At 34.2% G+C, this 72,089-nt stretch overlaps 1 protein-coding gene and 2 long non-coding RNA genes across 10 annotated transcripts; 1 reads left to right on the top strand and 2 right to left on the bottom strand.

Annotated features, from left to right (window-relative positions):
- Positions 1-1,482: 1,482 nt before the first annotated feature.
- On the bottom strand, positions 1,483-5,731 carry LOC140893513 (uncharacterized). Of its 7 annotated transcripts, none has more exons than XR_012153184.1 (4): positions 5,474-5,731; positions 5,211-5,320; positions 2,675-4,340; positions 1,483-1,751 (listed from the first exon to the last, which is right to left on the bottom strand). It is a non-coding gene; the product is annotated as an uncharacterized lncRNA (long non-coding RNA). The 7 variants fall into 7 exon arrangements; XR_012153182.1 differs by having other exon boundaries at positions 2,675-2,818; positions 2,926-5,320; positions 5,572-5,731; XR_012153185.1 differs by having other exon boundaries at positions 2,675-3,316; positions 4,092-5,320; positions 5,572-5,731.
- Positions 5,732-28,145: 22,414 nt separating this feature from the next.
- LOC140868041 (uncharacterized) lies at positions 28,146-30,441 on the top strand. The gene is made up of 3 exons (XR_012145528.1): positions 28,146-28,326; positions 29,042-29,168; positions 30,361-30,441. It is a non-coding gene; the product is annotated as an uncharacterized lncRNA (long non-coding RNA).
- Positions 30,442-47,671: 17,230 nt separating this feature from the next.
- On the bottom strand, positions 47,672-50,450 carry LOC140874955 (lactoylglutathione lyase). 2 transcript variants are annotated; one of them, XM_073278458.1, is made up of 5 exons: positions 50,289-50,450; positions 49,396-49,679; positions 48,846-49,073; positions 48,171-48,246; positions 47,672-48,006 (listed from the first exon to the last, which is right to left on the bottom strand). In XM_073278458.1, the coding sequence occupies exons 2-5, from the start codon at positions 49,582-49,584 to the stop codon at positions 47,966-47,968; spliced, it is 534 nt and encodes a 177-aa protein (XP_073134559.1). In that variant the 5' UTR covers positions 49,585-49,679; positions 50,289-50,450; the 3' UTR covers positions 47,672-47,965. The 2 variants fall into 2 exon arrangements, with proteins under 2 accessions (XP_073134559.1, XP_073134560.1); XM_073278459.1 differs by lacking the exon at positions 50,289-50,450 and having other exon boundaries at positions 49,501-49,685.
- Between the last annotated feature and the right edge of the window lie 21,639 nt (positions 50,451-72,089).

Below are 72,089 nucleotides of genomic sequence, written 5' to 3'. Positions count from 1 at the left end.
GCACGTCTCTAGCACGTTTGGCGACGATGATATTAGCGACTATTTCACTCACTTCCGTTTAGCGACGGAATTGTTTTAGTATTTCAAAGACGGTGAAAATAATGACTATAGACCATCGCAGACAATTTTGAATTTAGCGATGGTTTAAACGGTCCCAAAATCGAGCGTTTTTTTGTAATGCCTCTATCAATTCACATTTCACAATTTCGTAAGCTTAAATTTCCTTGCATTCTTGAGTTTCGTTTCTAATTTGAAGGGGAGATATGGCACAAGAAGCACCTCTGCACATGAAAATATTTAGATAAATATATGCGGAAGAACTACCATATTGAGAAATAGGGATACATGCCCCTTGAAACTCATAAGTGTACTGATAAACAGGGAATACATGAAAACTACAGAGAAAGTCATCTTAATTCAAATTAGGAGTGTCTTCAAATGGTTTTTTTTCTGGGCCAACACATGCATCATGTGATGTGCCGGGGTTTTAGCTAATTTGTCACCTGTTCCTTTTGACTTCTTAGCTAATTTGTCACATGTTCCTTTTGCGAGTTTTGACTTCTTTGAGTTGCAAATGTCCAAGAAAGCTTCCACAAAGCCCATCATAAGCCAATCTCTTTGTTTGGATGTGCGGACATGTATCTTTTGACTACCTTGACTATGATCATCATAGTAATGATGATGGAGGTGGTGGTGGTGATGGATAACTCCCAATTTGTTCATCAATCTCTTCCATGTTTTAATTGGTTTCTTCCTTCCAAAATCCTTCTTCCTTGACGCAGACTTCCAATTCATGGATGAGTGTGTCTTCCTTGGCTGATTGTCAGGAGTTCCATAGGATGGTCGTGACTCTTTGCTTGTATAACCGACTCTGGTATAACTTTCATATTCTCTACTTCCATGTGTGGTATAACTGTCATAGTCTCTAGTTCCATGTGATCCATGTGATTGAGAAGCCCCACTTCTAGTTCGAGAAGCCCTACTTTCACTGCATGCACTTCTAGTTCGAGGAGCCCTACTTTCACTGTCATAACTTCTAGAATCAATGGATTGACTATAAATTGGATTCCCAAAGGGTTGCACATTCACAAAAGGTTGACCATAGACATGTAATGAGCTCTCAGCACTTTGACCCCCATCATTAGTTACCACACTACAAGAAAAAAGCTCAACAACAACGGTGAAAAACCGTTGTCGTAGGTAGTTTAAAACTGTTGTTAAAGGCTGTGTTGTTAAAGGGAGTGCTCAAAGACAACGGTTAAAAACTGTTGTCTTTGAGGCAAAGACAACGGTTTTACAACAGTAAAAAACCGTTGTCTTTTTTTTCAAAGACAACGGTTTTTAACTGTTGTTTTTAGCGTGTTTTTTTAATAATAGGACATTCAACAACAATTTTAAACTACATACGACAACGGTTAAAAACCGTTGTCTTTTTTCAAATAAAAAACAAAAAAAAATAAAATTTAATATACAAATATTCAATATTATAAATCAATCTAAATTTAAATTTTTGAAAATAAAATTTAATATACAATTTTTCAGTATTACAAATCACTCGAATTTGAATCGTAATTCAATACACACTAGAAAATAGAACTATAACTAATCTTGATAAACTTGGAACCCTCGTTTCAGCATAGATTAGCATCCATCTTGAGCTAGCTAGTACTGATTTTACAACTACACATTATTGACCTGATATTTTCGTAGACGCCGCAACAATCTCTTTTTCTTTAATATGTATATCCAAACTGTAAATTAATTATTCAACCAAAAAAACCCATAAACATAATTCATTTAATAAATCAAATAAAACACTAATTATCAACATATAGTATTGTATTATGTATATAAAATCTTTTTAAGTAAATGTTAATAATGGATGTCGACTTTCCACTACATAAATAATCAGTATATTAACATAGGTCTCAAAGATCAAATAAAGAGTTCATTAAAATTTCAACTAAAAATCCATAAATCCTATGAGTTGATGAAAAACAAGGTTGGAACGAGCTAAAATCACCTCAAATCAAAGCTAACACAGGCTGGACAAAAAAGTATTAAACTTAAATAATTTCTTAGACTCATACAAGTTAAAAAAATTCATATTCAATTAAATGTTGGCATTTGGAGTTTTCATCATCTCTCTTTCCACTTCTCTAACTTTTTACACTTCTATGGTTAAGGTTCTAAAGTTGCCCGTCGATGTAAGAGTTACTGCACTCACTAAGCTATGCTATTCAACCAAAGTTTAAAAGTTAATTAGCAAGAAAAATACTCGTCTACATGTTTATTTTTAGCTCTTTCATGGGATTTTCAAAGCAAGCTTCCACATGTCCTAACAAACAAGAACTAAAGCAGGTGTTGACATCCTTTTGAAGTAATTTCTAAAGCAAACAAATAACAAAAAATTACTTGGATGTCAAATTAAACATATGAAAGTAAATGATCCATACAAATATGTATACTTGATTAACGAGTCTAGCAGTGGAAAAATTAAAATATTAGATCTCTGTTTAGGACAAGCTATGGCCAGTGAATCAGGCAAGAGAAAAAAAATGATCCAGCCAAAGAAGGACGCAGGGGGTGATAAAAATTAGATATGAACGCCTGGTTTTGACATATACTTTTTCATTACAGGACAACACAGAATACTTAATATGCTTGTCCATACCTTGTGTCCGATAAATGATAATGTGCTCTCTTGTTTTCAATGGTGGATTCAGAGGGCAATCGACTTTTACTCTGGATGGCGGCTTCGAGAGTGGACTCGGTGAGCAATCTATCCACCAGCCTCAAACTCTTCCGATGATTGAACCTACAACAATATTCCAATTAATACATCAATATGGTGCAATAAATGCGACAATAACTAATTTAAATCGAGGCCAACAAATCCCATTTCTGGGCAATACCTATATATACCTAAAAAAACCGCTTGAAACACGTATAAGAAGCTGAAAATGATCTCAAATATTGTCACTAGAACAAGGTTCAGTTTCGATTATTTTGTCACTAGAGTGAGTCTTCCTTGCGCAAGATGACGGACTAGGTTTAGTGGCTTCATAATTTCTGTTTTTTGGTCAATTCCATATGCATCATATGTAAATAAAGTTTAGCAAGATATCACAATCACCAATATGCATATATTAGGAAAATAATCGACAGATAAAACAGATAATCATATTATGGTGCTGGCATAAAAGAAAAGGAGCAAATAGATCCCACACTATGCTAGCTAGTGATCCAAACAATTAGGTGAAATACAAGATTAGGAAGAAAAATCAAACCTTCGTAGTTAATTCCAGCACAAGATCTATACAAAATGACAAGCAGAAAGTATTTATCAAAATGAGCAATAAAACTCAACTCAAATTCCTAAATTTACAACACTAAATTTTTAAATTCAGATACTATTTCAAATGGAAACAGATCAGTACAAATCAAGGGCTTATTGTGGAATCTGGTTCATCCATTGTAACTGAGGCTGAGGTGTCTGCTCTGGTGCAGGAAAATTACTCGATGTGGGAGAAAAATTTAGAGATTTAAGACATACCAATTATCCCAGAAAAGTACAAAATAATATGATATATTTGATCACAATGTTCTCATAAAACGTTCCACATATATAAATCAAGAATCAAAATATATAAATATAAATCTATAAAAAGAAACAATGACCCGAGAATTCTCATAAAAGCCGCAACGATTTTTCTTTTATTTTCCTTTGTATATCCAAACTGTAAATTATTCAACAAAAAAAAAAAACAAAAAAAATCATTAACACAATTCAAGTAAATAAATTTCTAGCGAATAATATCATTAAACTCATACTTAAATAAATATACTTTGACAAATAATATATTCAAACTCTAGATTCATTTCTTCAAGACCCCAATAAACTAGTTGGTAAATGAGAAGATACAAAATGAGAAAGAGACTCATCATTTCTGGCTATGTATACTGGCACAGTCGCACAGACAAGAAATACATATGGACATTAAAAATCACCAGTTATAAAATGTATATTAGAACTCATGCCACAGTAATGTAATCAAGCAACACAAAACATCAAGAAATCGAAACTTCACCTGAATAATTTCAACAATCGTTCGAGTCACAGCAAAAGCTGCCCTCTCAGTATAAAGTCCTCGAGAAACAATTCAGTCAAACAGCTCACCACCCTCACACACTTGGAATTTTCTGAACGAGTGCACATTAACTCTGAATTGTGAAAAGGAAAAACTATATCTACCACCAACAGAGATCTCACCAACAGACTCAAAACGAAGCCTCAAGCAAATTGTCCCAAATGTCTACACTTCCACTAGAGGAATCTTCTGCACCAAAACAATAAGGCCCAAGTTCATAAATGAGTTCTTTGTGTCCCGATAGTAGTGGCAGATAACCTGTTTTTGCCTAAAGATAAGTGCTTACGTGAGATTATATGAAAACTGTTCAAGAAATTAAGTAAGTTTTGGAACTAATAATACAGAACCTCCTGCCCCGATTTCATGTAAGCATTGGGCAGCAAGAGAAAAGGGTCGACAAGTACCTCAAGATTTCAGTTCGGAACTTGAGCTCCAAACTCACTACTCAATCTAGATCAAGTTAGTAAAATCTGTCTTCTGAACCGAGAGATACTGAATAGCATTATAACTTTAAGTTATCCTCAAGATTCTCGAGTTGTCTCCAATCAAAACAAAGAAATTAAAAACAACAAATATGGTGTCTTTTAATCAATTAGTTTCCAATATATATATGATGGTAATTAAACCGAAATAAAAATAAAACTTTTATTGAAAAAAATACATAGAAAGTGAGATTATGTGTGTGTATTCCAAATTAAAGACAAAATACTTGGATTAATCTAATTCAAGAAAAAAATCCACAACGGAACTGGTCCTTATCAATACTAGCGAGAGGGAATTTCTCTTAATAGAGGCCAGCTAATTCCCAAGACATGGACCTCACACCAAACCTCCAATTCAATGAAAATGGAATCCATATCAAATAAAAATTATAAAAAATGTGACTCGTCCATTTTCATATGATATCATGTAAAATAGCCAAAATCAAGTTTAATGCCTAAAAATGCATCCATAGCCTCGGTTCTTTTCTCCACATATTTCTCCAAGTACATGGCTCCATCTTCCCTTGAATCATGTCAGTAAAATCAAGAAAAAGAAGCATCAAAAAAACATTCCTACCAAATTCGTCGTCATCTCCTACGCATCTCTGTCTCCGGCCCGAGCCCGAATAAGTATTTCTTATCTTCGTAATATTTCTTTTTGGTTTCTTCTTTCTTGGAATTTTGTTTCTGTAGAAGTAGGAAAGGGCAAAGTCAATAAATTACCTATTCGCATTCATATTGGCCGTACAAAAATCTTAGAATGTTTCCTATGAACGCAAGCAAACAAGAAATCATGAATAAATTAAAAGATTTCGATTTATAAGCAGTCAAAATTCTCACCAGACGTTACACTACTATTACAAGGTCAAAAATTCGAAACTAACTAAGATTCGAGTGAAAATTTGAAGTGGATCGTGACTGGGAAATCGTGCAAGTACCGAGCCGAAGCCTAGCGATTCCAACCATAATCGAGATCTCCAAGCATTAAGCAACCTTCTCCGGTGGGCGTCGCACCTTCTTCGATGACGTACGACAGTGGCCAGGAAAAATCGAAAGGGAGAAGAAAGGGAGTCGGGTTGGATGATTTAGGGGATTAGGTTTCGCTTCTTTTCCTTTTTGACTGAAGTTTTTTTTTTCAATATTTTTATAATAATAAATAATAATAATACTAATAATAATAATAAGAAAAAAGTACACTTTTAGTCCTTATACTTTCACATCAAAACGTTTTTGGTCCTTAAACATTTCAAAGTAACACTTTAGTCCTTAAACTTTATAAATTGCAACACAATTAGTCCTTATAGATTTTTTAATGATTAAATATATTTTTGGGGACTAATTTATTATATTTTTAAATTATAGGGACCTAGATAAAATAAACATAAAAAATAAAGATTATAAATAATCACATATCTACAACATAAACATTTTTTAGTAACATATTTATTCTTTTTTATAATATTATTATATGTAAATAAAATTTATTACGATTTTTTTTATTTAAACAAAAAATATCTACTTTAGAATATGGAGTTTTGCATAAAAATCATTGAATATATTTTTTAAATTAAAATATCTTATACATATTTTAATAAGAACATTTCTTAATGTGTTTTCTAATAATTTTTTTAAATAAAATTTATTCAATATCTTTTATACTGATATTAAATATGATTAATTATTTAATTTTATTTAATAATAATATACGAACTAGATCAATTTTTTTAAAATATCAAATATAAATATGTAATATATATAATTATGTTTGAAAATATTAAACATTAATAATAAATTTAAAAAAAATAAAAAAAATACATATGGTATAAAAATTATTCTTGAAACTCTAATTTTAATTTTAGTTTTTAATTTTTTTTCAATCTGAATATAAAGATAAAACATAAAATATTTCTTAAAAATAAAATTTCATTTACTATTTTTATGTTTTATCTTTTCACAATATTTCATTATTAATTTTATTCATTTTTAGTCACTAAAATTTAATAATATCATAAATTAGTCCTCACAAATATATTTAACTATAAAATTAATGACAAGGACCAATTTTGTTACAATTTTTAAAGTTTAAGGACTAAAAGTGTTGTGTTGAAATGTTTAGGGACCATAAGTGTTTTGATATGAAAGTATGAGGACTAAAAATGTATTTTTTCATAATAATAATAATAATAATAATAATAATAATAACAATAATAATAATAATAATAAGGGGTAAGTGTGAAAAATAAAATCAAAGACAACGGTTTTCGTAAACCGTTGTCGTAGCCCTTAAAAAAACACACATAGACAACGGTTTACAAAAACCGTTGTCGTATCCCCTAAAAAGCGCTCATAGACAACAGTTTTCCAAAACCGTTGTCTTTGAGGGGTAAAAGACAACTGTTTTTAAAAAACTGTTGTCTTTAATTTTTTAAAAACGCTTAAAGACAACGGTTTTTGTTAAAACCGTTGTTAAAAGGTAAAAGACCACAGTTTTGACATGAAACTGTTGTCTTTTGAGTGTTGTTGAATCAAAATTTTCTTGTAGTGCCATTTGTATTTGTTTTAAGATGGTTGGCTGACAAACCTTGCAACATTTCTTTTTATTTCTGAAAGCAGGTGTTGATTGGTGATCATTGGTGTTATCTGTTGGCTGTAATACTCCTACTTGAACAAGTATTGGGTCATCCACCTTTCTTCCTTTGTGTTCATTGGTGTTATCTGCTGGCTGAACAGCAAATGTCTATCAAATTGACACAAATTAGTTATGGATAAAGAATGGCTGAACAACAAATATCTATCACATTGAAATTGACACAAATTAAAGCAAAGAAATTCGGGAAATTACCTGGGAATAAGCTTTGAGTGCTGAATCCAAAATATGCTTTAAAAAATGCCTCATTATCCAACTATTCATAAAAAATTAATAATAAATAATACTAACAAAAGCCCTTATGTAGGCCTGGATTCTAAGAACTAAACCGCGTATTGGAAAAGAAAAAAGAAAAGAAAAAAATGGGTTAATCTCTATGAAATCGCTCAAGCCCAAGCGTTGGGAGTTGCTTCCCAAGCGTTTCCAGCGAGGGAGTTGATACGAAGATATGGGGGTTTGACAAGGCGAAGCGTTGGGAGTGCTTCCCCCCACAAAGATAGGGGTAATCTCTGTGAAATCGCTCAAGCCCAAGCGTTGGGAGTCCCTAAGCACTGGGTATTTTCCCGGCGAGGCATTGGGTAAGGAGGACGATTACTGATACGCACGTTTATTTTAGCATCCCAACATGCTTAACTCATGTGTTATTTTGTGGTAGGAGGAAGTTAAGCATCTTACCACAAAATATTATCGACATGATATTATATTAATTTAATTTTGGGAATATATTATGCACACTTGCCAAATTTTTTGTAACGTATGATAAAATAATTATAATTCGAAACAAAATTAGTTAACTCAACAAAAGATAATGATAATAGTGTTGTAAATTTTGATAATTCCTGTTGAGGATCGGTGAAGAGTTTAGATGATATGAATAAATATTTCTGTTTTTTATTCTTTTCTCTAGAAATACTTCATACCTAGTGAAAGGTCTTATCTCGTTTGGTAAAGTGTAGTAAACTACTATACAAGTGCGAAAACAATCCAAAGCACTCGGTTGAAACAAATAGAGCAGTAGAAGATAATCAAAGATAAGATTTGTTTCTGAAAGTTCGAAGGATAAAACCTTCTACGCATTCCCTTCTTTTGTTTCCAAAAGATATCAATAAAAGACTTTGGAATTACAGTACAATCTTGTACACACCCACTTCAGTTGGGCTTACGGTTTCCTACTGAAACTCTTAGTATACCATTCAACACTTGAGATAAAGTAGATTCTAGGAAAGACTCTTTCCTCGTATTACAATTCATAACAATTTAAGAAGATGACACAGTGATAGAGTGTGAAGAACAAATAGCACGAAAGGATCAGATAAGGCTATTAAGCGTGTGCTAGATTCGGAATGTATAGAGCTTTTGAGAATCGTTCACCTGCACCATATAAATCAAGTGAGCCTAGAGGCTCAGCACGTTCTATGTAACAACATGAAACCACACACAAGCACACATCATATACTTATACGTGCATGATTTTAAAAATATATGCATATAAACATGTATAAATTAATTATAAACATCATCATCATACTATATCGTAAACATCATACTTAATAAATTTCATAAATTGACATGTCTTAATTTCTTAATTCTCAACAGGTCGTATCCATATCGGTGGCCTCATACTTAACGATTGATCAATCATAAAAACCAACGTACGTGGCGGTGGGGTTTCCTCCTCTGTGCTGCCACTTCACCAACACTCAATGCTGGATTCATAAGCTCATCATAACATAAACATAAATAGGAAGGTCACCGGGCCCAGCTATCCCGGCCTCCAACCACATCAATTTTCACCTTCAATTCAACTTTCATAAAATATTATTTTTCTTAGCATGCCCTTAAACTTAACATAAAAATTCTTACATGATGCATGAACTTAAAATTTTCATTATTTCTTTATTTCATGAAAATTTACCCGTAAATATATATTTTATTTAATTTCTTAAAAATCATACTTATATATATAATAAAACTAAATGCATGGATTAAATATATATTTACGGACCTTTTGTTTTTTCAATGACTTGTTCGAGCTGCTGACCACTTGACTTAAATCCAAAAATTTCTAGAATGGCCCAAAAAAACATTTAGCCCAACCTGACTTGGCCCATGAATTCTTATGGATCACACGGCCCATGACAAATTAGTGGGCTCACTTCATTAATTACTTAAGATCATACTTAAAATTTGATTAATCTAATTAATTAATTAAACCAAGCCCAAACACATTAATTATTAACTTAATCTCTTATTTAATTTAAAATAAAAATACCCGAGCCCAACTAATATAACCCAGACCAGGACCAAAATAACTTGAGCCATAATATGTCAGACCCGACCCGGACCTAAAAACTCAAGTCCGGCCCGCCTAAACACAAAACACAACTCTAGCCTTCCTCTCCCTAAGCCCAACTCGCGGCAGCCCTCAGCGGCTTCAGAAAATCTGATCGTGCCGCCTGATCCGGTTACCTTTGGCCGTGAAACCACTTGCCAAACTTAATGGACATTCAGGTGGTTCTAACCCAACAAATTTGACCTCAAACCTAGCCCTGTGGAAGGATAACGAACCAAAACACTCTAGCCCTAGTTTCTGCTCGCGCGCAGAACGCAAGAAGCCAATTCCGGCCATTAGGCCGCCAATCTCAGGCCACCACCGGCCGGAGAGCCACTTGTAAAATATTTCCCAAGGTCTTGGGGTTCTAACACAACTGGAATCACCCTAAAAAATGCTCTGTGGACTGAGAACGAGCCAATCTTCCAACCTCGCTCAACCTGCGCGACCTGCTGCGCATCAGAAGATATGGCTTCGGTTTCAGCCCTTTCCAGCCCTTTCCAGCCCTCCAAACCCGACCCTAAGGACCCTAGTTCAGACCCCTAGCCCCTAGTCAGCCCCTCAAACCAGACTTAAACAGAAATTACGAAGGAAACGGGCCATGCAGATGAAAAACGTGAAACATTTCATGATCTTCAAAGAACTTCATTCAAAACTGAAATCTCATGCATTAACAAAACATTCATGCTTAAAAACAGTTTATATAATTTAAATGGTGGTCAAGAATGGATTCGAGACGTGCCTTTGCGATTTATTTCCTCGAATACACGTTACCGGCGCGTAGATTGATCTCCGGGACGAACAACAAGTCGAACTCTTGATTTCTCTTCAAGTTAATCGTGTTGTGTGTGCTGTGAAATATGTATTTTTTGATGAAAAACGTGGGGAGAGAGGGGAGATTGCGGCTGGGTGTGATTATTGGTAAAGAAAGTGATAAAAAGCATCTAGATATATCGTTAGTTTGTTAAGATATTAAGTTTAAATTTTTAGGAAAATAAATCTATAATATTTAATATAAAATTAACCTTTAAAAATTATTATTTTACTGATAATTTTCGTGATATATAATTATAGATTTTAAAAACCCATTCAAAGTCTTTAAAATGATTTATTTTGGTGAAAATTGGGCTTCTATACATGTATATATATTAAAACTTTTATTTTATAAAATAAAATCTTAAAATACTAATTTATAACTCTTAAAAATTCTTGTCATAAATTTTGGATGAAAACTTTTATCGTGTTTGTCCACGGTCTCATCCACGCGATCACAAAATATTCTATCTCAAATAAATTCATAAATCTCATAATAATGGGTAAAATGTTATACTGCTCTGATACCAAATGAAACGACCTAGAACTCCTACTGAATTTTTTTTTTTATATATTTCTACATACATATATGAATGTATATATACTTAAAATACATTCACACAACTTAATATACACTATATAAAAAATATCTATAAGTGTATTACATGCAAATAAATACATAAAATTAGGATTTGGATCCCCTCATCGTTTCCTCCACAGCACATATGCTTTTTACTTTGTTTTTTTTTGGATTGGTTTTCTTTTCTTTTTTTTTTTCTTTTTTTCAAATTTTGTAATTTTTTTTAATTCCTTAACTCAAAAATTTTGTTTTTTCTTCTTTATTTAAAAAAAAAAAACAAAAAAAACAAAATTGGTCGTGAATAAAACAATTTTTCTTTTCAATTTTTTAATTTTATTTTATTTTTTAAAAAAACAATTTTTTGCCTCCAATTTCTACATGTTCAACTCGTCTATTTTTTTTCCTTTTCAATTCAAGTTTTTTTTAAAGTTACAATAAATAAAAGGAAATTTTGAAATTTTGGGACCTAAATATTCGGGTTTCTCGAACCGAGTTTTTGAAATTTTTCTCGTCTAGATTAATATCGAGAGAAGATCGGGAATAAAACTTTATGCCGAGGGGATTCTCGATCCCTTCTGAAATAATATTGTAATATATTTTATTAATAATTTTAATAATAGATTGAGCAACATATTATTGTGTTTCAACACATGTAACAATTAACCGTCGCCTTAATTTACGTAATTTTTTATTGTTGGAACGATAGTACAATATAATCGCGAAATGATATTTTATTTTGGTGACTTTTTTAAAAATTAAATTAAAATTTTAACTAATTCATATTTATAATTATCTAATTAGATCAAATATTTAGAATAAAAGATGCTGGCAATCTATTTACTAAAATTTATCCATTAATTTTTATCATAATATTTTATTAATGATTATATGATATCGTATGATGTTCTTCTTTTTGCGAAAAAACTTGAAACATTATCATAAATATTTTAATATTATATGCTTTAAGTCGAATATTTATTTTATATTTAATATAAATTTCGAAATAGCATTTTTTAAATAAATAAGCAATTTTTTGTGTTTTTTGAACGAAATCTTGAAAACGGAAAAAAAATCGGAATTTATTCTCCCTACCAGAGAGATTCCGAATATTTGCGGTTCGGAATATTCAAGTTTCGAAATATGTCGGGTTTGCATTCCCGAATATTCTGTTCCCAAAATTTCATAAATTTTCTCTTATTTATTGTAAATTTTAAAAAAACTTGAATTGAGAAGGAAAAAAATAGACGAATTGAACGTGTAGAAATTGGAGGCAAAAAATTGTTTTTTTTAAAAAAATAAAATTAGATTGAAAAATCGGATGAACTAGAAAATAAAAAATAAAACCAATTTTGTTTTTTTTAAAAAAGAAGAAAAACAAAATCGTTGAGTTAAAAGAATGTTAAAAAATTAAATTGAAAAAAAAAGAAAAGAGAAAAAAAAAAGAAAAAAAAAAAGGAAAAGCATGTGGTTGTGGCGTTTCCTCCACAGCATCCCCTGCTGTGGAATCCCCCACAGCAGGGGATCCAAATCCATAAAATTAATTGTTAAATCATGATAAAATCTCATGCATAAAAATCTCATTCTCATGCGAAACCATAAAAATATTATTCATTTGCGGAAGTTAAAACTGCTTAATATCAAACATCGACACAATAAAATGAGCTATGGTCACGGGTGCTAGCTGCCTCGATGCTCATACTCCCTCGCCGCCTGTCGGGACCACATTCTCTTCATTATACTCATGCTCACCTGCACCATTTAAATCTAGTGAGCCTAGAGGCTCAGCACGTTCTATCCTTGTGTAACAACATGAAACCACACACAAGCACACATCATATAAATACGTGAATATACTTATACTTGCATGATCTAAAAAAATAAGCATAATAACATGTATAAATTAATCATAAACGTCATCATCATATTATATCATAAACATCATACTTAATAAATTTCATAAATTGGCATGTCTTAATTTCTTAGTTCTCAACAGGTCGTATCCATGTCGGTGACCTCATACTTAACGATTGATCAATCATAAAAATCAACGTACGTGGCGGTGGGGTTTCCATCTCTGTGCTGCCACTTCACCAACATTAAATGCTGGATCCATAAGCTCATCATAAGATAAACATTAACAGAAAGGTCACCAGGCCCAGGTATTCCGGCCACCAACCACATCACTTTTCACCTTCACTTCAACTTTCATAAAAATATTATTTTTCTTAACATGCCCTTAAACTTAACATAAAAATTATTACATGATGCATGAACTTAAAAATTCTCATTATTTCTTTATTTCATGAAAATTTGTCCGTAAATATATATTTAATTTATTTTCTTAAAAATCATACTTATATATCTAATAAAAATGCATGCATGAGTTAAATATATATTTACGGACCTTTTATTTTTCCAAGGACTTGTTCGAGCTGCTGACCACTTGACTTAAGCCCAAAAAATCCTAGACTGACCTAAAAAGCATTAAGACCAACATGACATGGCCTATTAATTCTCATGGATCTCCAGGTCCCTGACAAACTAATGGGCTCCCTTAAACATTAAATAAGCTCATTAAACTATTTAACTTAGAATTAATATAATAAATTATTAACTAGTCCATTAACTTATAAATTGGACCATTAAAATTGTTAACCCCGACACAACTTGACCCAATAATTCTCATGGATCACGTGGTCCATGACAAATTAGTGAGTTCACTTCAATAATTATTTAAGCTCATTAATCTAGTCCAAATTAATTAATTAATCAAACTCAAATCCATCAATTAACAACTTAAACTCCTAATTAATTAAAAATAAAAATAACCTAGCACAAATAATATAATCAGGACTCAAACCAAACTAACTTGACCCAACATTTTTTTGGCCCAACCCGGACTCAAAAACCAGGCCCGACCCGGAACCAACCCATCTACCAAAAACCTAACCTCTCTTCGACTCCCTCACGTGAGCAGCCCCATGTTGGCCAATCGGTCACCTAGCTCCGGCCACCCCTGGCCGGAGCACCGCTGGCAGGACCACCCCAGGGTCCTGCTGGTCCTAAGAGACCTAACCCCAGCCCGAACCAGCAGCTGCATGGCTCGGACGAACTCATCTTCCTCACCCTAAAATTCTGCGCGGCAGCTTCGGCACTTCTCGAACCCAGCCTTCAACCAGCCACTTCCAGGCCCTAACCACCCACCAAAACTGACCCTGGGACCCTAGGTCAGACCCCTAACCAAGGTGCAGCAGGTTCGAACAGTACATGGCAAGAAACAACTCAAAACCGAGCCATATTTTCAAAAACGTGAGTAACATGTAAAATCCATGAAATTTATCATTCTAAACCACATGCTCATGCAATATCAAATCTTTTATGCCTAAAGTCAGTATAATATAATTTAAATGGTGTTCAAGAAGAGAATCAAATGTGCCTTGTTGAAGATTTGGACAGAACAAAGAAATCGACGCGTATCGGGCTCGCCGGGATGAACGGCTCGTAAAACCTTTCCGAAAAACCTCAAGAAAATCGTGTGTGCTGTGTTCTCTGTTGGAACGTGATGAAGGTGGTGAAGAACTGATGAGAGAGGCGGCTAAGGGGAAAGTCCTTAATATGATAATTATACTATAAAATACATTTAAAAACTCATAAGTAAAAATATAAGTCTGATAACATGCTGAAAATCCCGTAATAATAATTAAATGGATTTTTAAAAGTCCTTAAAAGTTATTAAAATGGCTTAATTTGTGAAAAAACGAAATACTATATATATACTAAATAAAATACTAAAAGTTTCATGAAATAATACCTTAAAACAATATTTTAAAGTCTATAAAATCCCATAAAATATTTTGGATGAAAATCCAACATTTCGTCCGTCCACGGTCCTGCCTACGCGATCGCAAAATAACCTTTCTTAAATAAATTCATAAATTACAACATAACGAGTTAAATGTCGTAGTAACATTTAAAACATGCAGATAAATCACATAATAGCACATAAAAGTCATATAACACCTTTTTACTTTATTTTAAAATTATTAAATCCTCTAGTTATGCATGCGGATTTACGTGGCGAATTTCTGGGCGTTACAATTATCTCCCCCTTAAATTGAATTTCGTCCTCGAAATTGAAACGAACGCCGGGAAAGAACAAGTTTCTCGTGTAGTTCCTAATCGAGCATTCCAAATACGACAGTTTAAATGTGTTTAATAGAATTACCCATAACGCACAAAGTATCCGGAGCTGCCTTCTCTGCCTGTATCACAAAGACTCGCCCGACGACATTCTTCTTGGGACAGTTCAGCATAACGTGCCCAGGTTCCTTGCAATGATTACACTTGCCTGATCCCGCCATGCACGGTCCCGGATAGGATCTCTGGCACTTCTGGCACAGTGGTAATACTTCGGTACGAGGGACGATAGCCCCCTGTTGCTGCCTCAGTGGATTTGGGCCCTTCGACGGCCCAGTGGACTGCTTCTTCACATGCTGCTGCGAAGTCGGTTCATGGAACGATGGTTGAAATGGTCTCTTATTCTGCTGCTCCTTGAGGATAGATATTTGGTTCGTATTATTATATGCAATTGGTGAACTAGAAATATTTTGAATACGTGGTGATAAGATTATTGAAGAATTTCAAATCTTGGGCTAATTGTGTGATATAAGATGGTGAAATATTTCAATTTAAGTTGTGTTTAGCGACAAAAACTTTATAAGAATAGATTGATTAAGATTAGAACGTGTTCCATGTGTCCATGATTCGGAGATACATTTCGAATCCGTTGCATGTCCTTGATTACGAGCCTCTACAGTTGACGTCAGAGCTAGATTTCAAGGAGAGACCAGTGCGGATTTTGCTAGGGAGGAGCGGAAGCTTAGGATGCGGGTCATACCGATGGTCAAGGTCCAGTGGCTGAATCATTCTGTGGAGGAAGCTACTTGGGAGACCGAGGCCGACATGAGGACTCGCTATCCGGAGTTGTTTGGGTAAGTACCTTAATTTCGAGGACGAAATTTATTTTAAGGGGAGAGAATTGTAGCACCCGGTACTTTTATATGTAAATTTGCATGCATAATTAGGAAAAAATAATTATTTAAAAATTTAGAAATGTGGGGTTAAATGATATTTATGTGTTATTATGTGATTTATGTGCATGGTTTAAAGTATTTTAGCTTTTAACCCGCAATTACATGATTTTTGGATTTTTGAGTAATTAATTGATTTTATCGCGTAGACGGGACCGTGGACGGGCGAGATATTAGTTTTTCATCCAAAATATTTTATGAGATTTTAGGAGCCTTAAAATATTATTTTAAGGTATTATTTCATGAAAATTATAGTATTTCTTAATATATTTATATATGTTCCCATTTTTAACCAAAATAAGTCATTTTAATGACTTTTAATAATTTTTAAAAATCCCTTAAATTATTATTTCGGGATTTTATGATATTATCAGATTATTTCTTGTATTTAAGAGTTTTTAAGTTGTATTTTTATTTATATATTAACTAATTATTATCCTAAGCATAATTTTATTAAAATTTAACCTAAAATCTACCCCAACCCCATGTTAAACACCTTTAGCCGCCTCCATCAGACCCTTCTTCATCCTCCAGAAACCTCCATAGCCGATTCTTCAAGGTTTTTAAATTAGTTTGGAGATCCGTTCGTCCCAGAGAGCCGTAGACGCGATATAGGCGTTGTTTCTCGTTTATCTTCAACAAGGCATGTCTAATTCTTTTCTTTCATCACCATATAAGCTATTATTATTTTTTACATCAGAAATTTTATGGTTTGTACGTGTGGTACTCAGATTTATACGCATATAGCATTCTCCTTCCCTCTTGCTCACGTTTTTGCTTGCTTTCATGGGTTTGATCACCTTTTTTTATGCATGGTAATGGTCCAGGCGGCTGACCCACTACTGGGGTCATGCCTTAGGGTCCCTAGGTTCATGTGTTGTGGTCGGGTTGAGGCGTGAAGGGGCTGAGGCGAAGCTGGTTCAGGTCTAGGGTTGTTGGTGCGCAGGTTAGGGTTTGGGAGAAGAGGGCTCGACTGGTGCATGCAGGGCCGGGAACCAGGCAGGGCTGGGTCAGGTTAGGACTGCCCAGACGTGGGCTACGTCTGGGAGGTGGTGCTCCGGCCAGGGGCGGTCGGAGCCGGGCGGCAGCAGCCATAGAATGGCTGCTGCTCGCGGCCGATAAGGGTAGAGGGAGGGGGGATCGGGTTTTGGGTTTCCTAGTGGGCCAGGTCGGGTCTGGGGGTTTGGGTCGGGTCCATCGGGTCACGGTTTAAGTTAGTTGGGTTTGGGTTTGGGTTAGATTAGTTGGGCTCGGGTATTTTTATTTTAAAGTATTTATTAGTTTAAGTGCATTTTTAGGCCAAACTAAATATTTAAAAATTAATTGGGCTTTTAATTATTTTATTAGGCCTTTAAATTAGTTAATTAAGTAATCCCAATAATTTTCATGGGCTTGGGAGCTCATGGAAATTATTGGGACAGTCTGTGAATTTTTGGGTTATCAGTTACTATTATTGGGCTTATATAGGTTATTTGGCTTAAATATTTTATTTGGGCCCAATAATATTTAAGTAATTTATTTGGGGCCATATTATGATGTTTAGGCTTAAAATTAAGTTAATGGGTCAGTCTAGTAATTTATGGCTTAAGTTTAAGTGAGCAGCAGTCTGGACAATTCCATGAAAAATAACTATGTCCGGAATATATATTTAATTCATTTTATGCATGAAGATTATTTTAAGTATATATATATATATATATATATATATATTGAAAATTAATTAAATATATATTACGGACATATTTGAAGTGCATGCATACATGAAATATCTTTATGATGTTTTTATGATTGAGAATTGAGCATGAAAAATATTTTTGATGGAAATTGAAATGATGTGACAGCACAGAGGTGGTTTACCACCAGCATAGAGGTAGTTTACTACCAGCACAGAGGTGTTTTACCACCAGCACAGAGGTAGTTTACTACCAGCATAGAGGTGATTATTCACCGCCACGTACGTTGGTTCTTTAGGCTGATCAGTCGGCACAGTTATTAGTCACATTCATGGATATGACCATAGACCGTTTATGATGATGACATGCTTAATTATGCTATGTATGATTAATTATGAATTATGTATTGACTGATGATGACAGATTTGTATGATGCATTATTTTAAGATCATGCATGCATGTTCATGAAAAATATATGTATTAGTATGAAAAGCATTTGAATGATTTTTAACCCTTGTTATGTATAAAATTAGACATTTTGGGTCTCTAGGCTTACTACGCTTATATAGTGCAGGTGAGTTTGATGATATATTTGATGACACGGTTGCTCCGCCGACGGTGAGGGCCTATGAGTTCACACGCAGACGTCACCCGTCACCGATATTATCCATGTTTATTGTCATGATATTTTATCAGTACTTTAAAACTAGTTTTCCGCATTTACACGCTTTTGGTGGTTGAAAATATTATTTTATTATGAATGCTTGGTTTATGGATTTTTAGTTGAGATATTAATCTTTTTACTACATGATTCGAGACTTTTATTTGGTCATCATTTATATCAAGTTTTAATTAATGTTTATTTTAAGTTTTGATACATATATGTATGGGCATATATGTATTATCATTATTATTATTATTTTAAAAAAATTCAAATATTTTATTAGATCGAGTCGTTTCAGTTGGGTGAGACCCCTGTCCCACATGGAAAAAATCAAGGATTTAAAATGGGTTTAAAATGGGCTACAATGGACTTCTATAGCAACTTGGGTTAATCATTTTCGTAAAGCGAAGACGAATACGAAGAAGTTGCTATAGGGGCCCATTTTGCAGGCGCGCAGGTGCGAACTTGGGCCCGGGGAGTGACGGAATGGTATCAAAGATGATCACCAGCCGGCAGACCCAGGAAAATAAGTGCTATGCGGGGCAAAGTGCTACGTGCGTGGGAGCCACCTCTTGAACCTGCGGGGCAAAGTGCTACATGACGGGAGCCACCTCTTGAACCCGTAGGAGCCACCTCTAGATTTCCGATGCTGGTGGATCGAGAGTTCAGGTCGCGATGAGGACGTCGCGTTCTGAAGGAGGGGTGATTGTGAGAGACTCCTTGTAACGCCCGGAATTATTTAATTTTAATCCGAGAATATTTAATTTGGGAATATTTGGAGTTTTGATTTAAATTCTAATATTCTTAAATTATTTAGGATTGAAATTGAATGAAATGATAAGTTGAGGACTGAATTGCAATTATTGACAAATTGAGGGGCCAAAGTGCAAATATGTTGGACACTTGTTATTATTCTAAGTATTCACGTGTATGCTCCTATTTTGCATCAGAAATTTTAGAGATAGAACCGAGAGTGCAAAAGAAAGAAACCTCAAGTTTCTTCATCATCTTTCAATTCCGATATCTTGAGTTTCGGGTATCCGAATTCGATTCCGAAAGATGTTCTGGACTCCTTGCAAGAAGACCTTCGAATTGATGTAAGTTTTTATGTCTTTCATCCTGTTTTGAAAACCCAAAAATGGTAGAGATCAGTACATCAGTTGTTGTTTGATGTTTATGAAGCATAGTATCGGCTATTGTCAAAATCGAATCGACGAACGGCTATGGCTTGTATTTTTATGACTTTCCAGCAATGATTTTGATATCTCTACCTTATGTTTTGCTGGTTTGATTTAAATACAGCTGGTATAATTATAGAATTGTTATAGTTGAGTTTCGGGATTGCCGAGTTTATATCGTTACGCCGCCGAGTTTATGATTCAAGACTGTTTTGCTATCTTGTATTGAGCTGTGATTTTGATGAGTTCTAGCTGATGTTGGTAAGCTTTCAACACTTTATTTCAGATTGGTTTTGAATACCATCAAGCTCGAAAACGTCAATTTCGAATCGATAGAAGAAAGATCAAGGTTTGAAACTATTCTACAATGGAGTTTGAATGGGTTTAAGTGCAGATTTTGAGATTAGGCTTATGGTTGATAATTGTACAGATTTGGACACCTAGAAGACACCATAAACCTCACATTTGAAAGGTAAAAGTGGACTACTACTTGAATGGGATTATAAATCGAGATGGTTTGTATCGAGTTCCCTAAATCACATACTTATTTGCTTATTTGCTTTTATATGCTCTTCTATGAATTGTTGAATGAGTATTTGATGTTAATGAATGCTTTTATGATGATATATGTTGCTTCATCTTGCAAGACTTGTTCTTTGATTTTGAAATGAACAGAAACGTTGGATTAGACGATTTGAGGGATTATATATGTATGGCCTGGGTGGTTGACTTAGCCTAGCATTTGATTTACATATATATTGGCTTCAAAGTCTAGAGAAGTAAGATAAGTAGCCCCACCTCGATCGGGAGAGTCGGTGGTTAGTTATGATATCTTCTTCTCGGGATCCCAAACGATGAACTAGAGAACCTTGTTTTAAAACATGCATTGTATTTACCTTTATATCATGATTTTGATATATGCTTTGATATGCATGTTTAGTTGCTTTTACTGGGAAATATATTTCTCACCGGAGTTATCCGGCTATTGTTGTGTTGTATGTGTCATGATAATAGGCGGGAGTGGAACAGGGCAAAAGCGATCTTGAAGAACAAGGGATGAGAGAATAGCGTGATGATCTGAGTTTAGATGGTTTGAGCTGTCAATGTTTGTGTTGAGTCTCAAAACATGATCATGTTATTGCTACTTGTACCAAGACTTGTTGGTTATTAAGTTGTTGTCTTGTTGATGTATATAGGATTTGAGTTGATGTTATAATTCCTTAAGACAACATGATGTAGCATATTGACTCTTATATGATATTTGATTCTAGCATGAGATTTGATTATAGTTTATGGTTTTCTTGTTCCTCTTCAGCTATATCTCGTTTAGGATGTATGGTAGTTGTGGTTACAAGATTGAATTGTTGGTGTACAAGTATACTATGAATTTTCTTGAGCATGTAAGAAAGATTGGCTAGTTGTTGACAGCAAAAGCTTCTGTTCTTTTTCTTCTGGACGTGTGCTCGCTCGATCGGGCGATTCCTACCGATCGAGCGAGGCCTTCATTTCCTGGACAGAAACTTGAGCACATTGGGCTTGCTCGATTGGTGAATATTGACCGATCGAGCAAGGCCAAAACTTGTTGAACCCGAGAGTTGGGCTTAAGTGCTCGCTCGATCGGTGGGTTTTCCCCGATCGAGCGAGGTGCTCTAATTTTTTTTTTTTAAAAAAATTCACTTTATTTAGACTTTGATTCTTGATTCTTGGTCTATTATTTATGATGATTTGATTAATGAGAGATTAGAACTCGGGTCGTCACAACAGGTGGTATCAAAGCCAGAAAAATTCTGGACTGAGTTAGATAGTAAGTGGGGTAGATCGAGTCATCTTCCTTGATTATTTATTTTATTATGCTATTATTTAATTACATGATTGAATTACATGTTGTAAATGCTAGCATGATTTACTTTCAAGTATTTTATTACATGATGTTGTATTTATTTTATTTGAAAGTATGATTTATGATGATTAAAGACGCATGCTTACTGGAATATCTGGAATGATTAGAGGCATGTGTTCTGATGAATTATGATATGCTACCTGATTATCGAAATTGTTTGGAAGCATGTCGTGGTTGAGTACTTCGATTATTTTTTTAAGATTGAATCAGAACCGAGTCTTGATCAGAGGTAAGATGATCAGAGGAGGATTGAGATAGATTTGATGATTGTGGTATCCTAACCCTTTTGATAATCAGATATGTCTCGACGACCAGGACGACCTCCTCTTAGACCTCAGGTTCCTACTCCTCTGCCGGAACAAACAGTGGTAACACCGATAGTACCTCAAGCTACAGTCCCGAGCAATGAACAGGGAAGTACCTCTCGAGATATGACAGATATGACTGCCACTCCGATGGAAACATTATTGAAAAGATTTCAATCATACCATCCGCCTACTCTGAACGGTACTGAAAATGTAGTTGTATGTGAAGGATGGCTCGATGACATGGAGATGTTGTTCGATTCGCTTGATTATGGTGATGAGCGGAGAGTCAGATTAATTGGGCATCAGTTGCATGAGGTTGCAAAGAGCTGGTGGTCCACAACCAAGAAAGCTTTGGAGCGTAGAGGAACTGTACTGACGTGGAATGTTTTCAAAACTGAGTTTTACCAATGCTTCTTTCCAGTGTCTTACCGCAAAGATAAAGGTGCAGAATTTGCGAACCTGAAGCAGGGCAATTTAAATATTGAAGATTATGTTGCAAAATTCACTACATTGCTACGTTTTGCTCCACATGTTGCTGATAGTGATGAGGCAATGGCTGATCAGTTCATTAATGGACTGACTCCGGAGGTCTTTACTTTGGTGAACACAAGGCGACCGAATAATTTTGCTGATTCTTTGAACAGTGCCAAAGGAGCGGAAACTGGTTTGATACAACAGCGAGGGGCTTTGTATATCGCTCAGCCTCCGAGACAGTCACAACCCTCAGCTCCAATCTCGCAACAACCTCCTAGATTTGAAAGTGGTGGTAGTAGCAGTGGCAAGAAAGGATATTTGCAAGCTCAAGGAAAACAGTTTAAAAAGTCAGGGAGCAGTTCTTCGAGTTCCAGCGGCATGAAACAGAAGTCAGGAGTGTTTTGTAACAATTGCGGTGGAGGTCATCCAACCGATCAGTGCCGAGGTGTATCTGGGAGGTGCCATATATGCCATCAGACTGGCCATTTTGCGAGGGTGTGTCCTCAGAGAGGTTCTGGACAGTCACGAGGTGCAGAGTCATCACGATCAGTGGCTCAATCTGCGAGGCAAGCCTCTTCTATTCATTCCTTCCAACCATCACATCCACAGCAACAGTCAAGGCCAGGAGGAAATCAGACAGGTAGTCAGCCACAAAGACAACAGGCTCATGTGTTTGCACTGACAGAGGAACAGGCACAGGGAGCACCAGATGACGTGATTGCAGGTAACTGTTCTCTTTATGGTTATCCCGCATATATATTGATAGATACAGGTGCATCCCATACGTTTATCTCTGCACGATTTGCTTCATTACATTCTTTGCCTGTTGAAACATTACCTGTTGTAGTATCTGTTTCTTCTCCTTTGGGGAAAGGTCTTATATCTATTCAGACAGTTAAGAATTGTTTGTTACAGTATGATGGTAATGAGATCGAGATAGATTGTTTTGTGCTTGGTTTGTCTGATTTTGACTGCATTATCGGGATTGATATCACTACAAGAAAAATGCACAAACACAACACTTAAAAGACAACGCTTTTCACTAAAAGCGTTGTATTTTTTTAAAATACAACGCTTTTAGTGAAAAGCGTTGTCGTTATACGTTTTTTATTCATCAAATACAACGCTTTTTTTAAAAAGCGTTGTGAATACGTGTTTTTTTTAGGGTCAAAGACAACGCTTTTAAAAGTGTTGTCTATTAACGTTTTTTTTACCATGTATCACAACACTTTTTAAAAAGTGTTGTGGAAAAACTATTATTTTATATAAAATAAAACATAAAATAAATAATATTCCCTAACCCAAGATCCCCAAACCAGAACCCTTCTCTCGATTACTTTTCCGGATCCGATCCCTTTCTCCTTTTTTTCTCTTTCAATTCAAAATCCCATGTCGATTTTTGCTCGATTCTTCAAACGATTTTTCGCGTTGAGGCTTTTCACTCGAAATCATCCTGGGATTCTTCTTCCTCTCGTTCAGATCGATTATATGTGCATTCGAAGCATTCCGATTTTAGTAAGGTTTTTGCGGCGTTGAAAGGCAATGGCGCTCGTCTTCAAGCGATTTTGACTATGATTTAGTGATTATCGGAGCCGGGGTTGGTGGCCACGGCGCAGCACTTCATGCTGTTGAGAAGGTAATGCTCCAGTGGCTCCACTGCGTTCCTGTTTGAAGTCTTCTCCTTTTTTTTCTTTCTTTTCTTGCTTCTATTTTGATTGTCTGAGCTAATTTAGTTGTGAATTGCAGATTTCCATTTGATGTTTCAAGGTTGTGTTTTATATTTTTGTTAAAAAAACAAACAAACATTTTTTTTTTGCAATGCCATTCATTCTAAATTGTTTTGCATATTTCATCTAGCAGATTATTACTAAAACGTGTGAAATATTATGTACTGCAGGGCTTGAAAACTTCAATCGTAGAAGGGGATGTTGTCGGCGGAACGTGTGTTAATAGGGGATGCATTCCTTCTAAAGCACTTCTTGTTGTAAGTGGTCGCATGAGGGAGCTTCAAGATGAACATCACATGAAATCTTTTGGCTTACAGGTACTTCTTTCCCCGCATGATCAGTACTGTGTAAATTTTGAACCATTTTGATAAACTCACTTTTACAACCTAAACTTTTGAGTTGGTTATTAGGACTGAAAGGTACATTTCATAAATCTGAACTTGTTATGGCTGAATGACTCTCTAAATTTTGAACCATTTTGATAAACTCTTTTTAACAACTTAAACTTTCATGAGATTTTGAGTTGGTTATTAGGACTGAAAGGTACATTTCATTAATCTGAACTTGTTATGGCTGAATGACTGCAGTTTCGTTCAAAACTAGTGAAGGGAAACAACTGTTTGACCCTTTCCACTGTTAACTTCTGGCTTTTTGCACAAACTGGTATGCAGGAAAATGTAAATGTGATGTGGATGCTGTATGTAAACAATATCTGTTGGACAGACTGTCAATTACAGAAAATTTATGATCTTCTATACCTAATTTAACATTTAACATAAGTTCTGTACTTCTTTGATAAATAATTAAAACTGCTCAGTCAGTGATTCTTGATTTTGTGTGGTATGCATCATGTGAAGGTAAATAATAGTTTGCTATCCTATTACTTTCTTACAGTTTCCATTTCACGTTTTTCTGGGTCATTTTTCCCATTTTACCAATCATCACCTGCCACAATGACAGGTTGCAGCTGCAGGATATGACAGACAAGCAGTTGCCGATCATGAAAATAATCTGGCCTCCAAAATCCGTAGCAATCTGACCAATTCAATGAAAGCTCTTGGCGTCGATATATTGACTGGTTTTGGTACGATTTTGGTATGTCCACAATTTCTATCATCTGAAATTGCAGTCCTGAGGATTATAAGAATATTCAAATTCTTATCAATTTCTCTTTTTTTTTCGCCGCAACAAGATTCTGTGTTTGAATCATGGGGACTCCGGCATTCCCAAATCTAGGGAAACACTGCAGCGTTGACGACTGCCACCAGATCGATTTCCTTCCTTTCACATGTGATTGTTGCAATCGGGTATGTTTATGATCTTGTATGCATGTGAATGTATGTACTCGTGGTTTTGATGGAATCAGTGGTTTTTTTTTTGTTTGGTGATACAGATGGAAACCGTAGATTTATATCTATGCAATGTAGTAATGTTGGGTTTGATGAATTACAATTTATAGGACCTGGAAATTTTATTTTATGTTATGCTTCTTTGTTGTTTCATCATCAGCTTTTAGAAAAAAATGTTTGTCCATTTTTAAACGGAATTATCGTGGGGTTTTTTGTTTTTTGTTTTTCCTTTTGTAGTTGACTCCGATGAGATCCGATACTCACTTTTAATTCATAATTGGGAATGGGAATTTTTTTATGGGTAGACTTTGTAAAAGTGTTTGTTTAGACTTTAGAGCATAAGGATTGCAGACTCGTGGCATGTGTGGAAGGTTCTGAATTATTGCTGTGAAGTTTGACTTGATATTAAAGGTAATTGATTGGCATGAGCTATTTATGTTCAAATTCATTTAGAAATGGTTGCATTTATCAACCTCGAATACAAGATTGTGAAACTGTATTTGCATATGGTGATGAATGATGCATACTTGCACTTATTTGTTTGGTTGGTTTTACTTCCACGATAATTGAAGTTTGTTTAAAGAGCTATCTGGAGAACTTAACATTTGCGACCACCGATTAAGATCAAGCTTTTAATTTTTACATATAAAAAAAACTTCCATGTGAAAAGTCCAATGAATCAGGGGGTCATTGTTCCTGTTACAGCAGTCCTACTTTGGTCAGTGAGTTTTTTTCATACATTTTTAAGAGTTGGCTCGTGATTTTTTTTAACGATGAGACAGATTGGATGTATCTAACACCTTCTACAATATCAATGATAACTTGGAGTGGAGAAGATTCTGGAATCAAATTTGCTTTTCCTTTTGTCTTTTTAAATTAAAACTGATGATTGTTTAGCTATTCAAGTTTCTTAAATTCTGGCTTTCAGAGACCAGTCAGAATTGTTAATTAAATTCTACTATATCTGATTGAAAAATAGAATGGCAAACATACACGAAAATTTACTTCCTGATCTTTCTACTCTGTATTTGTAGCTTTGATGGTTAACACTTATGTTTTATTAAACTTCATTCAGATTAGAAAAGCACAGATATAGCTAATTATTATGGCAAATTCTCTCTTGTTTAACTAAGAGAAACGTTTATATGCGTATACCCTCACGGGACTCACCTCCAAGAGTCGCGAATCCTACGCAAGTGCTGGTATAATCGCCGAGCAGGTAAATGATTTCACAAGTTACTAAGCTTTTAAATGGGGTGAAATGTATTTTTCGATTCTTTTGGCATTGCAGCTGCTTTGCTAACTTAACGCATGTGCAGTCGATTGTGCAAGTTAGGACGGTTTATTCTTATGTTGGTGAGACGAAGGCCTTGAGTTCGTATTCGGATTTGATACAAAATACATTCATCCCGGGTTTTACTGTGCAACCAGTCGTAGTCCGTTATAAATCTCACTCCTTTTATTTTCCTTTTTTCCCTTTCTGTTTTACCTTTTTAAGTAGTTGTCAGCATAATGGATACTCTATTGTTTTTTTTTTTTGTTTTTTTCCCCATTTTCAATTGACAGTGGAATAGAAAAATGAAAGATTCGTTGCAGCCTCAGCTTCTGAAAGAGAATTTCCTTGCTTTCTCCAGAAATGTTCATAGACTTTCCGAGCCGATAGCCATTATTCAAATTATTTGCGTTACATTCGCATGTGGTTGCAACTGGTAAATCCTTCTGTGTCGCTTATTCTTCTGTTTGTACATATATTTGTGATTCACTGCAATTAGAAGAAAAGAGCTTGTTTTATAGAGTGATATTGTTGTACAGAGTGCTGTCATTTATTTCATGCCATTTTATCCCATTTCTCTTTCTCTTCACTCTCTTGAATGTATTATGTTATTGGGTAATTGTTCACCGAGAGTTGCTTGTATATTATGTTTTTTGATTATTTTCTGTATGTGTTGAAAATTTTTTATCATTCTGAACATATTCTGAACACATTAACGGTATAATTGTATAAAGCAGGAAATCTTTAGACGACTCGCTTATGATTTCATCTGTTTTCTCGAGCTGATTCAAAACTTTTCCAGCTCTTTCATTTTGGGTTTTTAGTTTCTTTTTGTGTAAGAAAAGAAGTATGTTCCACTGTTTTGAATCTTGGTTTCGCTACTTTTAAGGTTCCTCATACTATGAAATGGATTCGCATTTTGTCCCTTGATGTAATCCCTCAGTTTTACTGTTTCTTTTCTTTTCGTAACTAAAATCATAAATAGATAACAAGTACTCCAGTATCGTATTCAAGGTATAAATATCTTAAAAATTCTGAAAAATTTAACTAACTGTACAGTTAAAGTGTTTTTATATTCTTTTATCGATTGTTGGACCAAAACTGACTAGACATAAATACGTGCTTGTTGAAATATATCGAGCGTGTGAATTTTTTTTTGGCCTTTATCGTAATGGAATTGTTTTTGTTTGACGAGCAAGGAAATTTGATGTTTGGTAATACAGGTGAATAATTTATTATATAGGCAAGGACTATGAAATAATTAAATAAATCATAGACACTATCTTATCAGCTTGGATTTTGGTATATGAAGTTTATATTTTTTTTACACTTTTGGTGATTACTTTCATATTGTCATATTGGTGTTAAGTTCTCCTTTAGCTTCAACCTGGCTGTAACTACTAGCCATTAACACCTTTTTATAAGACTAAATTCATTGCAAAACAATATTGCTTTATATGCTTATTTCTTGTTTATTATTAATTTATTTTGGTTTTTCAGTCTCTGGGCTGTCTGGAAGCTCAGAAACTGCCCAAAGCCAAGTCTCAGCCGGGATGAGGCTGCTTGCTGGATCGACAGTGATGCTTCTTACCTTAGTTTGAGTACCTGTGTTGTCATTGGAAAATGTGATATAGAAAATTCTATTGTCGTTGACTCAAAAAACAGAAAGGGCTTCTGTTTAACAGGTTCGTTTTCATGATTTTATCTTTGACTACGAGGCTTCAATTCTTTTTTATGTACTATATATGGTAAGTTATTTGATTTAAGTAATTTAGCAACTTCTTTTGCAAAGTTGGCATGCATATTTAATTTTATTATGTTTGCAATGACAGACATCTTTACAAAAAGATGCTGGAAGACAACAAGCAAGAGAAATTCAGATTTGTGTACATGTTTCCATGTTGATTTAGTTGCATCGAAATTGTATAGGCTGAGTTCAATATCTTTCATATTTTTTTTAAAAATTGGCATAGCTGATGCATGAAAATCCTATCTCACAGGTTTTTGATGCACTTAGTCAGTTGGAGTGTAGCATTGAAGTATGGGAGCATTCTCTTTTTCAGTCGCTGGATCTTTTCCAAGTTTGTTTGATTTTGAAATTCAGTAATAATGTGATAGTGAATGACCGTGATTATGTTATTGAAAATTTGATATTTTGATAATATCTTGGATGCAAAGTGGGGTGTGGTCGTTGGCTTTGACAATTGTTTAGTAATGACTTTTTACTGGTAATTGGTAAATTGATATATTGACTTTGATTTTGCTGCATCGAGCCTATCTGGATAAATGTCATTTGACAACTTTTCTTCTATGTTTCTTATTTTCTCATAAATACGAAACTTTTCTTGAGAACTATCAGAAGTTAACTAGTTGTACCAACTCGTTTTTGTACTTTTGCAGGTTCTTTATCACACTCTCCTGTAGATACAGTGTGTGAAGCTTAATTCAGCTCTTGATGAAGAAATGACTAGTTTTCCCTTGCTTCGAGGATCCTGTTTTTCCCTTGCTAATAGCAAAGAAGTTAGAGGTGAATTTACCTCTTGTCTGGTTTATTTATCTTGTGCTTATTTGGATAAATTTGTTACTGTTTTGGTGATATCTTTGAACATTTTGGTAAAAGGGCACCAAAAGCAGAGTACTTGCATGCAAGAAAGTTTGTGGTTTCTTAGTTTTTGAATATTTTTAGTTAATGCAAGAAAAAATTAGTTTGTGGTATATTTTTAATTTGTATGCAGTTTGTAGAGTTTTGTAGATGTTAGGTTTAAAGACCTTGTTGGATTTTCCTAATCCATTTATCTGGAAATAGATTTTTAGGGATGCAAAACTGTGAGTTATGGCTTAGGGTGCTTGTGTTGTGATTATGTCTTTTCTTTTCATTATATTTTTTAGAGGGGAGATTCTGGTCAAGTAGTAATTAGAAGGGTTTTGAACAGGAGGTGCCTTGTTCTTCTCATGTGAAATTCCATTTGTAGTGTGCTGTAAAGAGGAGATCTATTTTGCGTCTTTGCTGCTTTTCATTCGGCATGCAAAAATATCCTTCTCTTTTGTTTCAATTTTACTTCCATAATTGTTTTTTGCTTTAATGTGCACAATATGCTTGTGATTTAGACGACATTTAGTTACTAGTCCATTGACATCGTGGAAGTATTGTATAGATATATGTTAGGTTGTGATTGGAAGAATCTTGGTGAAGTTGCTGATCATGCAACTCTTTTCTTTATTGTTAAGCTTGTGATCTTTTGCTGAGGTAGATTTATTTCTAAGAGCTACAAGATTGAACTGATTTTCTTTTTTCTCGTATTATTGTATTAAATTCCAAGAACATATGGATGCTCTTGTTAGCATTTTTTTTCAATAACGCATGCCAAAATCACAATTATGCTTTTTTTCTTTTTCTTTTCCCATGTAATATTTTCAGTGTTAGTGGACTTTGAATGAATCTATCTCATATCTCTAAGGTCTGGTATGTCGTGACTGGTGAAAAACATTATACATTTCAAGGCCATGGTGCTCCCTTCAGATGTTGATTTTGTGAACATATTTTTTTTCCCAGGAGATGTACCTATTGCATTTTTCACTTACACATCAAATTAAAGTGTTTCGTTATTGCATCATATTTGTTTTATGTGTGTTTGTTCTTAAATATTTAAGTTTATTTATCATTTTGATCTATTCATATTTTTTTATGTTTGTTTGTTCTTATTTTTAATAACTTACAGTATGAAGATATAAATTAAAGGAAAAGAGATTGTTGCGGTTTTTATGAAAGTTCGGGACGCTAACATGTGCTGAAGGGAAGGATCAAAGTTTTTTGAGATTAATGAATAGTTTTTTCCTAGAGTTCATTAATTTAGAATTCGTTTATGTTTTTATATTTGAATGATTTATAATATTAAAATATTGTATATTAAATTTTATTTTATAAATTTTTGAATTTTGAGTGATTTAAAATACTGAATATTTGTGAATTAATTTTTTTTTTTGTTTTTTATTTGAACAAAGACAACGCTTTTTTGTCTTTGCCAGAAAAGACAACGCTTTTTTGAAGCGTTGTCTTTTCCAAATACAACGACACTTAAAAAGCGTTGTCTTTTCCAGAAACGACAACGCTTTTTATAAAAGACAACGCTTAAAAAGTGTTGTCATTTTTAGATACGACAACGCTTTTTAAGCGTTGTCGTTTCACTTAAAAAGCGTTGTATTTTTCAGAAACGACAACGCTTTTTATAAACAACTCTTAAAAAGCGTTGTCATTTTTAGATACGACAACGCTTTTAAGCGTTGTCGTTGCTGGAAACGACAACGCTTTTTCCGCGTTGTCTTTGAGCGTGGTCTTTTACAACACTGCCTACGACAACGCTTTTTTGGGGACATTAACAACGCGGAAAAAGCGTTGTCTTTGGCCGTTTTTCTTGTAGTGTATGATAAACAAGTACAAAGCTACCGTAGATTGTTTTCAGAAGATAGTGAGGTTCAGACCTGAGATGGCTGGAGAATGGAAATTCTATGGTAAGGGTTCTCGTGCTAAGATTCCTCTGATTTCTGTATTATCAATGACCCGACTTTTGCAGAAAGGAGCGGAGGGATTTATTGTATATACAGTTGATGTTCTGAAAAATAGCCCGAACCTGGCTGATTTGCCAGTGGTTAGTGAATTTGCGGATGTTTTCCCTGATGAGATTCCAGGACTACCTCCGTATCGTGAGATTGATTTCAACATAGAACTGATGCCAGGTACTGCACCGATTTCTAAAGCACCTTATCGAATGGCACCAGTGGAATTGAAAGAGTTGAAAGATCAATTGGAAGATTTAGTGGCCAAGGGATACATTCGACCCAGTGTTTCTCCTTGGGGTGCTCCAGTATTATTTGTACGCAAGAAAGACGGTTCAATGAGATTGTGCATCGACTACCGGCAACTTAACAAGGCAACGGTAAAGAACAAATACCCTTTGCCTCATATTGATGATTTATTTGACCAGTTGCAGGGTTCTTCTGTGTATTCCAAGATCGATCTAAGATCTGGATACCATCAGCTGAGAGTTAGAGATTCTGATATTCCGAAAACTGCTTTCAGAACCAGGTATGGCCATTATGAGTTTATAGTTATGCCGTTTGGTCTGACAAATGCTCCAGTTGTGTTTATGGCTTTGATGAACCGTGTATTTCAGAAATATCTCGACGATTTCGTGATAATTTTTATTGATGATATTCTGATATATTCGAAGAATCTGATTGATCATTCTGAGAATTTTAGAACTGTGTTGAAGACTCTGAGATCTGAGAAACTGTATGCTAAACTATCGAAATGTGAGTTTTGGCTGAAACAGGTTGTATTTCTTGGACATATAATATCTGGAGATGGTATAGCTGTTGATCCAAGTAAAGTCGAGGCAGTGATCAGTTGGTCGAGACCAACATCTGTTCCTGAGATACGTAGTTTCATGGGTTTGGCTGGGTATTATCGTCGTTTTATTAAAGATTTTTCTAGTATTGCGAAGCCGATTACTCAGTTAACTCAAAAGAATGCTCCATTTATCTGGTCTGAAGCCTGTGAATCCAGTTTTATTGAGTTGAAGAAGCGATTGACCAGTGCACCAGTCTTGATGATTCCTTCAGGTACTGATGGTTTCACTGTTTATTGTGATGCATCTCATCGAGGTTTGGGGTGTGTTTTGATGCGGCGAGGGCATGTGATTGCTTATGCCTCGAGACAGTTGAAGCCTCACGAAACCAGATATCCGATTCATGATCTTGAATTGGCCGCCATCGTATTTGCTTTGAAGATTTGGCAACATTATCTATACGGGGAACAGTTTGAGATCTATTCTGATCACAAGAGTCTGAACTATTTGTTTTCACAGTCAGAATTGAATATGAGACAGCGTAGATGGCTTGATTTGCTTAAAGATTTTGATTGTGAAATTAAATACTATCCGGAGAAATCGAATGTAGCAGCTGATGCATTGAGTCGAAAGGTATGTTCCTTATCGCTATCGACGATTGGTATATCCCATTTGATTGAAGAGTGTTGTCTTTCTGGATTAGTATTTGACACGAATTGTCCGCCTCTGCGACTTTATCAAATTCAAGTTGAACCAGAGTTACTTTTGAGAATTAAAGATGCTCAGAAATTTGATCAGAATGTGCAGAATTCGATTAAGAAAGTTCGATCAGGGCATGTATCTGAATACCAGGTTCGAGATGATCTTTTATATGTAAACAATCGCCTTGTAGTGCCTGATATTTCTGATGTGCGACAACAACTACTGAAAGAGGCGCATTGTAGTCATTATAGTATTCATCCTGGAGGTAGGAAGATGTACAACGATTTGAAGACTCGATATTGGTGGAAACCAATGAAGTCTGATATCATTGATTTTGTGTCTCGATGTCTTAATTGCCAACAGGTGAAGGCTGAAAAGAAGAAACCGTTTGGTTTGTTACAGAGTTTATCAGTGCCTGAATGGAAATGGGATCATATTTCCATGGACTTCGTGACAAAGTTACCTCGATCTTCTAGAGGTTGCGATGCTATCTGGGTTATTATCGATAGATTGACGAAGTCAGCGTGTTTTATTCCTTATCGTATGACATATCGACATGATCAGATGGCAGAGCTGTATGTCCGAGAAGTTGTCAGATTGCATGGAGTGCCGAAGTCTATTGCATCAGATCGTGATCCTCGATTTACATCTCACTTTTGGCACAGTTTACAGAGCTTTGGGTAATCAGTTACACTTGAGCACAGCCTATCATCCACAGACAGACGGACAGTCTGAGCATACCATTCTGACATTGGAGGATATGTTGAGAGCTGTAGTGCTTAATTTTGGCACGAGTTGGCAAGATTCATTACCTCTTTGTGAATTTTCGTACAACAACAGCTATCAATCGAGTATTGAGATGGCTCCGTTTGAAGCTTTATATGGAAGGAAATGTCGATCACCTCTTTTCTTGGATGATATTTCAGAGGTACCTGACATTGGACCTGATATGATTCGAGATATGACTGAACAAGTGAAGCTTATTCAGAAGAGAATGAAGACAGCACAAGATAGACAAACGAAGTATGCCAATATCCGACTTCGACCTTTGTCTTTTGAACAAGGGGATAGGGTGTTTCTGAAGATTTCTCCATTCAGAGGCACTGTACGATTTGGCAAGCGAGGGAAGTTGTCTCCACGTTATATTGGTCCGTATGAGATTCTGAAGAGAATAGGCAATCTTGCCTATCGATTAGCTTTGCCTCCATCTTTATCTGGAATACATGATGTCTTTCATGTATCGATGCTTCGAAAATACATTGCTGATGAATCTCATGTGCTTCACCTTGATGAGGCTAAACTCGACGAAACTTTGAGTTATTTTGAGAAGCCAATTCAGATTCTTGATCGTAAGGACAAGCAACTTCGAACGAAGACTATTCCGCTTGTGAAAGTCCAGTGGAGTCGTCATGGTATTGAAGAAGCTACTTGGGAGACGGAATCAGATATGCGACAGCGATTTCCAGAGATGTTTCAATGATGTGAGTTCTCCTTTAGTTTTCTATTATCCGATATATCTTATGTGCTGATAGTACTTGAGATTTCGAGGACGAAATCGTGTCTTAGCGGGGGAGAATTGTAATGCCCGAAATTATTTAATTTTAATCCGAGAATATTTAATTTGGGAATATTTGGAGTTTTGATTTAAATTCTAATATTCTTAAATTATTTAGGATTGAAATTGAATGAAATGAGAAGTTGAGGACTGAATTGAAATTATTGACAACTTGAGGGCCAAAGTGCAAATATGTTGGACACTTGTTATTATTCTAAGTATTCACGTGTATGCTCCTATTTTGCATCAAAAATTTCAGAGATAGAACCGAGAGTGCAAAAGAAAGAAACCTCAAGTTTCTTCATCATCTTTCAATTCCGTTATCTTGAGTTTCGGGTATCCGAATTCGATTCCGAAAGGTGTTCTGGACTCCTTTCAAGAAGACCTTCGAATTGATGTAAGTTTTTATGTCTTTCATCCTGTTTTGGAAACCCAGAAATGGTATAGATCAGTACATCAGTTGTTGTTTGATGTTTATGAAGCATAGTATCGGCTATTGTCAAAATCGAATCGACGAATGGCTATGGCTTGTATTTTTATGACTTTCTAGCAATGATTTCGATATCTCTACCTTATGTTTTGCTGGTTTGATTGAAATACAGCTGGTATAATTATAGAATTGTTATAGTTGAGTTTTGGGATTGCCGAGTTTATATCGTTACGCCGTCGAGTTTATGATTCAAGACTGTTTTGCTATCTTGTATTGAGCTGTGATTTTGATGAGTTCTAGCTGATGTTGGTAAGCTTTCAACACTTTATTTCAGATTGATTTTGAATACCATCAAGCTCGAAAACGTCAACTTCAAATCGATAGAAGAAAGATCAAGGTTTGAAGCTATTCTACAATGGAGTTTGAATGGGTTTAAGTGCAGATTTTGAGATTAGGCTTATGGTTGATAATTGTACAGATTTGGACACCTAGAAGACACCATAAACCTCACATTTGAAAGGTAAAAGTGGACTACTACTTGAATGAGATTATAACTCGAGATGGTTTGTATCGAGTTCCCTAAATCACATACTTATTTGCTTATTTGCTTTTATATGCTCTTCTATGAATTGTTGAATGAGTCTTTGATGTTAATGAATGCTTTTATGATGATATATGTTGCATTCATCTTGCAAGACTTGTTCTTTGATTTCGAAATGAACGGAAACGTTCGATTAGACGATTTGAGGGATTATATATGTATGGCCTAGGTGGTTGACTTAGCCTAGCGTCTGATTTACATATATATTGGCTTCAAAGTCTAGAGAAGCAAGATAAGTAGCCCCACCTCAATCGGGAGAGTCGGTGGTTAGTTATGATATCTTCTTCTCAGGATCCGAAACGATGAACTAGAGAACCTTGTTTTAAAACATGCATTGTATTTACCTTTATATCATGATTTTGATATATGCTTTGATATGCATGTTTAGTTGCTTTTACTGGGAAATATATTTCTCACCGGAGTTATCCGGCTATTGTTGTGTTGTATGTGTCATGGCAATAGGCGGGAGTGGAACAGGGCAAAAGCGATCTTGAAGAACAAGGGATGAGAGAATAGCGTGATGATCCGAGTTTAGATGGTTTGAGCTGTCAATGTTTGTGTTGAGTCTCAAACATGATCATGTTATAGCTACTTGTACCAAGACTTGTTGGTTATTAAGTTGTTGTCTTGTTGATGTATATAGGATTTGAGTTGATGTTATAATTCCTTAAGACAACATGATGTAGCATAATGACTCTTATATGATATTTGATTCTAGCATGAGATTTGATTATAGTTTATGGTGTTCTTGTTCCTCTTCAGCTATATCTCGTTTAGGATGTATGGTAGTTGTGGTTACAAGATTGAATTGTTGGTGTACAAGTATACTATGAATTTTCTTGAGCATGTAAGAAAGATTGGCTAGTTGTTGACAGCAAAAGCTTCTGTTCTTTTTCTTCTGGATGTGTGCTCGCTCGATTGGGCGATTCCTACCGATCGAGCGAGGCCTTCATTTCCTGGACAAAAACTTGAGCACATTGGGCTCGCTCGATCGGTGAATATTGACCGATCGAGCGAGGCCAAAATTTGTTGAACCCGAGAGTTGGGCTTAAGTGCTCGCTCGATCGGTGGGTTTTCCCCGATCGAGCGAGGTGCTCTAATTTTTTTTAAAAAAAAAATTACTTTATTTAGACTTTGATTCTTGATTTTTGGTCTATTATTTATGATGATTTGATTAATGAGAGATTAGAACTCGGGTCGTCACACTCCTGTCCCACATGGGAAAAATCAAGGATTTAAAATGGGTTTAAAATGGGCTACAATGGACTTCTATAGCAACTTGGGTTAATCATTTTCATAAAGCGAGGACGAATACGAAGTAGTTGCTATAGGGACTCATTGTGGAGTCGCGCATGCGCGGGCTTGGGCCCGGAGCGTGACAGAATTTTGTGAGGCCCCTGTCCCTCATGGAAAAAATGAAAGGTTTAAAATGGATTTAAAATGGGCTACAATGGACATTTATAGTAACTTAAGTTAATCATTTTCGTAAAGCGATGACGAATACGAAGTAGTTGCTTTAGGGCCCATTGTGTGCAGTCGCGCAGGTGCGGGCTTGGGCCCGGGGCGTGATGGAATGGTATCAGAGACGGTCACCAGCCAGCAGACCCCGGGAAATAAGTGCTATGTGGGACAAAGTGCTACGTGCATGAGAGCCACCTCTTGAACCTGCGGGACAAAGTGCTACATGACGGGAGCCACCTCTTGAACCCGTAGGAGCCACCTCTAGATTCCCGGTGCTGGTGGATCGAGAGGTCATGTCGCGACGAGGACGTCGCGTTCTGAAAGAGGGGTGATTGTGAGGCCCCTGTCCCACATGGAAAAAATGAAAGGTTTAAAATGGATTTAAAATAGGCTACAATGGACTTTTATAGCAACTTGGGTTAATCATTTTCGTAAAGCGAGGACGAATACGAAGTAGTTGCTTTAGGGGCCCATTGTGTGCATTCGCGCAGGCCTGGGCCTGGGCCCGGGGCGTGACAGAATATAATCTATTATTCAAATCAAATATTATATTAACCATCATTATTTATTTATTTTTATTACATTGTATCACTTATCCATTACTTTTTATCTCATCACCCGAACCAAACGGTACCTTATAAAATAGTATATGAATACTTAAAATTAAAAAAAAAATTGCATAGTACTTTAGTTTTTCTAATCTATCTAATATCTACTTTATTTTAATTTTTCTAATCTATCTAATATTTGTTTTATTACTATTATTAACATATGATTAACAATTGTGAATTAACTTAAATATTTTTTTACAATATTTTTCTATTATACACTTTCATATTTTTGCATCTACTGTTTATTATTCAATTATTACAAATTACAAATTACAAATACGTAAGTTGAATTGTGAATTTACTCATATGTCCTTATCTAATTAATATCTTCAATTTAATGTGTTTTTTGTTATATTATTATTATAATTAAAAAAGTTTCATGATGTACTACTTAAATGTCTATGTTTTTTTATATACTATTTTCTACAAATGTTAAGAATGATACTTTATCCAAGTTTCAACTGCGATTGAAAATTTTTTTCCTCCACACAAATAGTGATTTTGAGATTCATGTATAACTTTGAAATTTATGCATTTTTTATCAAACATATATAAATATGTGAGTTGAATTTTGAATTTACTCATATGTCCTTTTAATTTAATGTGTTCTTTGTTATATTATTATTATAATTATAATGATAATGGATTACATATATATATTCTATCTATTTCTATTACTTATTACTTACATATATAAATATATGAGTTCATTTGTGAATGTACTTGAATACCTTTTTCTCATTATTAAATAATTAATGTGTTCTTTGCCACTCAAAATTATGTTCTTAAATAAGGCTCCAAATTTATATATAAAAGTTATTATAAATTAAAAATCCACACAAAATTAATTAATTTATGTATATAATACTTATTAGTAAAACTAATAACTCCGTATATACAAGATTAAATAATAATAATAATAATAATAATAATAATAATAATAATAATAATAATAATAATAATAATAATAATAATAATAATAATAATAATTTAGAATAATAATAATAATAATAATAATAATAATAATAATAATAATAATAAGTATTAGTTTACATTATTATCCCTCAATTTGGTACATGAAAAGTTTTTATCCAAATTTATATATAAAAGTTATTATAAATGAAAAATCCATACAAAATTAATTAATTTTTGTATATATAATAATTATTAGTAATACTAATAACTCTATATATACAACACTAAATAATAATAATAAGTATTATTAATACTTATAATAATAATAATAATAATAATAATAATAATAATAATTATTATTATTATTATTATTATTATTATTAGGAAATTTCATTGCATGAAAACCCATAAAAAATTAATTAATTGATGATGATAATGGTAATAATAATAATAAATACATATAATAATTATTAGTGATACTAATAATAAAAATACTATTATAAAATTATGATTTTGAATTGCGATTTTACATTATTATCCCTCAATTTGGTACATGAAAATTTTGTATCCAAATTTATATATAAAAGGTATTATAAATTAAAAATCCACAAAAAATTAATTAATTTATGTATATAATAATTATTAGTAATACTAATAACTCCATATATACAACATTAAATAATAATAATAATAATAATAATAATAATAATAATAATAATAATAATAATAATAATAATAATAATAATAATAATAATAATAATGTTAGGAATCCAAGATCTAAGTTTCGGTGTTTGAAAAATTACTTAAGTCATCAATTGAAGAAGCAGATCAAAGGAGATCAATTGAAGAAACAGATCAATTGACGAAGCAGAAGCAAGAGAAGCAAGGATCGGATCAATTGAAGATTAGCTCAACAACCAAGGAGCTTTTGTGCTAAAAGACAAAAGGCATTAAATGAAGATTTGAACGTTACTAACAAAGAACCAGAAATTCAAGATCTGAGAGCAAATTAAGGATACTTATTGGACACCTTAACGGATACTTTCTGGAGGCTATAAATACAAGAGACAAGCAAGAAAAGAAAAAGAGAGCTACAGAAAGAGAAGAGAATACACGATCAAAAATATCGAGTTTTAAGATTATATCAGATCAGTTGAGTGTTCTGTAAAACACTACCTTTGTAACAAGAAACAGACAAGGGCTGTGTTCTTGAGTGTCTAGGAGTTCTGAGATTAGGCAGCAGTGTAAGTCCAATCTTGGATCGGATCTGTGCAAATTGCTTGTATAAGATCAAAGTCTTTTAGAAGAGAGTGAATCCTTCCGAGGTGGAAGAAGGGGTGACGTAGGAAATTGAGCTCCGAACATCCAGAAACAAGTCTTTGTGTTATTTCTTATCTGTCAAACACATTCACTCACCTCACGAATTCAACCAAGCCATTTGATCTGTGTTCGATCTGTTAGTCAATCTCTTCCGTACTGATTGATTAACATAGACACACGAGAAAGACAAGAGTTCATTTACTAACCCATCTGAACTCCATATAACTAAGAAAGGCATTTTTCAATCCTAACAAGTGGTATCAAAGCGAGATTCTTTCTCGTCTCTGAACATATTCAAATGGCCGCATTCAGTGATATTTCTAAAAGCTTCTGGTACACCACTATGGACAACTGCACTGCCAAAACTATTGAGACATGCTCCACTGCTAAGGATCTTTGGCAGCAGTTAATCAAGCTTGGAACAGATTAGGAGGCTGAGCAGATCAGGAGTCCAATGATTGAAGATCTTAAAGAACTCTACTGCTCAGATAGTTCCAGATCAAATGATGAAGAGAGCACAAGTCAACCAATTCATTCATCTGACTTTCTCGAACGTTGCTCAACTGAACCAATCGCTTTTATTGAAGAATCTTGTTGTTCATTGAGCACATCATGTTCTGATGACAAAGATGAAGATAGCTACCTCATGGCCAAAAGTGACCAACCATCTATCAGCAATCAATCATCAGATCAACTCTTCTCCAGTTTATAGGTATTTGATTTCAACTCAGATGAATTTACACGAGAAGATTTAGCAAATGCATTACATGACATGAGTAATGAGTATCAACGACTGTGCTTAGAATTTGAGGAAGTTAAGGCCAAGAAAAATGATCTGTCGGACTGCTCAACTGAACCCAATTGGGAAATATCAGTTGAGAAAATTAGTCTAGAAGCAGAGATTGCCAAGCTTAAGATTGAAAATGATAAGCTACTAGTGGAAAGTCAGTAGTTAAAGTCAGAAAACTTAAAACTTACTGAACTGATAACCACGTGGAATAAGTCATCTGTTTTGTTGACTGAGATGCAAGAGTCACAAAAGTCTTTTGGAGACAAGATAGGTCTCGGCTTTGATGACAAGGACTGCAGATCAACTAAGAAAAGTACTCAATCCTGTCTGGACAAGAACACTTCAAATTATGTGAAATTTGTCAAGTCCAGCAAGATATATGAAAATATAGAACCTGATAATCATGTCAGTTCACCTATATCTCAACCAAAAACTCTTTACAATCGAGGATTAGGATATGTGGAACCAGAGAGTTCTAACTCAAGCTGGATCAAGAAAAGACTAGTTCGTTCTGGATATGGTCAAACAAGACAAGACTCTATGAAGGTACAATATAGACCACCTTATTTCAAAAATAGATCCGTTCAAAAGAGATATTGGAGGCCTAACTTGTACAATCAATCTAGACATACATATCCAATGCAAAAACGACACAATGCATATCATATTTATCATTCACATACACATCACCAGTACACACGGAACAATATACAAACTTTATGGGACACTTTCAATGATCGACCTGTTAGATTAATCAAAGTTTGGGTTCCTAAAGGACTAATCCATTGAGGACTCACATAAGATATGGGTACCATAGCATATTTTTATTTGTATTTGCAGGTGACAAGTACTGAGAAGAATTGAGAAAGGAATTATAGTACAGCAAGCTTCAGAAATTTACAGAGAATGTTAGAGAAAACTATATCCAATATCCACCGTTGATGTTTTTAAGCTGCTATCCAAATTTCAGCTTGATCCGATGGCTAGATTGTGAGATATGATTTTTTGAAAATTGTCGCTCAGCAGACAAGAAAGTAGCGCCCCTTGCTAGCGCGATAGCGCCCCTGGTAGAGCGATAGCGCCCCTCAATAGCGCGATAGCGCTCATAGCACTCCTTGGAAGCGCGATAGCACTTCAGTAGCGCTCCTCCAAAGCGCGATAGCGCTGTTGCTATGAAAAGCATGAGAACCCGCACCAATCTTGGAGATTAGATGAAGAACTGTGAAAAATAAAAGCTCGATGGGATTTCATCTAAAAGAGATTTTGAAGATCACAAGAACACATCACACAACACAAAAACTGGAGAGAAACGCAACAGATTAAGGGGGAATGAAGATTCTCTCTGGCATCTTAATTAAAGAAGAAAGCAGATCAATCGAGAAGAAGAAGGAAGAACAGAAGAACTGAGCAAAGCAGATCAATAGACTCAAAAGGAGCCAGATAAACTTGGCGGTAACATATCAACTCGAAGATACAGAGCAAGAGATAAGAATCCAGATAAGTTGGAGCAGATCAGATCAGACGAAACATACCAGACCAGATCAAAGATCAACAAGACCAGATCAAAGATCATACTAGATCAGATTAAAGTTGGACCAGATCAACGTCAGATCAAATCATATTGGATCAGACCAGACAAATCAAACCATACCAGATCAAAGTTCAATCAGATCAGACAAGATCAATCGAACCAGAAAAGATCAGATCGAATCATAAACGAGCCAGATCAGTTGGAATGATGAAGATCAACTAAGAGACTAGATCAATTGAACCAGATCATATCATTTAAAGCTCAGACATGACCAGATCAGTCAACCAAATCAGACAAGCTAGCAATTTGAACAATTCATTTGACATCACCTTTTAAGGGGGAACAGATTCAGAGAAAGTGAGAGCAGATCAAAGAACAACTAAAAAGGAAAAGATCATCAGTTGATGCGATTGTCAAAAAGAGGGAAAATGACAGATAAATTGCTTACCTTTATCAAACACCAAAAAGGGGGAAATTGTTAGGAATTCAAGATCTAAGTTTCGGTGTTTGAAAAATTACTTAAGTCATCAATTGAAGAAGCAGATCAATTGACGAAGCAGAAGCAAGAGAAGCAAGGATCAGATCAATTGAAGATTAGCTCAACAACCAAGGAGCTTTTGTGCTAAAAGACAAAAGGCATTAAATGAAGATTTGAACGTTACTAACAAAGAACCAGAAAGTCAAGATCTGAGAGCAAATTAAGGATACTTGTTGGACACCTTAACGGATACTTTTTGGAGGCTATAAATACAAGAGACAAGCAAGAAAAGAAAAGGAGATCTACAGAAAGAGAAGAGAATACACGATCAGAAATATCGAGTTGTAAGATTATATCAGATCAATTGAGTGTTCTGTAAAACACTACCTTTGTAACAAGAAACAGACAAGGGCTGTGTTCTTGAGTGTCTAGGAGTTCTGAGATTAGGCAGCAGTGTAAGTCCAATCTTGGATCGGATCTGTGCAAATTGCTTGTATAAGATCAAAGTCTTCTAGAAGAGAGTGAATCCTTTCGATGTGGAAGAAGGGGTGACGTAGGAGATTGAGCTCCGAACATCCAGAAACAAGTCTTTGTGTTATTTCTTATCTGTCAAACACATTCACTCACCTCACGAATTCAACCAAGCCATTTGATATGTGTTCGATCTGTTAGTCAATCTCTTCCGCACTGATTGATTAACATAGACACATGAGAAAGACAAGAGTTCATTTACTAACCCATCTGAACTCCATATAACTAAGAAAGACATTTTTCGATCCTAACAAATAATAATAAGTATTAGTTTACATTATTATCCCTCAATTTGTTACATGAAAAGTTTTTATCCAAATTTATATATAAAAGTTATTATAAATGAAAAATCCATACAAAACTAATTAATTTATGTGTATATAATAATTATTAGTAATACTAATAACTCCATATACACAACATCAAATAATAATAAGTATTAATAATAATAATAATAATAATAATAATAATAATAATAATAATAATAATAATTTATAATAATAATAATAATGAAATTTCATTGCATAAAAACCTATACAACATTAATTAATTGATGATGACGATGTTAATAATAATAATAATAATAAATACATATAATAATTATTAGTGATACTAATAATAAAAATAAATACAGAATGTGATTGCGTGTAGATATATCTCATAAAAACAAAGTGTAAATTAGTTTTATTGTATATTGTTCGTCTAATAATATAAATATATCTATTAATATTAGAAAAGCGTAATAAATTTTAGTAATACTAATAATAATGAATATATAAATTAGGAAATGTCATTGCACGAAAACCTATATAATATTAACCAATTGATGATGATAATAATTATAATGATAAATAAATAAATATAATAGTTAGTGATAATAATAATAATAATAATAATAATAATAATAATAATAATAATAATAATAATAATAATAATAATAATAATAATAATAATAATAATAAACAAATAAGAACATTTGATTGCACGTAGAAATAAAGATTAATATCTAATGAAATGGTTTGTTCTTATTAAAAAAATAACTTCATATATACATTTATTAATGTATAATAATAATAATAATAATAATAATAATAATAATAATAATAATAATAATAATATTAATAATAATAAATACATACAATAAGTATTAGTATTAGTAGTACTAATAATAATAATAATAAAATATTAGGAAATGTCATTGCACGAAAACCTATACATTAAAAAATGATGATGATGAGATTGCACATAGATATATCTCACGTTAAAAAAAACTTTAGTATGTGTCGAAGGAGAGAGTTGAAATTTATTTAATATTACGTTTGGTTCATTTACAAGAAAAATGTATGTCTAAAAATGAAAAAACTTTAAAAAACCAAACAACAAATCACACAATGTTTTTTTTAAAATTTGACAAATTTATACCTAAAAACAATGATGTATTGTTAGCTATGGTGGAAAAAAGTGAGAAAATCGATTGATTCTTAATTAAACACAAAAAGGGGGGTTGAGGGAAGAAAACCCAAAAAGTTAACTTAAATAAATAAAAAAAAAAGTATATTACAATAACTCAAATAAATAAAGTAATAATATCACAATAAAAAAAAAACAGGTAAGTGCCAAATAGACTAAATAACATCAAATTCGATAATGAAAAAGAAACATGGAAATAAAAGATGATGATAAGATTGGTGAATAATCGAAATAAAGTAGGGAAAAAAATAAAATTTATATCTATTTAGTATGTCATGCGATATTTATATTTATTAATTATTAAATATATAAATAAGATATTGCTAATTTACTAATTATATCAATTTTTTAAAAACAAAAAACTCAGTTTGGTCTATTTTAACTCAATTTATTTATGATCTTTAACTCAATCGTTAGCCATTATATTTTATATATCTAATCATTATAAGCAATTTTTTTCATAGACACACATATGAATTTCATGTTTCACTACGTGTTAATTATTTTTATAATGCCTAATTTTGAATGCATTATCTAAAATTAAGATCTCAAACACAAATTTGACACAATAATTTAAAGACATACAAATCACAATGCGGATACAATTAATTAGTTAATACACGAAAAAATAAATAAAACACCGATTTTTTTTAAAAAAAAATACAATCAGTTTGATCTATTTTAACCAATTTATTTACTATCTTTAACTCAATTATTTAAACTTATATATATATATATATAGATATATATATATAAATTTTTTCCATAGACACACATATCAATCTCATATATAACTACGCGTTAATTATTTTTATAATGCTTAATTTTGAATAAACTATTTAAATTAAGATCTCAAACACAAATTTGACACAATATTTCAATGACATACAAATCACAATGTGGATACAATTAATTAGTTAACACACAAAAAGATAAATAAAACATAGGTTTACGTTATTTATTTAAAACCATAAATGAAAAGGTAAGAGAACATTATTCTATATACACACATATCAATCTCATCTATCACTATGCGTTAATTATTTTTATAATGCTTAATTTTGAATGCACTATTTAAAATTAAGATCTCAAACATAAATTTGACACAATATATAATTTAAAGATAAAACAGCTCATTATAAGATGTGATGCCAAATTTTATTTTATAAAACCGCATCGACCACACCGCTTATTTAATTATTATTTTATATTTTATAATTTTTAATTAAATTTATATATATTTGGTATGTCATGAGATATTTATATTTATTATATTAATTACTAAATATATAAATAAGATATTGCTAATTTACTAATTATATCATTTTTTTTTAAAAAAAATACTATCAGTTTGGTCTATTTTAACTCAATTTATCTATGATCTTTAACTCAATCATTAGCCATTATATTTATACATCTAATCGTATTAAGCAATTTTTTTCATAGACACACATATGAATTTCATGTTTCACTGTGTGTTAACTATTTTTATCATGCTTAATTTTGAATGCATTATCTAAAATTAAGATCTCAAACACAAATTTTACACAATAATTTAAAGACATACAAATCACAATGTGGATAAAATTAATTAGTTAACACACGAAAAGATAGATAAAACACCGATTTAAGTTATTTATTTAACACAATAAATAAAAAAGATAAGAAGACAACACAAATTTAACACAATTACACACACATGTATACACAAAAAATGAACATTAAATATAAGGGCACAATTATAAGAGAACAACACAAATCTAACACAATTACAATATGGATATAAGGGTATATGGACACAATTACAACACATATTTAATTTATTTATTTAACACAATAAATGAAGAAGATAAGAGGACAATACAATTAATAAAATATAGATGTAAGGGCAAAATTGACATTACACAATTCAACTCCTCCTTTTTTTAATAGAATATTAGATATATATATATATATTTATTTATTTATTATCTATTATTATTACATATATAAATATGTGAGTTTATTTGTTAATTTACGTGAATACCCTTCTCCATTAATACTACATAATTAATGTATTTTTTCAATTGTTTATTTATGTGACTGTGAGTTTATTTGTTAATTTACGTGAATATCCTTCTCCATTAATACTACATAATTAATATATTTTTTCAATTGTTTATTTATGTGACTCTTCAAATAAGTAATTTATCTACTATTACATATATAAATATGTGAGTTTATTTGTGAATTTACGTAACTACCCTTCTCCATTAATACTACATAATTAATGTGTTTTTTCAATTGTTTATTTATGTGACTTTTAAAATTAATAAGTAATTTATTTAAAAAAGTATATCATGATTCATGCACTCTTTAAAATAAAAAATTTAAATTTTGTGCATCTACTATTTATTATTTGGTTTTGTTCTTATTTGACATGCACTCTTTCAAATAAAAAATAAAAATTTTGTGCATCTATTATTTATTATTTGGTTTTTTTCTTATTTGATTTAATTTTTCTATTATATATCTCTAATATCTAATCTAATACTATAATCTATACTATCTATTTATCTATCTATATTTCTATCTATTTATTTTTTATTATATACTAGCGACGGAGCACACACATTACGTGTGTAGAATATTATATACAAATATAATGTATTGTATATTGAATAATTTGTTAATTTAAAAGTGTTTGTTTATCTTCTTTTTTTTCAAATCTAAAAAAAATTAGCTATGAATGAAATTAACTTTTAGATTGATGAAAATAGTGATGATAAAAAGAATAAATGATGCTGAAAGAAAAATGTGGGATGAGTGAGTTGGAGAAAGAGTGTAGGGGTATAAAAGGAAAAAAATGGAGAAAATTCACCATGACATCAAAATTGGTTAGTTAAGAGTACGCACACTTAATAAAATAGTAAAGATAAGCCAGTTTCACTTGTGAAATTCTTTATTTACCCTTCAAACTACTCGGTGAAATTCCGTGTTTATCCTTCCAACTACTCGGTTGTAATTTCCTTCTTGATATTTTTCCTTCTTCTCTCCTTAATAGCACGTAATTCATTATTATTGTCTATTAATACAAGCGCTCATATACTGTTTTACGTTACGTTTCTTCTCATTTCTGCGTGCCTTTACCCTGGTAATAATGTTCATTCGTTATGTTGCCGCTATCGTTCTTTTGGCTCTCATGACACGGGTAGGAGCTCGGCTATCGTCTCGAACTTTATCGCATGATCTGTGTTGCTTTCTCCCAGCCGTTTTCTTCTTCATGTATATATATATATACAACATGCCAGTTGTTAACCAACATAATGGGTTCATTTGCTATAGTCACCCTTAAAAAAATTCCAAATGTTACATTCAAGATGTTAGTATTCAAACATTTTCATGTAGGTACAGAAGTTGGCATTATACTCAAAATGTTGTGCATAGCTGCAGGAGAATGCAATTTGACATTTTATTTTATCCAAACACTAACCAACCCCTTCAAGACGTAGCGTAGCTTCAACCGAACCAACTCTCTCAAGATTTTATTTACTGCTACACAAGTACATATATTTAACATCAGTTGCCAAGACGAAAGGTTCGAATTACAGTTCCGGACACTGGCTAGATATCTCCAGTCCATTGCCTGCACATAAAACTAAAGTTAACTCCTGTCAATCGAACCAAGAATCGCTTAGTAGTTGTGTCACTCTTCAAAGAACAAATATACAACAAACATTTAGTCCATAGTTCGACAAATTGCTCATTCTATTATCATTTATGTCGAGTAGTGAAGGGATACAGTACTACCATCTGGATCAAAGAAGAATGCCTGCTTAGTTTTCCCATCTGGTAAAGTCTTCTCATATACTTCGATCCCTTTTTCCTGAATGAATGAACAGATCTCACAGCAAAAGCACCAAAAATATAATTACAATACACTGATCATTTTCTTATGCTATTGCCTAAAAACTGTTCTTCATACTTCATAGATAATCCAGAACCTTAAATCTAGCCATAATCTTTGACGGTAATGACTTTAATTTTATTGAGATAGATCTTTCAAATTTAGCCATAATCTTAATTAGGTAAGAAATGGAAAGAAGAATTGACAACAAAACATTTCAACTTGGGATGCACTCCGTGGCTTACCGCAAACATTTGACAAAATCCAGCCGTGCTTTCAAGCTATCATTGCCAGAACAATAAATTCAATCTCATCTTAATTCTAATTAACTTAGCCAACCAACTTCAATACACTTGTTACCGAGAATCCAAATTATGCCTTATAGCTAACCAGAACATGTCCAGTATCCCAAATATCCAAAATCAAGAAACTATTTCCAAGTACAAGTGTCGACAAGCTCATAAATTTCAACACGAACATATTTGCCACAGATCAACCCCAAGTGCTAAGAATGTGAGACACCACAATTACACAGATTCATTTACACATACCAAAGAAGGCAGACATCATATATGCACCTTAAGATTCTGAAGAAACGAGTCGAAATTCGGTACATAGATACAGATATGGTGTCCTCTGGGGAGATTGCTGGGGTCCGCCACTGCTGAAGTGGCGGTCCACGGACTTTCTGGAAGCTTGGAATCTGGGTTCCTTTCTATGAGATGAAGGCACAAGGATGAACCCAACTTCAACCATATCACCTCAACACCAAACTTCGGGGACTCCACTTGCTCAAAACCAAAAATCTGAAAAGAAAAAAAAACCCACATATCAAAATCACAATTTTCCATTTAAGTTTAAATGATAAAGCTTTTCCTAAAATACGACATGAACAGTCAGACACAGGATCAAAGACAAGCACTTGGCATGCGTCCGACGAATCATAATTTATAAGCCATTCATCTCCAAGAATAGCCAAAAAAATTAAAGGAGTCACAAGCCAAAATAACCATGTTTCATTTCAATTCGTCTTTTTCTTAACCAATCAAGATATCTAGAAAATCTTGCACCACAGTATATGCCGTATACATACGAGACACAAACCATGAACTACGAACTACTATTTACCGGCCCCAAAATCCGTAAACCCAGCTCTCCTTTTCCAATATGAACCCAAATCCTCGTGTAACAAAACAAGAAAAGGACAGGTAAAAAGATGGATGGAATCACGACCTCCTTATAAAATCGAGAAAGGCGCTTGACATCAGTGGATTCTCGGGCAATATGATTGAGGCAAGCCCCTTTTGCTGAAGCCATTGTTCTTCTCCGAGTTAGTGTCGCGAGTGCTTTCGATAAACGAAACGAATGGATATCTGTTGGATTTGGTCCTCACGAAAATAATATAGCATCGTCTATGCAAAAAAAAAAAAAATTGTTCCAAATATCATCACGAATTATATTTTTATATTGTTAATTAATTTGTCAGATTTTTCAATTAATTTTATATAAATAAAGAAACTACATGAGTTGTAATGAAACACGAAAAATCTTTTCACCGCTTCATTTAGTAAACAAAATACAAATTTTCTATTGGATTTGAGTCCAAATATTATTTTTTGTTTTATATATGAATCGGATCGACCTGTATTACAGATAAATATTTATCACACGTTTGCAAAGAGAATTATCCCTAAAGAAATATGTAATCTAACTAGGTCTTAGTAGGGATAATTCAATCCTCTTTGACAAAGAGCCTCTATATGTGATGGTTTATTTTGGGCTCTTTGAACCGAATATTTATGTTTTATTTATACAAATCAAATATTTTAAATTATCCAACGAATCGAATATTTATGCTTTATTTATACAAATCAAATATTTTAAATGATCCAATCCAACAAAGTATTTCGATTAATTTATCACAATTATTACCCGAACAGCATGTTATGGATTTATACCGAAGCGATCATGACGATAATAATTGCGGAATAAAATAATCAACAAGAACATCAAAGATTTACGTGGTTCACCCAATATAGGCTACGTTCACGGAGCTGCTGCAAATATTTATTACCAGAGAAATATTACAAGTGTATACAAAACACTATATCTTTCACACGATCCCAACCCCGAGTATTACCGAGAAAATATTTCTCTAACTCACACAAGATAACACTAAAAAAACCCAAGAAACTCTCTCTTTTTTCTTTCTTTTTCTTTGCTCTCTGCGCTGTGGGATAAATCAAACTGAAGGAATGGAGCTCTATTTATAGAGCTCCCCGGTACGCGTGAATTTAATTCACGCGTCTTCAAACCTCCATCTGCCAGCCTCCAACAAACATAATTAATTATGTTTCCCGACAAACTCCATAAATGCTCACCTAACATTTCTCCCACTTGAAGACTTGATTTTAATCATGGCTTCACACAGTCAATGTAGCAGCTCATGTATCTTCTCTTATATTTGCAGTCCATCTCGTCTTTCATGGCTAACTCCCACTTGATTGAATCATCATTTTGCATCGCTTCTTCAAATGTCTCCGGTTCACCTTTATCTGTCAGCAAAATATAATGAAGTGTTGGAGAGTATTGCTGAGGTGGTCTGATTGTTCTAAAAGATCTCCTGAGTTCAATTTCCGGAGTTTTCGGGTCATCATCTCGTGCAACCGTTTATTTATCTTTCAGGTTACTGGTTTCCGACTCATTCACAGGAATATCCATCAATGATATTTCATCCGTCTTCTTGACTTCAGGACATTCATCACCAGCTCCAATGCTTGACCTGTCCTTGTACATCACATACTCATTGACGATTACATCTCTGCTCCGAATGATCTTCCGATTTTGGTCATCCCAGAACCGATAACCAAACTCATTTTCTCCATAACCAATAAAAAAACACTTCTTTGATTTCGGATCAAGTTTTGTTCTGTTGGCTGAATCGATGTGAACATATTTGAGACAACCAAACACTTTCAAGAACGAAATGTTTACTCCATTGCCACTCCAGACCTCTTCTGGTATTCTGCAATCAAGTGGTACCGAAGGTCCTCTGTTGATCAGATACGCTGCAGTGTTAACTGCATCAGCCTAGAATGATTTCGGCAGTCCAGCGTGCAATCTCATGCTCCTGGCACGTTCATTCAGGGTCCTGTTCATCCTCTCAGCTACACCATTTTGTTGAGGTGTACCAGAAATGGTTTTCTCCATCTTGATCCCGTTCAGTGCACAATACTTCTTGAACTCAAAATCTTCATATTCTCCTCCGTTATCAGACCGTAAGCACTTCGCCTTCAAGTTGGTCTCATTATCCACCATGACTTTCCACCTCTTAAAGGTTTCGTAAACATCAGATTTATTTTTCAAAAAATAAACCCAAACTTTTCTGCTCGAATCATCGATAAATATGACATAATATCGTGAGCCTCCAAGGGATGTCACAGGAGATGGGCCCCATACATCAGTATGAACCAGCTCTAACTTTGCTGCTTTCGGTTCTCTACCGCCTTTTGAAAAGCTCACTCTTTTCTGTTTTCCAAGAACACAACTTTCACACAATTTGTGTTCGATAGTTTTTAACTCCGGTAGCTTCCCTTTTGATATCAGCATCTTCATTTCTTTCTCACTCATATTTCCAAGTCTACAATGCCATAGACTTGAGTTAGCTCCAGCATCCACAGCTGTTAACATGTCTCTGCAACTAGAAGTCATGTAGAGGGTTCCAGTTTTTGTTCCTCGAGCAATAATCATGGCTCCTTTGCTCACTTTCCAAGAGCCATCACCAAAGGTCACTTTATGGCCTTCGTCATCGAGCTGTCCCACTGAGATCATATTTCGGGTCAACTTTGGTACATGCCTCACTTTGCTGAGCTTCCAGATGGATCCGTTTGACATTTTCAAACTGACATCACCCATACCAGCTATTTCCAAAGGTTTTCCATCAGCCAGGAAAAATTTTCCGTAATTACCAGCAATGTAATTACTGAATACCTCACGATCACCGGTGGTAGGAAATGAAGCTCCCGAATCCATAACCCAAGAATCAACCGGGCTTTCCATGGATAGTACTAAGACATCATGTACATCCTCAGTAACAGCATTTGCATTATTCTTGGGTGATCTGCAGTCCTTTTTCATGTGACCAGTTTCACTACAGCTCCAGCACTTCAATTTATTTTCAAAGGTATTTTTGTCTTTTCCACTCCTTGATTTGGATCTGCCACGCCATCGGTTAGAACCTTTTTCGCTACTCCTGCCCCTACTTCTGTTTTCGAGATTTAGGGCAGATCTCGATGATGTTGCTTCTCCCGAATCCATCCTGCGAACTTCTTCACCAAGGATTTGATCTCTAACATCATTGAATTGTAACTTTTCTTTTCCAGCAGAATTGCTAACCGCTGCCTGCATTGGCTCCCAAACATTTGGTAAAGACGCCAAAAGAATAAGTGCTCGAATCTCATCATCAAATTTGATTTCAACCGATGTTAGCTGAGAAACAATCGTGTTGAATTCATTGATGTGTGCTGCCACCGAAGAACCTTCCTCCATCTTCAAGTTGAATAACTTTTTCATGAGGAACACTTTATTATTTGCTGATGGCTTCTCGTACATGTCCGACAAAATAGACATCATCTTCTTCGTGGTTTTTTCCTCCGCCACGTTGTGTGCCACGTTCTTTGTTAGGGTCAATCGTATTACCTCTAACACTTGTCGGTCAAGAAGCTCCCACTCATCATCCTCCATTTTCTGGCTTCACCCCGGATAGAGGTTGATATAGCTTCTTGCTATACAGATAATCTTTAATCTGTAACCGCCAAAACGTGAAATCTGTACCGCCGAACTTATTGATTCCAGGTCCCGATCCGTCATTTCCGGTCATCGCTTCACCTGCCTTAATAAAATTTCAAAAAATCTTTTCTGATGTGGAAGATCAGACAAAGCTGCAACCACAGAGCATACTCAGAATTTTAAGAAATTTTTCACCAAGGCTCCCGGACACCATAACCGCTCTGATACCAGTTGTTATGGATTTATACCGAAGAGATCATGACGATAATAATTGCGGAATAAAATAATCAACAAGAACACCATATCTCTCACCCAAGAAATATTACAAGTGTATACAAAACACTATATCTCACACACGATCCCAACCCGAGTATTACCGAGAAAATATTTCTCTAACTCACACAAGAGAACACTCAAAAAACCCCAAGAAACTCTCTCTTTTTTCTTTCTTTTTTCTTTGCTCTCTGCGCTGTGGGATAAATCAAACTGAAGGAATAGAGCTCCCCGGTACGCGTGAATTTAATTCACGCGTCTTCAAACCTCCATTTGCCAGCCTCCAACAAACATAATTAATTATGTTTCCCGACAAACTCCATAAATGCTCACCTAACACGGCATCACTCCTAGGATCCAATTATTTCTTCCATCAGTCAAATCTTGGCATGTTGCAGTACCAAGTTTTTTCCCCGCATTTGAAAACTAATTGAGAACACATTTGAGCAAATCACTCTTTAGTTCTTATCACTAGATTTGAAAAATCAAAAAATTTATTAAAATCTGAAATAATAAATTAAAATTTTAAAATAAGTATACATATTTAATTCTTCATTCAATAAAAAGTATAAAGAGGCAACGTGACATCAATAAATTAAAACCTTTGTATATAACATTATAAATATAATTTATCTTTTAGGAAATAATATAGTACAGTGTATCTTAGACGTCCATATATGTAATACCTCCCTTTGGTAACATATATTATTAATCTGTGTATATCTCATCTTATCTAATCTCGCGTTCTCCTCGTCATATTATTTATCCATTTATTAATTATTAATATCAATCAAATAATTAATTATTTATTTTACATTAATCAAATCATTAAATTTAAATTACTATATTACCACTTATAAATAATATTATTCATATTTTATTTATTGTTAAAAATAAAAAATGTTAATTTATCATTTTTATATAAAATTTAATCAATCAAATGAAATAAATTATAATCTATCAATCAAATTAAATACTATATTCATTATCATTTTTTATTATATTATATTACTTATTATCTATGTATCATTTATCCAATCATACCTACCAATCGGTAACTCAATGAAAATATCTCTTACTATTTAATAAAACAAGAGGAGGTCATAGAAACCATATTCGGTATTTTTGTGTGATTTGTCTAATATATCATTCATATCAATAATAAAAAAATAACTTTTTTGGATTATTGTGTAAATTTGAAGACCCCACAACTTCCAATACACGTTTTCTATCTCCTCAACTTCTCAATCAAATTATCTCTCACTCCCTATACTTGCATTTCATCACTCCTTATCAACTTCTCAACCAAATTATCCCTCACTCCCTGTACATGCATTTCATTATATGATAATAGAACACAATTGTGTTACACACGCAACACATGTGCGTGGCCACTAGTACACAATGAAATAATAAATTGACATAAGACAATGAACCTCTGACTCATATAAGAAGGGGTCCCTTCAAGGTCAACCTTTTTTCTTAATAAATTGGATTACTCATCCGCAAATTTGGAGTACGTTTCCTTAGAGAAATCAACAGAATAAAACTGGGTTTTTCCTAATATTTTTTCTTCATATATTATTTGATCATAAAAACTAATTTAAAATTTTTCTGAACATCAAAATCCGATTCTTGAAAATAGGGGTGTTCATCTGTCGGTTCGGTTTTAATTTGTCTAATTTCGGTTCGGTTTTTGATTTATGAAAAATATAATCCAAAGTCAAACCGTTTTACTTCGGTTCGGTTTGGTTTTTGTACTATAACGGACCGGTTTATGCGGTTCAGTTTGGTCGGTTTTATCATTAATAATACATAACACAATAAAAGAAACATAAATTTCATCCAACATGTAATTTAAATACCCTAACACACAACTTAAAGTTATAGTCATATAGTGAGAAAATAAAAAATAACAAATAATACAAGGACAAATATCCAACCACAGTCTTATAATATTTTTAAAAAAAACAAAACAAATTTTGATACGATTATTCCGATTTTGATACAATTATTAAAATTAATAATATAAATACATTAAAAAATATAATATCTTTTTTTACATGATTTCTTAGTAAAAACTTTAAAAATAAAGTTTAAATGACTTACATAAACAACAATCAACTAAAAATTACATAAACAACAATAATGAATTAAATAAACAACAATCAACTAAAAATTATTCAAAATGATTATTCATTCACTAAATATGATCTCATAACATATATAATATAAATAAAAAATATAAATAAAATTATTAATTTAATTCAATTTCTATTTTTTCAGCCGGTTCGGTTTTGACATATATAATCCAAAACCGAACCAAATAAACTTTTGTTTTAATATTTATATCCGAATTATAAAATTCGGTTTTCGGTTCGGTTTGATCTTTGATTTTTCCGATTTGGATTTCCGATTTTTTTTGGTTTTATCCAAATTATGAACATCCCTTACTTGAAAAGAAAAATAGAAAAGAAAAGAAAAAGGTATTGCTGTAAACGACTTTGTCTATGCTAGCACATGGAAAATGCCCATGTGCTGCATCCAAGGGCCCATGTTTTTTTGAATTTAATATAATCTCATTTGAAATGAGATCATATCAAATCCCAAAAAACAAGGGCCGTTGGATCCCATTCGGGCACTGCCCGAATGGGGTAGCATAGACAAAACCGCTGTAAACACTAATGACCAATACAGTTTTAGTGTTTCAAACCATACATCAAATCCCAAATTTTTACATCTTTGGAAAAATCTTCAAAAAAAAAAAAAATTAATAATAATAATAATAACCATCATCATCATCATCATCATCTTAGTACTCTTTTGTTTGACTACTACCCTTATATTCATTCAATATGTTTTAACATGACATATTTTATTGTCACTGTCAAACTCATATTTATACCATATGATATTTCTCTCATTCTTATTTTATTCATTTGACTAAATTATAATTTTGAGAAAATTTTGATTCCATCTCATCTAAAATAAAAGATTTTGGTCTCAATCACCATAACATTAATTGCTCCTCCAAACCGAACAATTGAAATTATTACTATTTATTTTATATTTTCATCATTGATGCAATTTTTTTTTATCCTCATCTAGCTATAAATGTTTTCTATTTGTAAATGACTCTTTTCATATAAATGTTTTCTATTTGTATGCGTGTATTTCAAAGACACCATATCATATTTCAAGTTACTTTATTATTTCATTTTCTCTTTTCTGCCAAATTATTGAATTTTTTATTTCAAGCTTAATTTTGATTCCTAAAAAAAAAACTTTGCTTCCCTCCTCCGATAATATTTTCTTAGATCACTTAGTTTTCTTATGTTGCAATAATTTACCTATGAATTTTCTTATGATTTTCGAGATTTTCAGTTTTGAGATTTGATGGGTTTGAGCCTTTATTGATGAATTGGTATTGATTTGAGTTGGTATCAATATTATACTTCTGTCTGTGTTTCCGGTTTGATCAGAATTTAGCCGTTATGCCGCCGGTTTGAGTTTTTGGATATCGTTTAGTTTAAATCGATCGAACCGTGTATTGATTTGGAGTTCAAATGTCGATATTTATCCTTATGGCTTCTTTTCAGATTTACTGAAGGTCGTTGGATTCAGAGTCGACAGAATTTCTAACCGTAGAAGAAGGGACAGAGTTGGTAATGAGTTTTACCTAGTTAGTTTGTGAGATTGTTTGGATCATTGTTGATTATCGTTGTTGTTTTCCAGATTTGGAGCTTTAACTGAATCGAGAAAGGTATAAGACGACATTAGATGGAATAGTACGATTAACTTGAATCCGGATTGATTCGAATGTCCTAAAGAAATCACATACTTGCATGTCTTTGTGAATTGCTTGAATTATATAATTGAATGTTTTAGTTTTCATATGCATTCATATTGATCCGAACGATTGTTTTATTTTGAATTAGATGATCTGAGGGTTATAGTCGAGTGGCACTGGTAGGCGATGTACTATAGTTGTCGATCAACTCTCTATTGAACACCCTGGAGTCTGGAGGATTGAAGTATACATCGTCCACATCAAAATGGAAATTTGGTGTGATTGATGTGATATTTCATCCTCGGGATCCCAAACCAGAGAATAGATGAAATGATTCATCTTTTGATTATCCGGATTAATAATCTAACCTTTTGAAGTCATGAATTCATTTACTCTCATTGTGGATATTTGGAAATTGATATATTCATTTTGAGATTCCTATTTGATATAGCATGTTTGTCTCTTTTACTGGAAATATTATTCTCACCGGATTTATCCGGCTGTTGTCTTGTCTTTGTATGTGTGCTTGGCAACAGGTGGGGCAAGACCGAGTCAGAGATCACATGGCTAGGTGGTTGAGTTGATAAAAGTGAGGACTTGGTGTTTTGAGAAGTCGATTATGTAATCAAACTTAGATTGTTCTTGAACTTTTTTTGAGTTGTATTGCATTGAATAAACTAGACTTAAGCATGTTCTACTAGTTTGAGATTGTATAACTCTAGAACTATCTTGTATTGAATTATGCATGTTGATTGGAGTGAGTTGTGCATGTTGAAGTGTTATAGTATTGGAGTTGAGCTAGAGAAATTTTTGATTTTTATGGTTCAGAGTTGGCTGCTCGATCGGTAGAGTTTAACCGATCGAGCGAGGGAGCTGCAGCCTTCTTTTTGTTTTTGTAAAAGCTTGCCCGCTCAATCGGTTGAACTTTACCGATCGAGCGGAGCTGGTCTTTAGGCGGGCAATATTTTGGTGAAACCTTGCTCGCTCGATCAGTTGAGTTTCACCGATCGAGCGAGGCACTGTTCCTTTTTAAAAAAAAATTATTTGCTTTTAATCTTGGATCTTGAATGCTTAGTTTTTGTTTAACCCGAGATTAGATGATTAAAACCGAGGTCCTCACACACAGTCACCTAATATACTAATGGAGAAGGGTTGCGAGAATTTAGCCTATGGACTGTCGATTGACACTTTTAATGAGTATGAATTTTTGACCAAAACATGCACACACTACTTTTTTTTGAATTAACCTGATTGTGAGTGTTTTTCGATCGAATTTTATCTTGTTGTTGATCCTTTATTACCATGAAAGTCCTCTTGATATATGAATGTATGAATTGAATTTGGATAAGAGTATTCTGAAACGTGAGTTGAGGGATTTGTAAGTCTTTCAGGTTCACTAGTTTTCTTTTTAATTTTCAAAGCGTTAGTAGGTTTGATATGATTGGATTTGTAAATTTGTCTTTTGAAAGAATTGCTGAGGCCATTAATCCACAGTATTTCTTGATTGTTCTTGATTGATTGCATGAGTATTCTGAGTTCTAGTGTTTGTGTTTAATTGATTTTTCTCGGGACTAGCAAACATTTAAGTTTGGGAAAATTTGATAAATGCATTTTGTGCACTTAATTTGCATTGATATTAATGGTTAATTTCTTTGTTTCGATCGGAATTATGTGTGATTTTTTGTTGTTTGTGTTGAGTGCAAGGATTTAAAGGAAATAATGACGGGTGTTGATTTGAGTCCAAAAGACCAAGATAAAGACTGAATGAGCAAGGATGGTTCAAGGATTGAAGGATAAAAGAAGAAAAAGGCCGAAGCCAATGCGCGCCCGTGTCATACAACATGCGCGCCCGCGCTGTTTGAAGGAAAATAGGAGTGTAATGCTGAGGACTATGCGTGCCGGAGATTTTTGAAAAGCTTGGTCAGGAAGCTATGCGCGCCCGCGCGTCGCGAGATGCAAATTTTGAGAGTCTGATTTTATATGGAAACTTTGTTATTTTTTTTGGGCTTATCTTGGAAAATTTTTAGGGCATATAAAAGGGAGTTTTCTGCACGTAATGAAGGAGGAAGTGGCCGCAATATCACACAAACTTGAGAGAAGAAACTTGTGGGAAATTTTAGAGCTTGATCGTGAGATTGAATTGAGGAGCTTCACTAGACAAAGACGAAAGCCACTCAACCGAACACGGAAGAGAGACTACGGCTTTGTTATTCTACTTTAAATTCTCTTTTTTATTGTTAATTCATGTTTGGATTTATAAACATGTTTTGGTTTTGTTTTTATTTTATCATGAACTAAACTTTCATAGTCTAAGGGTTTGATGTAGCCTGATTGAGACGCTTTTATAACTTTTTAATTTTATTGAATTTAATTCTCTTAGATTAATTGTTTTTTCTAGTTTTGATTGTCTTTTCAATTTACTGGCCATAAATTGATTTGCTATATTTATTTGGAATTCGGCACTCGGGAGAGGGAATTTTGAATAGGATCAATAGAATTTACACCATTAATTGTTTATATAGATCGGGAGGGTATATAACTTAAATGGAGCCTTAGGAAGAACATTGTTTTATACATATCACTATAATTAGATTCTTAATAGGGATATTGGAATTGAACTGTAGTTGATACAATCTATTTGTTGCTCGGGAGAGGGAAACAGAATAACCTAAGTGTTCTTGGTTATTAATTGAATGAAGTTCATGAAAATAAGTTAATTAGGTGTAATTGATGTCGAAACTAGCTGAAATCAAAACCTATAGACCATTTTTACTCTGATTGATATTCTCTTAAAAATCGTGTGTGTGGGCTTGCTAAACTTTATTGCTTATTTAATTTTTTAGCAAATCTCTAAAACTTGATTTTTTAAATAAAATTAGGACTATTTTAATGAAAAGTATTGAATATTTTCATATTACTCCTCGTGAGAACGATATTCTACTAATCATATAATAAAACTTGACACCGTGCACTTGAGGGCACAAAAATACGCAACAGATTACCGCAAACATTTGACAAAAATTTGACAAAATCCATCCGTGCTTTCAAGCTATCATTGCCAAAACAATAAATTCAATCTCATCTTAATTCTATTTAACTTAGCCGACCAACTTCAATACACTTGTTACCGAGAATCAAAATTATGCCTTAAAGCTAACTAGAACATGTCGAGTATCCCAAATATCCAAAATCAAGAAACTATTTCCAAGTACAAGTGTCGACAAGCTCACAAATTTCAACACAAACATATTTTCCGCATATCAACCCCAAATGCTAAGAATGTGACACACCACAATCACACAGATTCATTTACACATACCAAAGAAGGCAGACATCATATATGCACCTTAAGATTCTAAAGAACCGAGTTGAAATTCGGAACATAGATACAGATATGGTGTCCTCTGGGAGATTGCTGGGGTCCACCACTGCTGAAGTGGCGGTCCACAAACTTTTTGGAAGCTTTGAATCTGGGTTTATTTTCTATGAGATAAAGGTACAAGGAGAACCCAAATTCTACCATATCACCTCACAATCAAACTTCTGGGACTCCACTTGATCAAAACCAAAAGTCTGAAAAGAAAAAAAAAACCCACATATCAAAATCACAATTTTCCATTTAAGTTTAAATGATTAAGCTTTTCCTAAAATACAACATGAACAATCAGACACAGGATCAAATACAAGCACTTGACATGCGTCCGACGAATCATAACTTATAAGCCATTCTTCTCCAAGAATCGCCAAAAAATTAAAGAAGTCACAAGCCAAAATAACCATGTTTCATTTCAATTCGTCTTTTTCTTAACCAATCAAGATATTTAGAAAATCTTGCACCACAGTATATGTCGTATACATATGAAACACAAACCATGAATTACGGACTATTATTTACCGGCCCCAAAATCCGTAAACCCAGCTCTCCTTCTCCAAAATGAACCCAAATCTTCGTGTAAAAAAACAAGAAAATGACAGGTAAAAAGATGGATGGAATCATTGTTGGAAATTTGGATTGTGCTTAATGAATTGAAATTAAGCGATTAAGAAATGAAAAGCTCGAAAAAGGAAAAAGAGATGAGATGCTCCAAAAGAAAAAATTAAAATGCAGGGGCATTGAAAATTGCGCCCCTGCACTGGTCATGCTACCTGGGCGCTTGCTCAGGCAAGCAAGAGTGGTGCAGGGGTGCAATATATTGAGCCCCTGCACCGGTGCTTTTGTCTTGGAGTTTTCTTAGGCGCCTGGAGTGGTGCAAAGACGCGATATATTGCGCCCCTGCACCTGTACTTCTGCTTTGTATGCCTGAAACAACTTTTCACCAAGATTTTATTTCTCTTTCGAGATTTTCTTAGGGTTTTTGACTTTTTGGTTGATTATTATTAGTTTTTTGATCAAAAATTCATACCACATGGTGAAACGACGTGTCCCTACATGAAAAAAAATTTAAATAACCGATTAAAGTTTATTTTTTATTCATTCATAATCATCTACATTCATATTCTTCTATTTTCTGAAAAAGAGAGTTCATAATTTCTGGTTATTGAACTTGTGATTTATTGTGTTATTATCACAAGTTTGTTGTTGTTGTATGTTGGGAAAAGTTTACCAAAATCCGTCAGCACCAAGAGCGGGGCAAAAACTTCTTATAGATATTGTGTTCAACACGAGTCTCAACAAATATTCATTTTGTTTCTATTTGCTACCATCTTCAAATCAATCCCAACAATATACAATCTATATTTCTACAAGCTTGAGAAGTTTTTCAAATTTTTGATCATTGAAGATGGCTACAACTTCAACAACAAATGTTTCTGCGACACATGCGGAGAAACCGGAAAAATTCGGTGGCACAGATTTCAAGAGATGGCAATAAAAGATGCTATTCTATCTCACAACCTTGAGTTTGGCTAGGTTCCTTAAGGAAGATCCTCCAAGCATTTCTTAATACTAGATAGATCCTCGTAGGAGAAATGGGCAATCAATATTAATTACAAACCAAGAAGTAAATAAGTAAGAAAACAATTTTTTTTAATATGGGTGCGGGTGCGCCCTATGCCAGCGCCCCCGCGCCCAACCTGGCATAACTTTTGTTCTACCAGGGCGCGGGTGCGCCCTGGACCGGCGCCCCCGTGCTCAACCTGGCAAAACTTTTTTTCTGCCAGGGCGAGGGTGCGCTCGGGCCAGCGCAGGTGCGCTCAAACGGCCAGAAAAATTCCCAACATGATTTCTTTTACTGTCAAGGAAGGTTTCATGATGTATAACCCTTAAATCCAACTCAAAATACAAACAAACAAAGTTTATATCAACAAACCTCAATATACACAAGTAATTCTATCTTAGTGCTTCAAAAGTTGATACATACACAATGTTTAACTAACTTGTTTTCCAACCAACTAAGTTTGATACAAAGTCATGACAACAAACTCTATTCATAACCCGACGTCTCCACAACTAATCTCTCTCTCAAGCTACCCACGTCGACTCTGGCCAACTCCTGCCCCATCTGTTGTCATGCACACATACAAAACAAGACAACAACAAGATAAACTCCGGTGAGAATACAATCTCAGTATAATCAACATATATATGCATTAACATAAATTATATCAACTCTAACATATCATCTCGAGAATAGAGTAATCCACGAATAAATATATATATATATAATTGATTCATATAACGTCATTTCCATCAAGATTCGTATCCGATCTTGACATGGATATCCATCTATCGTAGTCGTCTGACTCGAAAATAAGGTTCATCAAACCTTGACAAGAATCAATTCATATAACATATCATCTCATATCAATTATAGATCCACTACCTGTGATGGATCGACAACATCAATCATAAAACGATAAACAAGTACGTGATTTTGGCGGGACAACTCAAGAACTTCATTCTCGAGTTACAAATCCCTGACTTGTGATGTCGTCTTATACCTTCTCGTTTTGTCTCGCTTCTTGAAGCTTCAAATCTGAAACATAACAACAAGAACTCATATATCATAAACTATTCAACTTCAAATACAATTCTGCTCACTTTCATTATTCCATTCTCAAAGAACAACTTCAAACCTCAAGAAAATCTTCTTCGGTTCGAAGGCGGACTTCACGAGTTTATCAAGCTCTTACTAATCTGAAATATAATGATTATAACCAAGAAACATCAGTTATGACATTATGAGATCCTCAGCTCAATCATAAGACACCGAAACAGCTTCAAATCATAAACCGACGGCGTAGCAATTAAAAATCGATAACCGACAAAACATCGAAACCATTATATCATTCATACAACTTCATATACATGATATACCCACTAAATAACATCCAAACTCAGCAACATCAGATGCCTAACTTTCAAAACATTTGCTGGAAAACATATTAAACTCATACGACGCTCTTTCTTTGATTCGGTTTCGCTACGATACAATACATAATCTCAAGAACATGCATACATAAGCGAATTCTGATCTCCAGCATATATCAATCTTCAAAAAATGCCGAAAGAAATAGAAACTTACACCAAATCTAAGTCCTCGTCGCAAGGATTCCAGAAATATTTTCGGAATCAAAATCGGACAATCGGATCAAAAGTTACGATGATTTGAAAATCGCAATTCAAAAGAAAATGAAGAAGGTCTCGGCACTTCTGCTCAAACATATGAACATTCATGTGGAATACACGTATACATGCTGACACTTCAATTAAAATCGGATATATTCAGGTAAAATTGCAATTTAATCCCTGAAACTTCATAAATTGCAATTCAGTCCTCAGCCATCTTTTTAATTTATTTTCAATCCTAAATAATTTAAGAATATTAGAATTTAAATCAAAACTCTAAATATTCCCAAATTAAATATACTCGGATTAAAATTAAATTAGTTCATATTAAATCAAATAATCTCGGGCCTTACATTTCTCCCCCACTAAGACATGAGTTCGTCCTCAAATTCATAATCAATCTAAATATGCAGTATGTATACACATAAGATAAAGAATAACAGAAAACTGAATAAGAACTCACATCAGTGGAATAGATAAGGAACTCTCTGTCTCATGTCATTTTTAGCTTCCCATGTAGCTTCTTCAACTCCATGCCGATTCCACTGAATCTTCACCAATGGAATGGTCCTGTTTCGGAGTTGCTTTTCCTTTCGATCGAGAATTTGAATCGGCCTCTCGAAATAGCTAAGAGTTTCATCTAATTCAGCTTTATCAGGTTGCAAGATATGAGATTCATCAGGTTGGTACTTTCGAAGCATCGAGACATGAAATACATCGTGGATACCAGACAAAGATGTAGGAAGAGCGAGTCGATAAGTAAGATTTCCCATCTTCTCGAGTATCTCATACGGCCCAATAAATTGTGGAGATAACTTTTCTCGCTTGCCAAACCTGAATGTGCCCCTGAACGGTGAAATTTTCAAGAACACTCTATCTCCCTGTTCAAAACATAATGGCCGTCGTCGAATATTCGCATATCTGGATTGTCTATGCTGCGCTGTTCTCATTCTCTGTTGAATCAACTTTACCTTCTCCGTCATCTGTCTAATCATATCCAGCCCAAGTTCAGGTACCTCTGACACATCATCCCAATACAATGGTGATCAACACTTCTTTCCATACAATGCTTCGAATGGAGACATCTCAATACTAGTCTGATAACTGTTGTTATATGAGAACTCAACAAGTGGTATTGAATCTTGCCATGTAATACCAAAATCCAGTACTATAGCTCTAAGCATATCCTCATGAGTCTGAATAGTTCGTTCAGATTTTCCGTCAGTTTGAGGATGATAAGCTGATATGAATTCTTATGAATGAAAGGCAAGCGCGATTATAGCGAATCGCACCCTCAATTCGAATACAAAAGAAATAAAATATTTTGTCAAGTAACCGATTTGGATCTCCACCTCTAGTTGAACCCGTAACTAGCAACAGAGAATCACAATAGAAAACAATCAATAATTCAATTAGACCTTCAAATGAACCTGTCTTTGACAACCCAAGTGAAAATCAATTGACAAACGCCACAATGTTTTGACACTTTGATAAGTTTGATTTGAATTAAAGCTAAAAGCCTTAAACAAAATTCTAGAAAGAATTTTATGTATTGAGTAATCAATAATCCGAATATCTTAATTGTTATTCAATAATGAATGTTTGTTGTATTTATAATACAACTACAAAATAATAAAAGATATCACAAAATATATCTAAAGATATAATAATATCTCCTAAAAGTTTCATAGTAGGAATAAAAGACTCAAAATAGGCAAAATAATACCAAACTAATAAGATTCCCGAACACACACACAAACACCTTCGGTGCATGTAAAAGTACGTAGCACGGGCGCACAGGAGCACGGCGCGGGCGCGCTAAAGCTACGCATTGGCAGCGCGGGCGCTCAGGATTAAGGCGCGGGCGCACTAAAGTCACGCATATTCTCCATCAATTTATCATTCATCGGCGCGGGCGCGTGTCTTGACGCGCGAGCGCGCGTTGGGACAGTGTGGGCGCTCAAGGATTGAAGCGCGGGCGCACTAAATCTACGAATCTGATCTTCAAATTCTTCACTTTGTTGACCTCCTTTGACCTCAATAAGATTATAACATCCCCCAAACTGAATATCAAGAAATCCAACGCCCTCTTGTGACTTCAACATCAAGGATTGAAGTGTTTCCTTGAAATTCTGAGCTTGGCCTCTCGTAACTGGTTCTCGTGGTATCTCCAACGGATCTTTAGCCACTTGATCAGCATGCGAGCCATCCATGATCGCATCATTCCCCCGTTCTTGAAAAAGATTTGTCCTCAAATCTTTATCATCACCTACATCAAACGGAGATAAATCAGAAACATTAAAAGTAGCACTGACATTATACTCACCTGGAAAATCTAATTTTTAAGCATTGTCATTGATCCTTTCCAAGACTTGAAAAGGTCCATCGCCTCTTGGTAACAACTTAGAACGTTGCTTCTCCAGAAAACGCTCCTTCCTCAAGTGCAACCAAACCCAATCACTGGGTTCAAACACGACCTTCTTTTTAACTTTGTTTGTTTTCTTTGTGTATTGCAAGTTCTTTTTCTCGATGTTTGCTTTCACCTTCTCATGAAAATTTTGCACAAATTCAGCCTTTTTCTTTCCATCCAAATTAACCCTTTCACTCATAGGCAAAGACATTAAATCCAACGGGGTTAAAGGATTAAAACCATACAAAATTTCAAATGGTGAAAAATTTGTAGTAGAATGCACACTACGATTATATGCAAACTCAACAAATGGCAAAAATTCTTCCCAACTCTTCAAATTCTTTTTAATTATATCACACAACAAAGTTCTTAACATCCTATTAACAACCTCAGTTTGACCATCCGTTTGAGGATGACATGTAGTCGAAAACAGTAGTTTAGTACCAAGTTTGCACCTTAATGTTTTCCAAAAGTAGCTCAAGAAACGAGTATCTCTATCAGAGACAATATTCCTAGGCATGCCATGCAATCTAACAATATCATTAAAGAACAAGTCCGCAACATGAGATGCATCATCAGATTTATGACACACAATGAAATGAGTCATCTTAGAAAATCTACCAACCACCACAAACACAGAATCCCTCCCCATCTTAGACCTTGGTAATCCTAAAATAAAATCCATAGAAATGTCTACTCATGGCTCACTAGGAATGGGAAGTGGAGTATACAATCCATGTGGTTGTGTCTTAGACTTAGCTTTTCTACAAGTCACATTTCTACAAGTCACACACCTCTCACAAATATTCTCAACATCATGCTTCATATGTGGCCAATAAAAATGTTCATGCAAAGTATCATAAGTTTTAGCCACACCAAAATGTCCCATTAAACCACCCCCATGTGATTCTCTAACAAGTAATTCACGAATAGACGATTTAGGCACACATAGCTTATCTTACCTAAACAAATATCCATCATGCATGAAGAATTTATCTTTTGGACCATGCAAACATGACACATAAATATCACCAAAATCAAGATCACTAGCATACAAATCCTTCACATACTCAAATCCCAAAAACATAGAATCTAGAGTAGATAGAAGCACATACCTTCGTGATAGAGCATCCGCTACCACATTTTCCTTCCCTTGCTTGTACTTGATAATGTAGGGAAAAGTCTCTACAAACGCCACCCACTTGGCATGTCTATTGTTCAGCTTTTGTTGTCCTTTGAGATGCTTCAAAGACTCATGATCCGTATGAATCACAAATTCTTTTGGCCTCAAATAATGCTGCCACGTTTCAAGCACACGAACAAGGCATAGAATTCCTTGTCGTAGGTAGGAATTCAACGCTGCTCCACTTAGCTTCTCACTGAAGTAGGCAATTGGTCGTCCTCCTTGCATCAAAACACCTCCAATCCCTATACCTGATGCATCACATTCAATTTCAAATGTATTAGAAAATCAGGCAATACAAGTAAAGGCGCATTAATTAATTTTTGCTTAATAATATCAAAAGAATTCTCTTGCTTCTCGCCCCAATGGAATGGAACGTTCTTCTTGATCACCGAAGTCATAGGAGCCGCCAAAGTGCTAAACTCCTTCACAAATATCCTATAAAAACTTGCAAGACCATGAAAACTTTGAACATGACCAATAAAAGTAGGCGTTGGCCAATCTCGAATTGCACTTACCTTGTCCTCATCAACTTTGACACCTTGAGCACTCACAACAAAGCCAAGAAACACAAGTTCTTTTGTACAAAACACACACTTTTTCAAATTAGCATACAAATGTTCAGCTTTTAGTGTGATTAGCACAATTCTCAAAAGTTCAACATGCTTATTCAAACTTTTGCTATATACCAAAATATCATCAAAGTAAACCACAACAAATTTTCCAATATAAGCACGCAAAACATGATTCATCAATCTCATAAAAGTACTAGGTGCATTAGTTAACCCAAATGGCATAACCAACCACTCATACAACCCATACTTAGTTTTGAAAGCGGTTTTCCACTCATCACCTTCTCTCATTTTAATTTGATGATAACCACTTTTAAGATCAATTTTACTAAAAATACTAGAACCATGCAATTCATCCAAGATATCATCTAGCCTAGGAATGAGATGCCTATACTTGATGGTAATGTTATTAATGGCTCTACAATCCACACACATTCTCCATGAACCATTTTTCTTAGGAACCAACAAAACAGGCACAACACAAGGAGACATAGACTCACGCACAAATCCCTTATCGAGAAGTTCACTTACCTGCCTTTGTAGCTCTTTTGTTTCCTCCGGGTTACTCCTATAAGCTGGACGATTCGGCAATGCAATTCCGGGAACAAGATCAATTTGATGTTCAATTCCCCTCAAAGGTGGTAATCCTTGAGGTAGATTCTCCGGAAATAATTCGTCAAATTCCTGCAAAAGAGAAATAACACTGCTCGGAAGATTTCCGGCTATATCACTTATGTTAAGGAGAATCTCCTTATAGAAAATCAACACAAGTGGAGTATGCACATGTAAAATCTCTCGCAACTCACTCTTTCGGGCCATATATTTTTTTTTATCGACCTTTTTCCTCTCAATTTTTTTTTCATCTTTTTTTTCTCTCAATCTTTTTTTCTAAGGCCATCTCACTTTTTTGTTCACTCTTTTTTTCGGCCTCTTCTTTCTTTTTCTTTTTCAAATGATCCTCCAATACTTGCTTTGGAGTCATAGGTAACAATACAATAGGCTCCTTTTTCAAGGTAAAAGAATAACGATTTTTAAAACCGTCATGTATCACCTTCCTATCAAATTGCCACGGACTTTCCAACAAAATATGACACGCTTGCATAGGCACCACATCACACAACACTTCATTTATATACTTACCAACAGAAAACGGTACCACCACTCGCTTATGCACTCTCACCTCCGAGCTATCATTAAACCATTAAAATTTATATGGTTGAGGATGCTTTATAGTAGGCAAACTCAACTTCTCCACAAGATCATAACTCGCTACATTAGTGCAACTACCACCATCAATAATAACACTACACACTTTGTTATTCACAAAGCATCTAGTATGGAATAGATTTTCCCTTTGATTTTCTTCCTCCTCCTTTTTTTGCACATTCAACACTCTCCTAGTCACTAACAACTCTCCAACCACCGCATCATATCCCTCATCATCGGGATCCTCCAACGCAGGCATACCATCATAATTTTCCTCCTCACTCTCCGACTCCACATCACCACAAGCATTAATAATCATCAATTTCTTATTTGGGCATTGGCTAGAAATATGGCCAATACCTTGACACCTAAAACATTTAATATCTCTAGATCGAGTATTATAAGTTTCAGATGTACCTTTAACCACTTGCTTTGGTGCCTCCGATTTGGTGTCAGATTTTGGTTTGAACACTGGCTTGTTGTCCTCCCATTTTGCAACGTTTGGATGCCAAGAATTCGACGATACTCCACCTGAAGGAAATCGGCCAGCTCCTCTTCTCTTGAGATGCTGCTCTACCTTTATGGCCGTCTGCACCATTTCATCCAAATCGAAATAGTGGCGAAGCTCCACTTGGTCTTGGATTTCTCTATTCAAACCACACAAAAATCTAGCCATTGTAGCTTCATTATCCTCCTCAATGTTGGTCCGGATCATCGTGGTCTCCAACTCCTTGTAGTAATCCTCCACTCTCCTTGGACCTTGCTTCAAAGTTTGTAAACACCTGTACATATCACGATAATAATGGTTAGGCACAAACCGTTTCTTCATGACATGCTTCATCTCCTCCCACGTCTCAATAGGCGGCTCTTCACACCTCCTTCTAGTGGTCACTAATTGATCCCACCAGATTAATGCATAGTCTACAAAATCAACAACTGCCAACCTCACTTTCTTAAGATCAGAATAGTGATGGCAATCAAACACAAACTCTACACGCTTCTCCCATTCCAGATACGCCTCTGGGTCAGATTTCCCATGAAACGCTGGAATTTTTATCTTAATGCTACTAATATTCCCATCCTCCTTACTGCCCTCCGTAAATTTTCCTCGCACCGCTTCTCGCCTATGTCTACCCCCATGTACTCTTCTCTCCCCATACCAATTCTCATCAAAACTCTCCTCATCATCTTCAAAATCATTCCCCTTCCTACTTTTATTTTTTTTTTCCACTACCACTACTCTCCTCCAATTTACTCATCCGCTCATGAAGAGGCTCTAACTCTGACCTCATCACCCTAGTCATCTGCCCCATCAACGCCTCCATCTGAACCTTGGAAATTCCTTGGTTCATACTCTCTGTAAGGCCCGAAAATATTAAATGAATAATTATGGGATTTGAGAATTCAATTCCATATTATGGGCTAATATTTATTTGAGAAGTTATGGATATGATAGATTTAATTTCCGAACCGAAAATATTTAATTTGAGAATTTATTGATTTTGAGAATTAAATTCCGAGAATTCTTAAATTAAAAGAATAAATAATCGATTTGAATATTTATGAGATTTAAGATTAAATTACATGTTTCGGGAATTAATGAAGATTAAATTTGAAGATAAAACCCGATCAGGGACTGATTTGCAAATATCGAAGTTGAAGGGCTAAAGTGCAAAAGGCCGGGATTATGGATTTAATCCGAATTTATTTAATTTTAATCCGAGTATATTTAATTTGGGAATATTTAGAGTTTTGATTTAAATTCTAATATTCTTAAATTATTTTGGATTGAAATTGAATTAAAAAGAAGGCAGATGACTGAATTGCAATTTATGAAGTTTCGAGGACTAAATTGCAATTATGCAATGTATATCCGATTTAATTAGATTGATAATCTGAATGAATACGTGTGTGAAGCTGGCCAAATTCAGAATTCAGAAATGACGAACAGAGGAGCTTGAACCCTTTTCCTTTTCCTTTTGATTTCCGATTTTCAAAACCCCGTAACTTTTGATCCGCTCGTCCGATTTCAATTCCGAAAGATGTTCTGGAATCCTTGCGATGAGAAATTCTACTTGATGTAAGTATTTTATTATCTCGGCATGTTTTGAAGATCAAAATATGGCAGAGATCAGATTATGAATTTATGTTTGTGTTCTTGAGTTGTATGCCGTTCGATATCGAAGCCGGATTGAAAATGAATTAAGGAATGAACTTGTTATGATTTCCAGCTTGTATTTGATATACTTAGATGCTGTTATGAGGATTAGAATGATGTATTAATGATTTGGAATGGACGTATGAATTGGATTGAAGTTAAATTAGTTAGATTCGAATTCGATATTTCGTTGGTTACCGATTTTCAATCGCTACGCCGTCGATTTGTGTTTTGAGACCGGTTTGATAGCTGATTATTGAGATGAGATGTTCTTTGAAATTTTATCGATGATATAGCATTTTTATTTCTCAGTTTCAGACTTGTTTTGAAGATTAACGACGCATAACTCCGAATGAGAACCGAAGAAGAAGAAGTGGAAGTTTGAAATGGATTGAATGAAGATGTATTGATGAATTTGACTCGATTCTAAAATGAATGAATTGAACGAAGTTTGATGTGAATGTTTGGATGTTGTAGTGCAGATTTGAAGAATTCAGAACAGAAGAAATACGAAGGTAAAAGTGGACTACTACTTGAATGGGATTAAAACTCGATATGGTTTGTATCGAGTTCCCTAAATCACATACTTATTTGATTACTTTCTCTTATGTGACTTATTGAATGAGTCTATGATATTAATGAATGCTATATTGATGTATATGCTGCATTCATCTTGTGAGACCTATCCTTTGATTTTGAAATGAACGGAGTCGTTCGATTAGACGATTTGAGGAACTATATATGTATGGCCTGGGTGGTTGAGTTAGCCTAGCGTCTGATTTGCATGTATAGTGGCTTCAAAGTCTAGAGAAGCAAGATAAGTAGCCCCACCTCGATCGGGAGTGTCGGTGGTTTAGTTACGATATCTTCTTCT

This window comes from Henckelia pumila, chromosome 1 (genome assembly GCF_033568475.1).
Source record: "Henckelia pumila isolate YLH828 chromosome 1, ASM3356847v2, whole genome shotgun sequence".
Taxonomy (NCBI): Eukaryota; Viridiplantae; Streptophyta; class Magnoliopsida; order Lamiales; family Gesneriaceae; genus Henckelia; species Henckelia pumila.
This window is presented reverse-complemented; position numbering and strand designations above follow the sequence as displayed.

Bases quoted from the DNA above. Each gene is read 5' to 3' on its own strand.
- LOC140874955 (XM_073278458.1), bottom strand. From the start codon at position 49,584: ATGGCTTCAGCAAAAGGGGCTTGCCTCAATCATATTGCCCGAGAATCC. The intron at 49,074-49,395 runs GTAAATAGTAGT...TTTTCTTTTCAG, and splicing joins GTTTACGGATTTTGGGGCCG to ATTTTTGGTTTTGAGCAAGT. The intron at 48,007-48,170 runs GTAGTACTGTAT...TTTTATGTGCAG, and splicing joins ATTCTTCTTTGATCCAGATG to GCAATGGACTGGAGATATCT.